Below are 72,089 nucleotides of genomic sequence, written 5' to 3' on the forward strand. Positions count from 1 at the left end.
GAAATTTCTTACGGAACACCCTATATTTCTTCATCATGTTTCCGGATAGAACATGCAATTTAAAAATTTTTTTATTCCTGGCATTTTTTTCATAAACCCACTTGTTTAGGAGTTGCAGCCTATGAAAAAATGACTTCCGGTATACATGTTGCATCATGTAGCTTCTAAACTAGTAGGTTTATAGTGAAAATGCAAATGTAAATAAGTCTGAAAATTGCATCTACATTCCAAAAAGACAATGAAATACGTAAAAATATTGATTATATTATTTACAAAATGGCGGCCATTTTCCAAAATGGCAGCAAACTTGAAAAGTGAACAACTGTGTAGTTTAAGGCATTTTATGGTCTTTTGGAACAACACATGTTTCGTGTGACACCCCTCATCAAAAGTCGAAACCAACAAAAGTAAACAGAAATATAAATCAGTAAAGAATAATCTTGAATACCCCAAACAATAATGTAAATTCATAAAACACAATGTAATCAACTTGTATTTTATTATATTTTTACAAGTTTACCTAAAATATTGTTTAGTAGTCATAACCTGGATTTTTATCAAAGTATTTTCTGTATAGATATGTCAAATTCTCTGAAAATAAAAACAATAGGATTGTGTGAGGGGCGCATCTAGCGTACAACGGCATGAACGGCATGGGCCCTTCCATAGGGCTGGCACTCCCTCTTTGTGTACGGTCTTGCTCAACGCATCCAAAACACCAGAATACAAGGGAGTAGTTGTCTTAGACTCCATAAACTGTATCCTAAAACAAATTAACACCTATATCGAGAAAATCTCCTCTAATAAAAAGTGAAAATATAACACAAAGATATTTCCTTTATGTGCCAACTAACATTCAAAATTCAAAAGATATGTATACCACATAATTGTTTTAATAAATGAAAAAACTAAATTAAATGTTCTACCAACCTTGTTTTTAGTACATCGATCGGACAAGTTGCAAATGCGAACATGAATCCAGAGACAATGCTGCTAACTATGTGACATTTCGTGTTATTTTCCATGTGTCCTAAATCAAACACAATATGTGGTTCATCATATTAAATGTACAAAAATAGATCTCAGAATTATTTATTGTCTCAGAAGGGCAGTGGATCTTGTGTAAGGGAAACAATGAGATCATGGTGGCTTAGCCTTATAATAGTTATACTTAAATCTTCATTCTCCAGTAGTACAGGGGAGTAGAACATAAATTGACAGTTTCAGTACGATAAAGCACACATACGAGTACGTAAAAAAATCTATATCAGGCATAGATAATATGATAAGAATGAAGGTATGGATTCTATATTCATCGTACTCATCGTTAAGTCCATGTCATTGTAGTTCTATGTTGTCTGAAAAGAAGACGGAAATAGCATTGAAAGGATTTTCACTCAGAAGTGACCAACTCGAAATCACACATCAAAATTAATTTTTTTACACTTAACTAATCTTGAAGTAAATAGCTTTATTTCAATAAAATAGTAGCTTTGAATATCCAATGGTCAATGATAGTAGTAAAAGTGATGGCCCAAATTAGTGCACTATTATCCTAGATCATCCAACAATATTGTTTATGAATCCAAATAGATTAAATGGGCGTATGAATTGCTGTTTTGGCAAGGTACCTTTATTTATCAGGAACTCTTTTGCCTGAGTGTAGCTAACTAGCTGCGCAACATTAGCTATCATCGCTCTTAGTACCGTTGGTCTCAAACCCGTGTAAAGACCTTTAGCTCCCTCCTCGTTGGAAATGCGTCGAAGAGCGTCAAAGACGTGTTTATAACCCCTTCTCTCCGAAGGTGGCAATCTCCCGTCCCCAGTCATTCTTACAAGAGCTACCTGTAAAATAACAAAGGTCAAGAAATGCAACAGTTATTTACTTATGGCTTAGTTACAAATTCATTTATTTATATTCACTTTAGAACTAGAGAATCTTACATGTGTGACCTCCTTACTTCGGCTGGAGTCGCCAGAAAGCCTGCAAAAAGTCCTCCGGCCATCGCAGCTGGTACTTGGTAAGGAAGACTATCATGTCCGGACCTGTTGGGATTTTAATTATTTAAATAAGCAAATAATTCAACCTAAATGAGAAAGTTTAGCTATTTAGTATTGCATTTGTATATTGCATGTGCATAGTCTTTAGTCCTATAGCTGATTTGTATGTAACAAATTCGTGTTTCGTCAGTTTTGATTTTCTAAATAGCCTTAAAAAGGTCAAATATACAGTCAATGACAAAAGACCGGTCTTAGACTATCATCTGTGGTACTATATTAACTGTCGAGACCAGTTTGAAATGCCTATAGCTATTAAATTCAAATTCAAATTCTTTATTGAGCATGTAGACATAGTTGTTGAAAATAACCATTGCTGAATATTTTAAATGATGCTAAAAAAAATGTGGTGGAGTGTGGTGGGATATTCATAATGCATCTGGGCTTACTTACTTCTTGTTCCATAAGTGTGAGATGGAAGAAATTGATGAAAAAGATTGTAATTTTTATGCAAAAATGATGAAGTTTCAAAAATATAAATTGATGGGAAGGTTAAAAGTTTGTTGGACGGGAAAAGGTTGGTACATGAGGTTCTGGATGAAACCTGAAAAATTAATCTTATAGCTTTCTTCTGAAGCCCAAACACTGACTTGGATCTGGTGCTCTCAGAGCCCCAAATTGAAACCCCATAGGATATAAATGGATAGATAATACCATAATAAGCAGTCATGAGTATATCAGTCGATGCAACGCGAACCAGTTTACGGAGCACAGAAATACCCTGACTTAGTTTATTACATACGTGATCTAAATGATCATGAAACGTCAAATTGCGATCAATGATTAGACCAAGGAACTTAACGGAGCGTTCTGAAAACACAGGTACATCACCCAAATAAATACTGAGCAAACTGTTATTTGAATTACAGTTGATAGAAAATTCAATGAGGGTAGTTTTCAATATATTTACTTGTAGTCTATTTTGCTCAAGCCAATTAACAAGTGCATTCCCCTCTAGGAACGTATTGAGTTCTATGCGGTTTCTTGATGGGCTAGAAAACGTTGACGTGTCATCGGCATAGAGGCATAAGTTTGGAACAGACAAGCACTGCCAAAGATCGTTGATAAATAACAAAAAAAGGACAGGGCCCAAAATTTAGCCTTGTGACACGCCCTTATTGACAGTTCCTTTTAAGAACTCCTTATAAGAATTTACATTGACGAATTGCACCCTTTCGACTAGGTATGACTGAAACGACTGAAGTGTGAAAATAACCTCTAATCCCCAAATTGAACATTTTATTTAGCAGAAGACTATGGTCTACCAAATCAAATGCTTTAGTTAGATCAAAGAACAAGCCACTGGAGCGGTTGCCAGAGTCGACAATATCAACAATGTTTCGTACGACACAAAACATAGCATCAACAGTACTCTTCCCTCGGGTAGAGGAATGCTCTCTGCATATGACCTATTTTCCACTTCAATTTTACCCTACGATTTAGGAAACTAGGTACACTTTTAACAGTGTCACTAAAATCTATAAACACTGTCTTAACGTCCAAACCAAATAACTTGGCCTCTTGAGGCTTCATGACTTTAAAGTCGGTCTGTAAAAAAAATCAAGTGAAAAAACTTGACCTCCATGCTAAAGAAGACTAAGAAAACTAAATGAACATGATGTTACTCAAGCGACACTTACTTTCTAAGCTTATCTAGTATTGCCTGGAAGGACCCCATGCGAATTGTAGTATAGATAGCTTGGTGAAGGATGTTGGCAGAAATTCCGGCATACAGCCGAGAAGTTCCTTCGTTTTTTATCACGGATGTAAACGCGTGAAGCCATGTTCTGTGGTCTTTCGCGAGCCCTCCTTCTCCGCTCAGCTGCATTCGAAATCTTACAAGGTCTAGAGGATGCACGAACAGTGTAGCTCCCATCCTTACAAAGAAAGTATAATTCAAGCATCTATCAAATTTTGAGGTTTAATGCAATTAGTCATATTATTAACAAATTCAATTACACATTTGTACAATTAATTTTAAATATGTTTTGTTATCTTAGTGTTCATCTGTTGTTTATATACTTTTGCATCATTCAAGTATTTTTTAACTGCACAGATATAACTAGTTTCACACTAGTATGGTATATTGCTTGAATAATCTTTGGTTAGTCATTTGTTTGAACGAATTACCAGTGAATAATGCAATGATGCAAATTATGAGCCAGACATCACTGAACACTTTTATACAGTTTAACTATAATTTAATGTGGGGTATCCCTTTCCTTAAATATCATATTCATATCCACAGTGTCATTATTGGTTTTATATTGAAGGGAATTAGTAATTTACTCAAAGCTAACTCACCCACTAATACCTGCTATGGGAAATCTCACATATCCCGGCACCACCTTCTTTTCTCTTACTTGGCATATTTAATTACTCTCAATACATTCCATTTTAGGGTCATTACAAAACTTAAAAAATAAAAGTATTCAATTTAAACTTATAAAGAAAACCGAACAAATAAAATTATTATTAGTTGTTTGTTTTTGTAAAAATCAAAATTAAAATCAAAACAAACACGACGAACAGTTGTTAAATTATGTACACTACTGTAGATAAAAGAACAAGAAAATCCAACCTTTATGGATTTAAATTAATTGACTATAGATAATCTGAAGACATTCGTAAGGTATGCTTCTCTCTGGTTTATTCAGGTGTTTTGTTGTAGACTTTTACTTACCGGTACTTATTTTTGGGAATGTTGCTGGAAGTCAACAGTGCCGGAAGGTCAAATAATTTATAACTGTGCCGCTAGGTCAAAAACTACAACGTTTGCAGTGTCTGTGGATCAAAAGTCCCAGTAAGTAAAAAAAAACCAACTTTAAAACCATTAAAACTAAAAACAACAATGTTAAATTTCTGTAGAAAATTCGCGATCCGTAGTTTTTGAACTCATACCGACTTAACAGTAATGCACAAACGGATCTCTTTAGTTTATGTGTTTTAGTGTCTTCATTAAAATTGTGCAACATGTAATCATTGACATTTTGTTGGATTAAAAGCATACAAACCGAATTAAAAGCTCTCTTAGATTACTGGTATTTTAAATACTGCAATATATTCTGTTTTCCCAATTACCAAAATAAATACAAAATATGCCGTCCTTGTTGGTTTCTATTTGTCTATTTGTCTATTTTTAATTCATTTGCTTGCACTCATAAACAATTTGGACATAATGTGCACATTACATAAGTTTTTGTAAGCAGGAGTATTAGGAGTACAGTACACTGATACAGATAGCTTTAATTATTGTCAACAATGTGGTGAGAGTATAAAGAGGTAAGCTGTTCGGAGAATATCAAGAGCAGGACAGTGTGGGGTGCGCAGCGTGTGTAGAGAGGACCGAACCCCTTCCACAGGGCGGTCACACCCTCTTTCTGGACTGTTTTGGCCAATGCGTCTCCTATGTTGTTATACATCACATCTCCCGTCGTTGTCTGCATATACTGCATCCTGAGAACATGGAAAAGCACTAAAAGCAGACAGAAATTTATCATTATGTTATAAACAAACCTTATTTTGCTACAGATTTACATCATTCAAAGGACATGATTGTAGTTTTATGGTAGTTGGATGACCACAGTGTTTGTCAGAACCTACGTGACGGTCAAAGCCTATCCACGAACTCAACTTAACTTGTAGAATGTTGGGTGAAATATTGCGGGGCCGAAGGTGCTATAGATACTTCCAGATTAAAGTCATGCGATGGAACATGGAAATACTTGTAGTTGTAATATTTAGTCCATTGTGTTGGCCTCCCCCGTTAAAATGAAGCAAAGTGAGTTTTAAAAATACTTGTTTCGTTCTACTTATTGTCTGCAAATATAATTTTAATGGAATATAAAATACACAGGTCCCCCCAGAACCCTTGTTGACGAACAAGAGATGCTTTGCTGCATTGACAGCTTTCTGTACCTAGTACAGTAATTATTATGGTGATTTGGTATCAAAGACAGATGCTTAGTTGCTGCATGCTCACCTGGTCTTTGCGACGTCCAAAGGGCATGTTGTGGTCGCATATACAAGGCCCGAAAAAAGGCTGCTCACAAAATGGCACTTGATATTGTCTCCGAAGTATCCTGAGAACGAATTCAGTCAGTATGCTACATAAGTGTTCAAATGTTTTAATTAATAAACAAATTTAAAAAGTAAGAATCTTTACTTGTCTATCTTAGGAAATTGTTTTTGGACTAATGTATGAGAAATACTACTGTATTTGTATTGGGGTTTTGTTACTAGGCCTATGTGGTTTTATCAATAAACACAATCTCCCAATTCAACACCCCACAAAACCATGAAACGAAATAGAGTTATATCACAATTCTTATATCGTTCTATCTAGGCATAACTGCTTCACTGTTTTTGGAGCCTTTCCAAAAAGATGACTGAAAATTAACACAGTGTCCACGAATCTTTAAATATTTTGCCAATTAAATATGAGCGAAACGTAAGGCTACAGCATACTTTTCTAAGTATAGAATAGTCTGTGTTCTAACAAGTAAACACACTTAACATACCACACCACTTCATAAACCACGAGAGTCAAGTCTTACCATTACTTAGGAGAATCTGTTTTGCCTGGCTGTAACTAACTAGTTGTGCCGTGTTTGCCACCATTGCCCGAAGAATTGTAGGTTGAAGTCCAGCAAACACACCCTTCCTACCCTCCTCTAGGGCAATTCGTCTCAAAGCATCGAATATATTCTTGTAATTCCGCCGCTCATATGCGGGTAGGCGCCCATCGGCTGTCATTCGCACTAGAGCCACCTTAAACACAACCTCTGAGTTACTGTTTAATCTATGAAATCCAAGCGTTTTAAAGCTATGCCTTCTCTTTTAGCTTAAAATCGAATCTTGTGCTTCGAGAGATGGATTGCTGCAACGCATCCGAAAAATTCACTACTGTCTTCGCCAGTTTGAAGTTTCAATTATAGCTGAGTATACATATAAAGTAGATGCTTGAATCTAGGCCTATAAAAATTTTACAAAAAGACTAGTAGTGTATATTGATGAAAACAAATCTTACTTGCTGAAAAGGCTTACATCTGATGGTGTGGCTACAAAGGCAGCTGCAAAGCCACCGACGAGCCCAGCTACTATCTGAGTAGGCAGATTTTCTTGGTAACCATACCTAAAGCATACATTTCAAGGTGATTTATTTGCAGAGTGGTTAAATTAATTTATAACTTTTTGGAAGTAATAAATGATAATGAAGGTGAGTATTTCTTTTATTTGTTCCTATCTGCATGCAACCAATTATTAACACGATTTGTCAATCATGGTATCCATCATTATAATTGGGCTCAAAGACATTAACGTTAAATCCTTCCTTAAACCCAATCACTTTCCGGCGCCACAAGACAACTACTACCAAACCAAACTCATGCTAGGAACCGACCATGAAGACCATAGAAACCCCATAGAGACGCTCCTAAATAAACTTCAGTCAGAACCCGTAAAAAATATAATATTAAAATGTATCCATCGAATGCAAAAAATACCGTTCGTTAACGGTTTAAGCAAATTAAATTAATACAAATTAATTTTATTCAATAATAATAAATCAAATCTAAAACTTTGTGAGAATATTAAGCCGTTGGTTTTACGCTACTTTACAGCAAAATATGCTCTTCCAATCTTTCTTACTTTTTCAAGCTATCCAATGTGACTTGATATATCCCCATTCGGCAGGTTGTGTAGGTCGCCTGCCTGAACAGATTGGCCGTCAAACCAGAGTACAGTCCGAGCACACCTTCTTGTCTAACGATGGTTCTCAGAGCGTGCAAAGAAGACTTGTGGTCTCGTTGATTTCCTCCCTCGCCACTCAACTGCATACGAGTTTTCAACAAGTCTAACGGTTGCACAAACAAAGTTGCTCCCATCCTAACAAATATACATTCAAAAGTAGTTGGGATTATTGTTGGAATGAAATATAGTTACTCTTTTAAAACTGAAGGTGATACTTTTTTATAAATTTGCCATTTGTATTCTAAAAACATGGCCTATACAGAATAACGGTTCTAGGTTAATACTACAGTATAGAAATACTATCTCATGTAACTCACCCACTTAAACCTGCAATTCCAAATCGAACGTAGCTTGGCACATTCCTTTTTTCACTCATTTGATCGAATAGTTTTCTCAAAATTTCACCAAAATTACAAAATTTTAAATTTTAAACTTGTATTTAATCGTATAGAGTAAACAAACATTTTAAATACATTGTCCTAGTTTATAACTCAATCACCTGGTCAATGAGACAAACTAAAATAGGAGCTGCCGAAACATCCCCGTGATCATTAATTTACTTTTGGATACTGTTGTAGACATACCACTAGGCCAATGTAAACAATAATTAAGCCCTAATCCAGTTAATATTTTCATGTTTTTATAGTTGATGAGCAGTTCTATAGGCCAAAAGTATATTTCCCCCCTTAATTTTTGCCACACTGAGATAATTGATCTGTCTACAAGATGCCATACAGTGGTTTACAATAAGTTGTCCGTTGTCCTTAGTAATTTATATGAGCGCTTGTATCAATGGCCCCTGATAACAACGTCCATTTGAAAATTTGTTTGTTTATTTTTATCCATTTCCAAAGGATGTAGCCTCTAGGTATATTCTTTTCATGAGCTCATGTGATTTTAGCGAATTTCCCTATAGGGAAGTAGCTATTACCATAGGTCTCATGGTAAGACTTAGGCCCGGGACCGATTTACTTTTTCATTTTGGTGACCCCAGAGGCCAGGGAACAGGGTTTTATGGGGTAAAATTTGTTTTTTCTCACTGTTGACCGTCAAAACACAAAATTTCCCAATTGTTCTCTAAACCTTCTTAAAGAGCTTTTAAAAAAACAATTCAGTACACCAAAGTGTTTTTGTACGGTTATTGGTTACGGAGAAAACTAAAAAAATTGTAAATTTAAAATTACCATGTTATTCTTATGGAGAATATTGTGAAATGTTGTAGTTTGCTTGTTTATGGATATCTTTTGATCAAACTTGGCAAATATATTCAATTTATACTAAGCAATAATTATTTTACTTAAAACACACACTTTATTAGTTTCCTTGTAGCAGCAAACCTAGGTACTCGTTAAACCTAATGTTATTTAAATAGATCAATTGAAAATCAATTCAGCCAAATGGAAATTCGCTTGGTTCTACATAGTTTATTCTTTATTCATACAAGGTATAGTAAGTTATCTTGATTGCCCTTATTATTGGTATTAAATAATGCTCATTGGAAAATACTCAAAAGGGTGGCTTAAAACCCCTGAAAGGTCATTAATTAAAATTTTGCACACAACATTTAAATTTAGATTTTTAAGAAACCTCCATTAATCCATATTTTGGTAAGCTTCAGAAAAACTTAACTCCACAGGGTATCCTACTATAACGGGTATAAGTAAGGTAACTGTCAACTTGAAGAATCGGTTAGATAGTTTCAATGTCACAAAGAAAACCAACGACAAATTAAAAAACATATAATTTGAATATGACAAGGTAAGCTGTTCTGAGAGTAAAAATAGGAGTAGTGTGTGCGGAGCGCAGCGTGTGTAGAGAGGAACGAATCCCTTCCACAGGGCGGTCACACCCTCCTTCTGGACTGTTTTTGCCAAGGCGTCTCCTATGTGGTTATACATCAGATTTTCTGTTTCAGTACTCTTGTACTGCATCCTAAAAATAATAAATCATAGTTTCACCACTCGAAATCAATCAATAAGAAAAATTTATAAGAATATTGAACTATTTGCCAACTGCCTTTAATCATAACAACAATTGGAATGTTATCATGAGAGTTCGGAAGCTTTGTGTTAAAAGACCAGGGACACAGCGACTTCTTCGTTTCCGAGCTGTAACATTTCTCCTGATCCAAAACGTATGTTAAGAAAGAAAGGAGAGAAGAAACGGAACTGAGCCCAGATTGATAAGAATAACAATAATGTATTTTCAGACTGGCTGTATACACTGTAATTGCACTGGACTATTAGTCTGTGATTAAGATTAACTGCTATAATACTATCAAAGGTAAAGTTTTCCTTGCCAAACTTAACTGCAATTTCGTGGTTTTGAGACCAAATCCAATCAGGTTACATGGTGAATTAGGCTAATGTTACAGATTTGGTTTAGTAGTAGCATTTCTACTGTCGTTGGCTCCAAGAGCGGAAGCAAATGCCAGCAGTAGTTAGAGCTCAGCTGCTACCCTGAAATGGCCATCTGCAACGCCAACATTTACCCATAATATGAATTGATTTTACCCAGAACATAACGATATTATAACTTTATTTATTAAATTTGTTCCAAACTAGTCATGAATGAGTTGAAAAATAAAATCTTTACTGTCTACACTATGGCAGACAAAAACTCACCTGGTCCTTGCAACATCCAGAGGACAAACTGCGATAGTATACACAAAACCAGAGAAAAGACTGCTCACTAGTTGACACTTTATGTCGTCCTTCATGTATCCTGTGAAAATTAAACAAATTTTACACTCCACAAAATTGTCACCCAATTATGTTATAAAAATACCAAAAATAATTTGTCAAGGTTGAATTTAAATTGTTATGGATGACGCACTATTCATTTTTTACCGTTACTCTGAAGAAATTTCTTGGCCTGACTGTAGCTGACCAATTGAGCAGTATTTGCTATCATTGTTCGGAGTGTAGCTGGTATGAATCCAGAAAATACTCCATGACCACCCTCTTCTGCAGCAATCCGTCTCAAAGCATCAAATATGTTCTTGTAGTTTCGTCGCTTGGATGGGGGTAGACGTCCGTCTGCTGCCATTCGCACTAGGGCGACCTGCAAGCACTCATTTAGCTAAGACTCTATTATTTTGGCGTTTACGGGAGCAAGTACAGTAAAGTATATTGAGATTGATAGAAGTAAAAATCCCATTTAAATATTAAAGCTGCTTCGAGTTGTAAATTGGACTTATAGTTGAATTGAGCTACCGGCGTCTGAAGTCAAAACTGATTTCTGTTGAGTAAGCAAACCCTTTAACGGAGCCCAGGGCCGTCCGAAGGGGGGGGCAACCGGGGCAAGCTGCCCCGGGCGCCGCGGCTGGGGGGGCGCCTTGACTAAGGGGGCGCCGCGCAGCGGCTACTGGTATCAACGCACGGGTCCCGAAATTTCGGAAAATTTTCGGGAAAAAAATATTTTCGATTTTTGGGACGGGATTTAATTTGATTCTGGATTTTTTCGGGACGGGATTTGATCCGATCATCGGCAATTTTAACGCTTCGCGAGTGAAAATGACGCTGCTATCGCGAGATATGTTCACGGTAATTCCACGAACGCAGGAGCCGAAGTCATTTCGACGATCACACCATCACCGCAAGTCATTTGGACGATCGCACCGTGACCGCGAGTAATACCGACGATTTCACCGTGACCGCGAGTCATATATACCGACGATTCCGCCATGACCGCGAGTCATACCGACGATTCCGCTGTGACCGCGAGTCATACCGATGATAACGCCGTGACCGCGAGTCAAACCGATGATCACGCTGTGGCCGCGAGTCATACCGACGATTCCGCCGTGACCGCGAGTAATACCGACGATTTCACCGTGACCGCGAGTCATATATACCGACGATTCCGCCATGACCGCGAGTCATACCGACGATTCCGCTGTGACCGCGAGTCATACCGACGATTCCGCTGTGACCGCGAGTCATACCGATGATAACGCCGTGACCGCGAGTCAAACCGACGATTCCGCCATGACCGCGAGTCATACCGACGATTCCGCCATGACCGCGAGTCATACCGACGATTCCGCCATGACCGCGAGTCATACCGACGATTCCGCTGTGACCGCGAGTCATACCGATGATAACGCCGTGACCGCGAGTCAAACCGACGATTCCGCCATGACCGCGAGTCATACCGACGATTCCGCCATGACCGCGAGTCATACCGACGATCACGCTGTGATCGCGAGACATTTCGACCGCGAGTTTCTATGCCTGTAAATTTTTGCCATAAATGGTAAAATTGATTTTGTTTGTCTTTTTTGGTAACTGCAATACTCAAGACTTTCTTTTTATGCACAGGAAAAATCCCGTCCCGTCATGAATTAAAAATTCAATCCCGTCTATCCCTCATTGACATAGTATTAAAATATGTGAATGCGACTATTACTGGGGGGGGGGGGGCGCTACGACCACATTTGCCCCGGGCGCCGCTAACCCTAGGGACGGCCCTGACGGAGCCAATAAACTGAAGGAAAGACTTGTAAGCTAGATAATCTTTTATGGCATCAACTTTACAAAATCTAAGGGAGAAAAATACAGAATGTTAGACTGAAGCAAACTACATTCAATTTTCTTTTTACATTGATAAATATTGGCGATCTATATAAGGGTGATGCTTGCTTTACTTCGGCTTGTAAAAGTCAATATAGTGATAGACTATGGACAAAGATAGTAGCACGGTGATTCAAGAATTAATGTAGGTACTACTTTAATACCTAAGCACTACTCATTTACTAGATTCAAGAAATCTTTGCACAAACGTTTTCTTTAAAAAATATTTTTTTATGTATAGTGCTGAAGTGTGCCTGCCTTTCGGGGTGGTAACCCCGCACCGAAGATTGTTTTGTTCACGCATTGACTCGTGTGAAGCTGACTACAAAATAATATGATTGCACTTTGTATTACTTAAGTTAGAATATAGTAGTACTGTAATCATGTACATAAGCCAAAAGCCTTACATGCGTGAGAGTCTTACATCTGACGGTGTCCCTATAAAGGCTGCCAAGAAGCCACCGATGATCCCCGCTTTTATCTCACTAAGTAAGTTCTGTTGGTAGCTGGACCTAGATGGTAAATACTAAATTTAATAAATTTGAAAATGCATACATGGATGGGGCTAATCAAGTTTTTATTTGCAAAATACTAACACTGCTTTTCTATACTGTGTATACTAATCAATTTAATTTTTTAAATGCAAGCACTGAGGTATTCAATAGTTTCGATACACACTTTTATCTGCATGTAACTTTGATTGGTTTAGACATTCTATCTCTATGTTAAAACTGTAACCAGTTTTAGATTAAAATTAACTTAGGCTAGTCTATTTAAGCTATCGACAGAGTGAACTATGTAAATTCAAACAGACAATAACCAAAATATCATCGTTATCGTGTCGTATTCATGTTGAATACGGCAACATATTAACCCAGCCAAACTGAAAGGCCTTTTTTTGTGAGATTTAACATATTTTATGTCACCTCAATTATCACAGTAACCAGTACTAACGGGGATTAGAGAATATATATTTTTAGACTGTATCACACTCTTAGAGCGGCTCATTAAACTATGAGTAAAAAATGTAGCTGGTCCATACGGATGGGAAGTCTACTTAACTAGTTGGTTGCCCACGATCTAAATTAATTCCTACTATAAAGTTATTGTAAGGTGCGTGTATAGCGTGTAGACTTCGAACTTACTGTTTCATATGATCTACCATTACTTGATATATCCCTATGCGGCAAGATGTGCAAGTCGCCTGTCGGAACAGATTGGCCGTCAACCCAGAGTACAGTCCGAGCACACCTTCTTGTCTAACGATAGTTCTCAGAGCGTGTAAAGATGTTTTGTACACTCGTTCATTCCCTCCCTCACCACTCAACTGCATTCGAGTTTTTAACAAATCTAACGGCTGCACAATACAGGTGGCTCCCATCCTGATAGAAAAATTGTTATTGTTAAAACATTACGATAATATTGCTACGATAGGCACGTTTAAGTTGAGAGTTAGTGATTTATAATTTACACAACACTACGTACAAATAAATTATAGCCAAATGATCATTTATGGGATACTTACCCGCTTAAACCAGCTATGCCGAATCGAACATAACCTGGCACTTCAGCATTTGCTGTGTCGTTCATTTGATTGTCATTTTTCCTTAGAGAATTGCCAATCGACTTTAAGTCGTCCCAAATTTAGATTTGTGTAAATAAATAATAATCACAAACAATAACTATCCAAACAAACAATGTGTTTACCTTAGGCTTTATCATCTGATTAAATATGATTTGTCCTTAGTCTACGCGTGGTAACTTAAGTTAAACACAGTTTGGTAACATTTAATTAATATCTAAAACAGTATGCTTATCCGTATCCTATCATATTTTTTAGATATAGATTAAACAGTACGATGACAATAAAAAAATATTTAATATTTGGAATCATATATTAATATATATTAATTAATTAATATATATCATATATATTTAATATTAATGTTTAATCATGGACTAAACATACCCTTTGGTGTTGGTCAATGGCTTAATAATCGTTAGTTTGCATTTACACGTTGTTATTTTTGTAACCATCATGACAACAAGGAGGCTAAAAGTTAAAATAAAAAAAAAACTATGAGTGAGTTACTTTTAAATTAAGGCATTATCAAAAATTGAAATTTTTGCGTCTCAAACATTTGTCGAAACAACCGTACGTTTGGCTAAGATTTGTTCTGCCGTTATTGAGCGATAGCATAGACTAATCAACGGAGAATGTTTTATCCATGGTGATAGTGTTAGAAAGTTTGCATTGAAGCCGATCCCAAAGAGCTTCCCTTCGCTCCGCTCAATTAAAGTAATTTGTAATTTGGGTTTTCTTTGTTTATTTTCTTTTTACAATTTGCATTTGAGAAGCATACTATAGTACTTTTCTAGAGACCTTGTATTTAATCACAACGGGCTCTGCTAGTTGTTTTATAAACAACAAAACCTGATTAATGCAGTAAAGTTATTAACTGGGATGGATATCATTTCATTGGCACATATTAACTTCGACATCTCATAAGATTTTAAACTCGAATATTTTGACGAGATTTACATTCCAAAACTACAAAAGTGTTCAGCCAACGTTTCATAGCGTCATAGATAAAACAATGATAGCGTCAACGAGAATTCGATTGGGAAACTGTATTAGGAAACGTAATTTTATGGTGCCATTTGGAACAGACGTGCGTGGTAGCGGCGCATGTCTGACGTGCGAATCAGTGTTGCCGTTTTGCGCGTAATTACCCTTTTTGCGTGGATTTTGGAGGGCTGCACAGATTTTTGTGCGGATTAGGCATGTGAGCGGATTTTACCCAATTGTAGTATTTTAAAATATATGGGAATTTCAACGGCAAATCGGGACACTTTGTACTTTTTGACTCAAGAGGAGCACTTTATGAGTATATTAACTAAGGATAATATTATTATAGTGCATTCAAGAATGATCGATGATGTTTTTTGTGTACATTTATCGTTCTCTTCATTCCCTTTACTTCTACGTCCACGTCTCTAGGTTGTTACTTCTAGAGAATCGTTTTCTAGGGATATTTTACTACCCGCTCTAGTGATTTTCCTCTAGACGTTGGTTTGTGGCAACACTGCTAACCTAACCAAACAGGCAAACAAAACATAGTACCAACCAACAGAAACAAAACAAACTAACCAACAGTAATGTATTAGGTTAGTTTTGAAAAGAATAATTATTGACATACAATAATGCACTTTCATTCTCAAAGGTAACGCCGCCCATAAGGCTAAGGCTGGTTTGAAAAAAAGTAATATTTTTTATTTGTGGTTTTGTGTACATTGTTTTCCAATTTCGTTTGTTTGTATAGTTCACAAATAAGAGAAAACCAACAACTCCTGTTTTAATTTATTGACACCTCTAACCCCAAATTTTAGGAAATATAATATTGCATTTTATTGATTTCTAAAACTTTTAACTGCTATTATAGGTTAAGTTTTTTTCAGAACAATAAGTTTAGTTTAATTGAATATGTAATTTTTTTATTTTCTTATTAATGCAATAGCATTGTACTTTTTTCACTGAATATTTTTTTTTTGTATCTGTTCAATCAATATTGAAATCACACATACGGTAAGTGTAAACATCCTCTAACATATTTTGAGTGTTACATTTCTTTATAGGTGAACAAAATAATTTTTTTTTTTAATCAGAATTTATTTTACAATCTGTCCAAACTTCAAATATGAGAACAATAAGTAAAACATATATCAAACAATGTCAGGAAGCAAGCACCTGTTCATCAACAAGTCTTGCCAAAAATTTGATCAGTCATTTAAACATTCACAGAAATCTGTAGCTTAGGTCCAGCACATGCACAACACTTTTTAACCTGGTAATGCACTGACTATTGTCCAGCAGATTAACAGCAAGACTGTTCGGATGATATTCTAATTTTTCTTGATAATTTTTGCTAAGGTCTGTAATTTCTTCTTTCACTGATTTAATTTTGAAGTCATTCCTAATTGTAGTGTTAGATACGAACCAGGGTGCGCCAATAATTCTTCTCAGTGCCTTAGCCTGAAATCGTTCAAGAATTTCGATGTTGGATTTGCTCGAGGTCCCCCAAAGTTGAATTCCGTATGTCCAAATTGGTTTGATCATAACTTTATACAGTAAAATTTTGTTAGCCAATGATAATTTTGAATTCGTACCTAGTAGCCAATTGAGTTTACAAAGTTTTAATTCCATTTGCTGCCTCTTGCACCAGATATGAGATTTCCAACTTAATTTTTTGTCAAGAGTTGGACCTAAATGTTTTACACTGTCTGCCTCCGTTAAGGCTACATTATTAATGGTTACAGGAGGATTGTACCCTGTTCTCAGAGTAAAAACAATATGTTTGGACTTGTTTTCGTTGACTTTTATCCTCCACTTTTTAAGCCAATAATGGAGTTCAGTCAAGGCAGCTTGTAGATTTATGTAAGCGACTTGAGGGTCCACATGACTCGACAACAGTGCGGTGTCATCAGCAAACGTAGCAACTGTGACGTTGGGGACCATAGGGATGTCTGCTGTATATATCAAATATAGCAAGGGACCAAGAACACTCCCCTGAGGTACTCCAGACTTTATCGGCTTCAGATCAGATAACGAATTTTCGAATTTTATTTGAAAAGATCGATTGGTCAGATATGATTTTAGAAGGTTGTACAAAGAGTGAGGGAGAGACGTTTTGAGTTTAAACAGAAGTCCGACATGCCACACCTTGTCAAACGCCTGTTGGACATCCAAAAATGCAGCAGAACAGTACTGTTTTTTCTCAAATGTGTTTTTTATAATATCCACTAATCGGTGGGTTTGTTGAATGGTAGAATTTTGTTTGCGGAAGCCGAACTGATGATCTGGTATTAAGTTTAATTCATCAACAGTGGGGGTTAACCTTTTAAGTATTACCTTTTCAAACAACTTTGATACTATAGGAAGCAAGCTTATGGGTCTGTAAGAAGATGCGTCATTAGGTGGTTTGCCTGGTTTTGGGATAACAACTATTTGTGCAATTTTCAGTTGAACAGAAAAATATTCCAATCGTAACATAGCATTAAATATAAATGTCAACAACATAATGGCTTTACGAGGTAGTTCTCTTAAAATTTTTCCAGTGATGAGATCGTACCCAGGACTTTTCACGGGGTTAATTTCCTTAAAAATTATTCTTGAAACCTCGGAAGGAGTGCAAGATTTTATAGGCAGTGACAACTGATTTGGTGCATCCAAAAATTCGTAAATTTCACTTTCGTCATTGGGGGGATTCGGAGTAATAGGCTTAAATACATCAGAAAAGTAATCTTCAAAAACCTTCGCTTTTTCTTCAGGGGTTTTAGCCCAGGACCCGTCAGAATTCCGAATTGGAGGTACATGTTGAACTGGACGTTTAATATATTTAGTAGACTTCCAAAGAGAATACTCGGTTGCTTCAGTTGGGGTTAGACAAAATAATGGAAAACTTGTTTTCTAGCACTATATTATTGGACTCATGTTAATTTACAGACAGAGTCCGCGGATTGTGCACGTATTTTTAACGTATTGTGCGCGGATTAGAGAGGAAAATGCGGGATTTTTTGATTTTTATGCGGGGACAGCTCACTTACTCTACAGATCATAGACTATACGAGCTTTTTAAATAATATTGAAGGTTCACTTGCACTACAGGCTCGTATACTATACGAGCCTATCGAAAATGAAAAGTAAATGAAGAGGGTTCACTTACTCTACAAATCATTGTGCCTATGAGCCTCGTGTATTATATTTAAAAATACAGTAGGAAGGTTCGCTTACTCTACAGATCATAGTGACTATGAGCCAAGCTTACGAATTATTTGATAATTCAGGAATCGGCTCGTATAGTATACGAGCCAAAATAATGAATAATATAAATTATAGGAATAGGCTCGTATACTATACGAGCCTGCAGAAAAATATTAGATGGCTCACTTACACTACAGATCATTGACACAATGATCCGTAGAGTAAGTGAACCCTCTTCAAAATATTAGATGGCTCACTTACTCTACGGCTCATTTAGCTACTCGTTGCGCGGTTTGCGTTCGTAAAACTCTAGGCGCTATGCCCGGCTTCGACTGCTGCGACTGCCTACATAAGTGTATTGCATCACCTCAATTATTTATTAAAACGAAATAAATATGTATGCACAAGTAAATTTGTTACATTTTTGGACTGAATACTTTAAAAATGGAGGGAGCATGACTTTTATGTTTAATTAAATTAAAAGTTATAGAATAAAACATATTTTGACTATGTGATTTGATCAATGATCATGTTATATAATACACACTTGTATGATCCAGATACAGAGCTACAGACAAAACCTGTGGTCCGATTTAGATTAAATTTTGTATCTGGATTCATCCACGAGTCACTAATTTTTTAAGCACGGGTTGAGAAATAATGGCAAAAATTTATAAAAACAGTTCACCAGTTTAGAATATTTCTCAGTTACTGTGAGTTGCAAAAAAAGTGTATACAGAAGCATTTGTGTTCACAGAAAATATAGAGGACTAGATGTATACAGAAGCATTTGTGTACACAGAAAATATAGAGGACTAGATGTATACAGAAGATATATTAAAATACAATACGCACACAACTATCAACGTTTACATATGTAAAATTAATGAATTTGTTGTATTGAGTATTTTTAACATTATGACGAAGCCTTAAAGCTGGGTTTTCCTAGACGCGGAGTCGGCCAGCGGAGAGCGGACAACGGAGAGCGGAATTGAAATTAACATGGCATTCCGCTCCGCTGCTAGGAAAACAGTAACATTAAATTACCTAAGACAAGCTGAGTCCGCTCTCCGTTGTCCGCTCTCCGCTGGCCGACTCCGCGTCTAGGAAAACCCAGCTTTACAAAACATATTTTTTTTTAAGGAGTTCTAGGGTGTTAAACTATATTGTATTTATCTTTTGTGGAAGATTCTGTCCACGATTTATGATTGCTAACAATTTAATACAAAGATTTAAGTCTCTGTACGTGAAGACTAAAAACACGAAACAAACTTTAAAGTGATAGAAAAGATTTAATTGCTCAGGAGCTGGCGTTTGATACCTTTTGGGAATAAATAGCCTCTACTTCAAAGGTAAGGTATACGGTGAGGTAGCCTCTGGATCACTAAATTTAAGCTAAATGGTTTAAGTTACCTGGCTTCGTCAAGTGATCCTTCTTCAGTATTACACTACTATAGTTTCGGACTTGAAAATAAGTCCATCTTCAGGTTAACAAAAACGTCAATAGGTCATCTAACCAATTTGACGTTTTCTGAAGATGGACTGATTTTCAAGTCCGAAACTATAGTAGTGTAGGCCTAATACTGAAGAAGGATCACTTGACTAAGCAAGGTAACTTAAACCATTTAGCTTAAAGGTATACAAGTTGGTTTCACACCAACATTTCATGCACATATAAAATTTATATAATTAATACGCGAACACGAAGTTTGTCGGTTGAATCCTCCACCATTTCTTAACCGATTTTATCCACTGACGTCTCATTGGAAAGAGCGTGTTGCGTAGATTTGCAAACTGGCCTACAATTTTTGAAAAAGTCCCTTGGCCTCTGCCACAGTGGCTTTTTAAGTTCACATGTTATCCTTACGAAGAACATAATATTGTTTACATCAGCTGTTTAATTTAATTGTGTTCTTTGTTTTTCAATTCAACGAAACACATTGGTTACATTAACTGATTTTGTGGAAATTAAATATCTATCTATCTATATATTAATTACGAAAGCCGATTCTTTGCGTCAAAATTGTGGGCGACTGGGTAGTCGTAGAACGACGGGAGAGGGTTCAAATTAAAGGTCTCGATCCCGTGACGGCGGGAAAAATAGTGAAATTTCCCAAATTTTAACACAAAATTAGATATAACCTTTGACTTAGTCAATAATATAATAGTACAGGTAAAATAGGGTTTTATAAACAACAAAATTTGTACATTCATGAAATTTCACCTGTGAGTTACTAATAATATGAGAAATGAAGATCCGATGAGTCCCCAAAATTTTGGGCGTCCTAAGGCCCTTTTTGGGCCCTTTTTGTTCCGAAGGGCCCTTGTTCCTGAATAATTTTGTTTTTACGTTTAAGGTCGAGTGAGGTGTGGTTTTCGATGGTTTTAGTCATTTTAAATCGATTGGGACTAGTTTTAAGTGTATTAAACCACTCCATACAGAGTTTTTTTCGAAATATTATTACTTTTTACTATATTTAAACATTTATTCATAAAGTAATCAAATTAGTTACCTCCATGCTCTATATAAAAGAGGATTATTGAAAATAAATGTAATTCTTTACTACGTAAGGGGAAAGGATCACAAGGAGTATGAGAAAATATTAAATACCCCCGTCACAGCAAACCTGCAGACCTAGCAAATTTCCGTTTTACTTACTTGATTTTCAATTAAATCTAAAATAGCATTGCGTTTAACGATTACCTAGGTTTGCTGCTACAAGGAGACTAATAAAGTGTGTTTATAGTAAAATATTAATAGCCTAGTATAAAACAAATAATTTTGACAAGTTTGATCAAAGTATATCTATTACAAACAAACAAAATCAGAAAAATTGGGAAACTTTGTGTTTTGAGGGTAAAGTAAATAAGAAAACCCAATTTTTACTCCATAAACCTCGTTCCCATTGTTCAGGACAAAAATGCTTGTACCGACAATGCTGCTCTAATGTCTTAGTGCTGTCCTGGTCGTCATAACCACGAAAGATAACCGTACTTGTATTGATTGAAAATAAGTTTGAGGAACTTATGATACAAGTTGCAAACGTCAGTATGTATGAAAGGTGTTTTTGCACCAAATTGTTCGTGCTTTAAGCGTTATTGGTGTTGCCTGTTCTGCAATATGCAAGGTTTTAGGTTTGTAAAGGGGAATCCTGCTTGAACACCAACTTGGACAAAATCAGTAAATATGGACAAGTTGCTAAGAATAATAAAATTGTTAATGAGTCGTTTGAGAATAATTATTGAGATGATAAAATTGTAAAGAGAGATACTTCGGAAATTGTAGAAAAATAGGTTTAGTTTAAGTACTTCATTTTAATACAGTATGTAATGTAAGGTTTTATACAAATACAATTGTTTTAATTTTTAATAAATGTAAAAAAATAACTTAAATAGCTACCTAAGAAAAATACATATCAATTTGAAATTGGTCTTAATAGATTTGCATAAAAAAACGTTGAAAGATTATTCACACCACCTTAAAAGTTGATTTGTTTGCTTGGTAACCTATGTTATCATGTTATAGTGTGAAACTTCATCCATCCCCTTTTAGCGAACATCCCAAATAGGAGATAAGCTATTACTGATGGTAAAACATAGACCCGAAACCGATTTACGTTTTCATTTCGATGCCCCCAGAAGCCTAACCCCCACCATCCACTCAAAATATTATATATTCACATATATAATATAATGTATCCATGTTATATACGTGTCCGTAAACATGATAACTCGAGTAATTTTGGTTTAATTTTAACGAAACCGGCATAATCGGTCTATGGAACAGGGTTTTATGTGGTAAAAATTTGTAATCGTTGACCCTCAAAAGACAAAGTTTCCCAATTTTTCTCTAGAGCATTTTAAAGAGCTTAAAGAAAACAAATAATTTAGTATATTAACGTGTTTTGTAAGTGTATTAGTTACGAATAAAGTTCAAAAATTGTAAATTTAAAATTCCATGTTATTCTTAAGGAGAATAGTGTAAAATGATTTTGTTTGTTTGTTTATAGATATGTCTTAATAAAACTTGTCAAATTTATTTGTTTTATACTAGGCTGTTAATATTTTACTATACTGTAAACACACTTTATTAGCCTCCTTGTAGCAGCAAACCTAAGTATTCATTAAACTCGATGCTATTTTAGATTTAATTGAAAATCGGGCAAATGAAAATTCGCTTAGTCTGTAAGTTTGCTGTGACGGGGGTATTTAATATTTTCTCTTACTCCTTGAGATCCTTCCCTCTTTTATAGTAAAGAATTACAGTTATTTTCAATAATCCCCTTTTATATAGAGCATGGAGGTAACTAATTTTATCACTTTTTGAATAAATGTTTAAATATCGTAAAAAGTAATAATATTTCGAAACACCCTGTATGGAGTGGTTTAACACACTTAAAACTAGTCCCAATCGATTTAAAATAACTAAAACCATCGAAAACCACACCTCACTCGACCTTAAACGTAAAAACAAAATTATTCAGGAACAAGGGCCCTTCGGAACAAAAAGGGCCCCAAAAAGGGCCTTAGGACGCCCAAAATTTTGGGGACTCATCGGATCTTCATTTCTCATATTATTAGTAACTCACAGGTGAAATTTCATGAATGTACCAATTTTGTTGTTTATATGGAGTGTTTTTGTATTATTTTACCTGTACTATAACGTAAAATGTTCTCCCTAAGAATAGCATTAGAAGCCATTTGTCTGTTGATTTTTGTTTACCTCAATACAGCTGATCGTGATTTATCATTAAGCCAGTAAGCAATATTACATTTGGATTTAACTCATTTGCCAGTAAATTCTGCAATGTACAGTACTGTATACTATATAAAACCAGGGATGACGTTTCCTACGATTGAGACTTTTTTCGTTATGTCTTAGAATGTTGAAATTAATTTTACTGTGCAATTTGCTAATTTGTGTATTTGTATGTAAATTAGCCAAGTGCATGAAATTTAGTAGAATCGTGGGAGATGGTTAAAATCAAAGTAGTAAATGGAAGTAGAATGGCTGAAACATTTAAGCTTTGATTTTTTTTAACATATGTTCACGAAGTTTACAAATATATTTTACTTTGATTACATTTCTTCACATTTGTAGGTTATTGTTGTGCTGAAGGAATGTTTAACATGAAATAGCCCCATTGACTAAATAATCAACGATGCAAGATTAGTTAGAAAACTTCTGTTTTGTTTTTGTTTCAAAACATATGTTGAAAATTTATTCAAAACTTTTGTTTTAAATTTCATAACATTTAATTTGACACGTAATTGTAGTGTTTAATCTATACTTTGTATCGAGTGGAATAACCAGTTACTCTAGAGAATAACCTGGGAATAAAATTTGAAATAGGTTTGTACAGGCAATACATATATTCCTTTCATCAATTACTATAACAAATTCCAATGGTCGGAAAAATAAAATTGTTTGGAGTAGATTTTAACCAGGTATCTACTGTCTGTTGCTCCAAGGAAAAAAGTTTAAAATAATATAGCCCAACATGCATTGTATATATATACAATCTATATAGATAGTAAAGAGAGAATCTATAACAGTAAACCCTAGAGGTAGTTTCAGATTCTTTATGTTTCACTAATCAAAAATATGTACCTATAACAATGCTGATGAATTTGTTTTCTTGATTGGTTTCATTAACATGATAATGGAACCCTAACCAGTGGCAAAAGAGTTAGTAATCAGTCGATGATTAGTTTTTTTAACTGTAGGCTAAATAAATAATATAAACGGTAAAATGTTTCCAAACAAAATTTACATCCATTGAATGAAAAATAATCTACTATTAACATGACTATAGCTGACATGGCTTAGCTGTCGGCTGTCTGTACATTGCGTCATAACAGCAGACAGCGCTATGTTATTAACTTAAAAATTATAACGGATTAGCAAATAAATAATTTACTATGGTCTTAACAAACTATGAACCCACTGAACGTTTAAATTGGCCTATTTTAAAGAGTGTATAAAATCAATCACAGCTTAATGAGGAATACCACCACATAAGCTGACACAGAGAGTGTAGTTTATATTTTATGTTGATCAGAAACGAAACTAGGGCAGCCTTTACACTAATTCAGTTGTGCCTTTACAAAAGGAGTAGAGCTATAATATTAGAAATAATAACTGGGCCAGGGTACTAATATGAGTACATGTAGTATTGTAGCACTGTATCGATTCTGACACATGGATAATTTTATTCTGAGTTTGTTTAAATATTACAATAGTTTGTTTTACATTTGAGCTTTTTAGGGACTTATGTCCCTACAAGCCACTAGTTGATCAATATAAAGCCCAAGGTACACATGAAATTTTGTGAAAACTACAAGTCACACCCCCATAAACCATATACTTAAAATGTTCGTCATGACGAGAAAACTAGCGCAAAACTATCCATTATTTCATAAACTGCCCTTAAAGGTCGTAATTGCTTTCCAAGGAAACATAGGAAAGTCATAGAACGCCACCAAGTAGCAGAAATCGAGATTTTTTAAAAATATTATCGTTATCATCCTATATAAAAGAAGAACACCAACACACTCAATATGAAGATTCCCACAAACAATGAACAAGGATGTTATCGGAAGTGCTACTATTTTGTAGGAAACACGGACTTAACTTTATGATGATTTGCAAAGGAAACCCCTCTAAGGCCGAATTAAACTGGTACGGCAAGGACATTATATATGTTTTCATAAAAGTCAAGTGATTTTAAAATAATATGACTACATCCAAGAAACCTTAATAAAACTTGCATTGAAGGATTCGCATTATTCACATTCAAGGGAAACAAAAACCCATCTGAACAACATTAGGCCTTACAATTCTGCATATTTTCAGGTAAATATAACTTACGTTATAACAGTAACTTGCCAAATTAATGCCAATTGAGGCAAATAAAATTGTGACAGAGAGGTTATGCAGAAAATCAGGCAGTTCTTAAGTACCTATTGTAAACAAAATTGTAGCTCTATAAAAAAATTACTGAAATTTGTAAACGTACTGGTGACAATGGGTAGTACCAAGCTGACTACGTTATCATTGACGAAGATCAACATGGACTACCTAATGTGGCTATAAGTGGGAAATATTTGTAGAATACACTAAAAACCAGATCAGCTTTTGAAAAATGGTAAAATATTTACAAGAAATGTTTAGGCTATTATATGGAAATGTTAGGTACGTTCCATTTATGAGTTTAGTCTTTTAAAGTCATCGGAAATTATTACTTTTATTCGTTTTTAAATAAGTTAATAATTGTTTTTAAATAACTACTTTACTTCTTTGCAATTGCTCGATTTAGAGCAACATGTACAGTAGTCGTTAATTATACTAGCACATTTTTGACGTGAGATAATAGCACGTTTGAAACACAATGCTAATGACATCAATACACACAGTAGGAATTTATTCGATAAGAAAACTCCTTAAACGATATATTTTTAGCCTTTAAATACTACCCTGTGTACGCCACTATCTGCCCTGTATTTTGCTCATTTTCTTTACGCTGCCTCTACCCTAATCACTAATTCAACTGAACAAAGTAAAAATATGTGTGTTATAACATTTTGGATCTATGGTATTGCGTTTTAAACCATAATAAAAGCTAAAATACAATTTAAGAGTGTTACTGAGAGAAAGTCACGCGACCCTGTAAGTTTTCTACCTTTTTTCTATCCCACCAACACATCTTGTTCTAGCACACATCGCTAGTTCTAGCCCGTAACAGTTGAACACAATATTTCAGGCATCGTACTAAGAAATAATGTACAGACAAAACTCTAATTTTATTTATATAGAAGATGTCTCGTGTTCACATAATCTCTCAGTGAACTGATAATTTGTCACTTAGTAATGCTATCATACTTCATTTAAATATATACTGATTTGTTACAGTAGGAAACATTTAATTCAGTTATAATCATTGAACTAATTATTGTTGCTAATCTATTGCGTTAAGTTGGTAGGTTGGTAGCACTTGTTGTACAGATCAATCTCGACATAGTTTGTTTTTTTTAAGTGGAGAGCGGAAATAGAGGAGGGCGTTAGAAAATGTAAGTAGATCTATTAATTGTAAAAAGTTGTAATTATAATTATCCGAGCACATCCATTGTAAAATATCATTTATATCAACCAGAAGTATTAAATGTTAAACAGAACACAACAAAGATTTAGTTTATCTGCAAGACAATCATAGTATTTTCAATAACTTGCCAATCATAACCTCTTGCCTCGTGTTAAACAATTGTATTTACCTTATTCAGTATTTTAGTTAATTTAGTATAACGATATGTAACTCAGACAATTTATTTTGTATTTCAGAACGAAGATCCTCCTTTTCTTCCCTGAATATAGAGCGCTTTCCATATGATTGTGTATATGCATGTACAGGTATCTCTAGCCTAAGAATTTATTGTTGTATAATGGATAATCGTTATTATAGGCTGGTTAACGAGATTGAAAAATAAATAATTACTTGGTGATTTAATCAGACTCTATTATTTCCACAGATCTTGGCTCTAGTCACTAAAACAAAAACTTGGGCCTAACCTAAAATTAAAAATTAGGTAATAGGTCAGTACATAATTTGCGCAACTCTGCTTTGTGATAATTAAGAGAGCCGATCATAGAGTCAGTATCAATAGTGGATTATCACTTTAAAAATCAACCCAAGTATGGCTAAGTACAACTTGAACTACTTAAGTAAGGATGAGTTAAGATATGAACTCCTGATAAGAGGAGTAACTATTATGTTTGATAACGTCCAGGCTTTGCGGAAACAATATCGTGAATGTATTAACATCAAACCAGATTTAGCTAATTTGAAAGACAAAATTAATCTTCAAGATGAAATAGATCTTATAGAGATTAAAATAAGTGCTTTGGAACTGTTAATTGAACAGTGTGAGAGTGAGGTTAGCAATCTGTCAGTAGCTAAATTAGATGCGAAATTGAGTCATCTTAAATTAAGAGTGGAAAATGTACATAAATTTCAATTGAACACTGCTCATGAGGCTATTGTTTTGGAGTTCAATAAAAAATTATCTGTGTACATTACCAAATTTCAGTTGATTAAAAATAAGGTATCAGAGGGAGACTTGGAACAATTTGAAGAGAGTTTAAATAGATCCATCATTGAAGACGAAGAGGACACTGCGAAGAATGAAGAGTTAGCGCACAAACAGGGACCAGAGACATATACATCAAGTTGTAGAATGAGTTTACATCAAGTACATCAAGTTGCCGAGAAACAGGGACCAGGCACATCTACTCCGGTACATCAAGTTCTCGAAAAACAGGGACCAGGCACATCTACTCCGGTACATCAAGTTCCCGAAAAACAGGGACCAGGCACATCTACTCCGGTACACCAAGTTCCTGAAAAACAGGGACCTGGCACATCTACTCCGGTACACCAAGTTCCCCTCCAACCCATGGTTACCAGCCCGGGGAAACCGCCCCTATGCCCCATGAATCTGCAAGTAAACTCGTCAGTTCCCGCACTACCTACAAGTCACGATAGTTTTCCTCTTTTTAATAAAATTCCAAACCCGGTAGAGAAATATCTTAGCAAATTTACAGTTTGTGATGGCCTAGAGACCCGGGAGTTATTAAACTACTTGAGGAATTTAAATGAATTGAGAACTCAGACAGCTTTAACTGAACATCACATCTATGAGATTCTGCCTAGTTATTCTTCACCGCCACTACTAAACCATATTTTGGAAGCAAAATCACAACAAAGTAGTTTGGATGACTTACATACCAGAATTTTGAATTGCTTTCTACCGATTTCTTTAAGAGAAAAACTTAAACAAGAGTTGATATTTCGACCACAAAAACTTAACGAACCACTTGCCTTGTATGTTAATGAAATTAAATCAAATCATCTAATCTTAAAGGCTCATTTAACAGAATCTGAATTAGTAGAGTTTATAAAAAATGGAATTAACCCCGAAATAAGAAATCAACTAATCTTTCAGAAGAACCCCCAAACCTTTAAGGACTTGGACGACATGTGCATTAACTTAAATAATGTAAGTTATAATGATTATGTAAGAAGACACGAACATACTTACCCTAGACACCAGCCCTGCAACATCCGCCCACAATATAATAGAGCACCGAATCAGAGCAGACCTGGTAATGATGTAAACCCAAGACCACATCGTTACAACGAGGAAAGAAAATGCTACAATTGTAACCGACTAGGCCATATCGCTAAAAACTGTTACAGAGGTACGAATTCAAAAAACTAATTAAGTCGGGAGTTATAGTAAAATCCGAAACACTATTATCCAACGACTATACTCCCGAGAAAATTAATAAAACTATCCCTTGTAATCAACCTAAAGCGGAGGTGCCATCAAAACAGTTTAAAAGGGAATTTCGTAAACTCGTTAAGGACTGGAACAAAGTAAAATTACCCCACCTTACTAAAGTTGACGCAGTGATCAACGAGAGTTTACCCGGTTTACAAATAAAATTTGGTCAGAAAATGCATGCATTAGCGTTGATTGATACTGGAGCTAATAAAAACTTTTTAAGTAAAAGCTTGTATGACAGATTAATAGAGATTAATAACAAAAGGAGGTTGATAAAACAGCATAGACCGACTATTGATGAATTTAAAATAGTAGCAGCCAACGACACGGAAATTCAAGTTTTAGGCGAATGTAAGGTGAGAATAAAAATTGATAAATATTCATGGTATGAAAACTTTTTGATCATTGAGCAAGATAACTTTGATTTAATTCTGGGGACACCGTTTATAGTGTCAAAGGGCCTAAGCATGAATTTACAACAACAAATATGTTACTTTAACTTCGATCGCAAGAATAATATCAGATTAACGATGCTAAAAAACCTTGATATTGGGTTAAATAATATTGTAGTAGGTACAACTGATATGTTACGAGAGGTTGAACAGCTGATATCGCAATATCCAGATGTGTTTACAGATAAGATAGGGAAAGCTTTGGATTTGGAAATTGATTTACAGTTAACTGATGACAAGCCTGTAAATATTCGACCATATTATTTATCTCCACCAGCAGTCCAGAAAATGAAGGCAATTATTGAACAATGGTTAAAGGACGATATTATCGAACCGTGTACATCAAATTATTCGAGCCCTGCATTCGTAACGAAATCCGATAGATTAGTAATAAATTATTCAGAGCTTAATAAAAAACTGATTCATATGAATTATCCGCTAGGTGACTTACAGAACCTTTATCAACATTTAAGAGGAGGAAAATACTTCACAGTAATTGATTTGAATAAAGCTTTCCTTCAATGTCCGATAAGCGAAAGATCAAGAGATGTAACGGCCTTTTCGACTATATTTGGTAAATACAGAATGAAACGAGTATCGTTCGGATTGCAAGTGGGTAGCTCAGTATTAGCCAGTTATTTAGATAAAATATTTCACGATATAAAGTTTGATTACCTTATCAATTTCTGTGATGACATTGTAATTTACAGTCCGGACAAACAATCCCATCTCAGACATATGAAAGAAGTGATAAAACGTTTATCGGCACATCACCTCACTGTAAATGTTAGCAAAGCCAAATTCTTCTGCAACGAGATAAGTTTCCTGGGACAAATCATTAAGAACAACACGGTGTCTATTGATCCCGAGAGAACCAAGAGTATACGAGAATTTCCTTCCCCTAAGAACGTCAGAGAGGTCAAACGTTTTACAGGCATGGTATCCTTCTGGCAAAAGTATATACCCAATTTTGCCCAACTCTGTATCCCGCTCAACGCGCTTAAGAAGAAAAAAGCTAAATTTAAATGGACCGACGAGTGTCAGCGGAACTTCGAGGCGTTAAAAGACCACATAGCAAACCCGCCTGTTCTACAAATAGCCAATTTTGAATTACCTTTCACAGTACAAACTGATGCTTCTCAAAAAGCCGGAGGCGGAGTGCTACTTCAAGAAAATTCCGACGGAAAATTGATGCCCCTAGCCTATTATTCGAAGAAATTCACAGATGCCGAGCAAAAATACAGCATTTACGAAAAAGAAGCGTATAGTGCAATACTATGTATTGAGAAGTGGCATGAATTTTTAGAAATTCAACCCTTTAAATTAGTTACAGATAACCAAGCTCTGAGTTATGTTTTAAACAGTAAGAGAAAATTAGGGCGATTATCTAGGTGGGTTGAAAGACTGTTGAACCTGCGCTTTACAATTGAGTTTTGTCCAGGCAAGGATAATGTTATAGCCGATTGTCTATCGAGGTTGTATGGCGATGATGAGGATGAAGTCAATGGAAGCGAGAAGAATGAAGACGACGGACCTACGAAGAAGGTGAAAGAAAAACAAATTGGACATATACTTGATGAAGCTAAGACAAACGTTGTATATAACAGCCCTAAGCCCCTCAATAGCGCCCGAGTACATAATAAAGGATTTTTAAACTCAGCCCAACAGTTACCACTCGCATTTTCCGACATAATTGAGCACCAACAGGATGACCCAGAGTGTCAAAAAATCATTGCAAGCATTAAAGATAATAAAAACCAAGAATGTTTTTTGCTACATAAAGGAGTATTGTTGTATAACAATGGGAAAAGTAAAGGAAGAATATACTTGCCAATTAAGTTATTCAACATGGTTTTTACGTTTTACCATAACACGTTATTTGGAGGACACATGGGAATCAGTCGAACAAGAGCTAGAGTGAACGAATCATTTTATCATCCTGGCCTCAACGAGTTTATAAAAGATAAGGTGGTGAAATGCAAAGTATGTCAAATGTCAAGAACCAGTCAACGCCAACGCAAATTTGAAGGTAAATTGATATCAATTCCGATTGAAACAACTATGAACACAGTATTTTGCGATTTATTGGGACCTTTACCACGCAGTAAAAAAGGACATCAATATATTTTAATTATGGTGGACGGATTTTCACGCTATGTATGGCTCCATGCGCTGAGAAATTGCACTTCACGGGAGATAATAATGAAATTCAATAATACATTTTCAAACTTTTCGTATCCCCGTATTTTGGTGTCAGACAACGCTAAATATTTTGTATCACAAGAAATGAACAGTTATTTCTTTAGAAATTACATACAGCATCGGCGCATCGCGGCTTATAGGCCATCTGGGAACAAATCTGAACGATACATCAGGGATTTATCGACATTACTGCGTTGTTTTTACCACGATGAACATTGTAATTGGGATGAAGATCTAGGAAATATACAATTATGTCTGAACACAGCCCTGAACTCGAGTACACAAACTACAGCTTTTAAAATGATGTTCTTTCATGAGTGTAACAATGCCTTATCTAATTTATGGTCTATTCAAGATTTTATATCAACCGAAATAACCCCGGAGAGTAAGAAGATTAATCTGAAGAAAGCATTAATCAATGTGAAGAAGAATATTTCGGCAAACAGAAGAAGGACAAAATATCAAGAGGAAAATACCCGACATCCGTTTAAACTGCACGATCTTGTATTATTACGAACTCATTTTTTAAGTAAGAAGATTAACAAGTTTTCCAAGAAGTTGGCAGTAAAATACAAGGGACCGTATCGCATAATATATTTCGTAACTGATGTGACCGTCTTGGTACAAGATCCCGCAAATACGTCCGACGTCAAGAAGATACACATTATTGACCTGAAGCCTTATAATAGTTAACATAAATTTATATTGAAACAAGATAAAAACTGAAAATGTAAAAAAAAAAATACAATTTTGATTTTTTTTAAGTTGCTTGGTTAGGATACATTTCAGAATTATGTAGCAAGACGAATGAAATATAATGGTTTATGGTTATTAATATTGTATCATATTGTGTTGTATTGTTAAATTATGCACGGTTTCGAAATGGTTACTTTACGTCATATCGTCTTTTACTTGAAGTAAAAAAAAGGTTTTGCTTAAAAATAAAATGTGCATGAGGAAACGTAAATATTTAAATAAATTTGTAAAGTTTGGGTTATTAGACGTTTAACAAGAGTAAATTAGGTCAAGGACCGTGAAAGTACGCGTGCTTGGTGAATGTAAGTTGTATGTATGGTGTATAAATGTGAGCGAAAGAAATTTGTATGAGAAAGAATGTTTTTCGAATGGAAGTGTTGTAAATAGGAACTTGGTGGTATCACACGCACTTGGTTATGGAACACTGGATTCACTGACACACACACTGACACTACGCGCACAAACTAACTACACTGAATTAAACGGACACTGAACTACACTGGACACTGAACTATACTGCACGTTAGGACACTCACTGACATAACTGCTCGCATGAGTCATTCCACTACTTGATTATCACTAAAACCTGTTTGGGAAGTCCTTGACCTCATTACAGAAAGATAAGGGAAATTAATGTAACAAGGGAGTTTTCTAGTGGGTTAACAATACATGGTCAAATTTCCTTGTGCACTAAAGAAAAAAAAAATAAAGAAAATAAAAAAAAAATACATGCATGACAGTTAAATCTATATTGCTAGCTCTTTACAAAATGTTATATATTTAAAAAAAAAACTAATATGTAAAAATAAAATCACTTGTTATATGTTATTTATATTTATTGTAAGCTGTTCGAAAATTATTATTTATTTGTTAGCTAGTATCGAAAGTGTTGAGGAGGTATAGAAAAATCAAATGTTTCCTTTGGAGGTAGGATATTTATACTGATTTGTTACAGTAGGAAACATTTAATTCAGTTATAATCATTGAACTAATTATTGTTGCTAATCTATTGCGTTAAGTTGGTAGGTTGGTAGCACTTGTTGTACAGATCAATCTCGACATAGTTTGTTTTTTTTTAAGTGGAGAGCGGAAATAGAGGAGGGCGTTAGAAAATGTAAGTAGATCTATTGTAAAAAGTTGTAATTATAATTATCCGAGCACATCCATTGTAAAATATCATTTATATCAACCAGAAGTATTAAATGTTAAACAGAACACAACAAAGATTTAGTTTATCTGCAAGACAATCATAGTATTTTCAATAACTTGCCAATCATAACCTCTTGCCTCGTGTTAAACAATTGTATTTACCTTATTCAGTATTTTAGTTAATTTAGTATAACGATATGTAACTCAGACAATTTATTTTGTATTTCAGAACGAAGATCCTCCTTTTCTTCCCTGAATATAGAGCGCTTTCCATATGATTGTGTATATGCATGTACAGGTATCTCTAGCCTAAGAATTTATTGTTGTATAATGGATAATCGTTATTATAGGCTGGTTAACGAGATTGAAAAATAAATAATTACTTGGTGATTTAATCAGACTCTATTATTTCCACAGATCTTGGCTCTAGTCACTAAAACAAAAACTTGGGCCTAACCTAAAATTAAAAATTAGGTAATAGGTCAGTACAAATATTGATATCAGTAAACCAAACTGTGAACATCGGTTTTTATATGTAATTGTTTTGGCAGAGCTTTGCTACTGCTAAAAAAAGAAGTTTCCCTACCGGTACTTCTATTTATTTCAAACTAATTAGTAAAACAAATAATAAATAAACATGCCTTTATTTATCAAGCCGTTCTCTCAAATTAGTTGAGACAAAGTTTGACATTAAACATTTCGAATCCTCCATGTTAAACTTGGTGTGTAATAATATCAAATGTTAATAAAAATATCTTATGGTACTCCTTATATAATACGTGAAGGTGATTTCTACGAAACACTACTCCTCCGTTAATAATGGATGGATTTTTAAAAACGATGTGTCAAAATGAATCGACATCATTCAGTTAGTCTATATAACTAGGTGAAACCCGTCGAAATCGACGGTTACTTTCAAGGGTTACGTTAATTCATATAACTGCGATAAATTGGGTAAAATATACATATTTTGAGCATTTAGCATTGTTTAAAGAGTAATAAGTATAAAAACAATAACAATATTAATTGCGTTAGTCGCCAAATCTGGTTGATTATTCAATGAATAAAATGTTCCACATACCGTACGTCATCGGAGTTATTATTAGTATGATATCTGGTATCTCTTCCTTTGGAAGAACCTTTAAATAGTATTAAAATCGTATTGGTAGATGTTTTGTAGTTAAACACTTCCGTGATTTCATCAGTGTAATATGATTTTATTTGAAAAGAAAATATTTTTTTGAAGACATATTCTAATTTCAAAGGGAGGTATATCCGTTACAGTGTAAGTTTGATTTTTCCTTCGTCACGTCGCGTCAGTTCATATCGTACTTCTGTGCCAATGAATGAACCCTCTAGCATAGTTTTGAGAAATTGACTGTGGGGTTACTGTTAAACTGGAATTCCTTGACATGGGGGATGTCAGTTAGTTGTCTCAGCCTTATCAATAACGTAAGTTGTCAATATAATCTCTCTACGGAATGTTAGGTGTAGTGAAATACTTGAAGTGAAGTTGGATTTTATTCTTGAACTGTTAGTGGCCTCCTAGTTCATACGGCCTTGCGGCTTCCATTGGTAACAAATAATGCAAATGACATAGCAAAGGGACATTTCCAAAAAGCAAAAATACTGTAAATTGGCTGTTATGTATATATTGACGTTTACATATTGTTAATCAACGTATCTTCTATAAACGATTAGGTGATCTAGTTTAAAAGGAATATGACCTTTCTGTCATGACAGTAGCTGCTTAAATAGTATTTTCTCTTTGTACCATATTTTACAGCCAAAATGTCGTGTTATTTTCAATAATGTTACCAACCCAGTGCGCCAAAGTCCGTAATATAGGCAGGTGCAAATAATTTGTCAAGATGGGTACCATTTTAGGCAAGGTTTCAATGTTTGGATTTTATTAGACACGATAAGAGCAGATATTTCTACATAAACATTTGATATGTGTAGAATAATATGATAAAATGTAGGCAAAAGTGGTGAATAAGAAAGACACCAATCCGTACAATAGATATAAGATAGTTCAATAAGAAATAATTTAAGAATTGCTGTGATAAAAGGATTTTCCACTGATTTCGTAATGGAACGTTATATTGCAAAACATGACATGATAAACACGAAAATCAATTTTAAAATCAGAAAATAACATTGCAAATACTTATTTGGCAGAATTCAGTACTGTAGCTCCCAATAAATTTGTGTTGTTTGAAATACAATTTAAAAATGAACAGCTGTTTTATTAAAAAGTATTATTCACATGGCCAAAATGTAAACAACTCTGTGGATGGATCTTTAAAGGCTTCTGGGGCAGAGTCCTAAGGGATTTTGCATAGTTTTTCTTTTGATAACTCATCTACAGACCAAGACCTTTCTTTGGACACCACTACCAAGTTTCTACGCCAAGCCGTTCTCTCAAATTAGTGGGTTCAAAGTTTCCAATTAAATATTTAGATTCCCCCATGTTAATCTTATGGGAGAAACTCCAACTTTGATGGCCTGTGGGGCAAAGCCCGAGGGTTTTTATTAAAGGAATTGGTGAAAGGGGGCGTCTACACAAAAAATACTTTATTTTGACACGTCGTTTGTAAAAATCCGTCCATTATTAACGGAGGAGTAGTGTTTTGTAGAAATCGCCCTCACGTATTATATACAGGGGGTTCATTTGAAAACTTTCCATATCTGTTGTGTGCAAAGGTAAGGCTTTTAACACTTGTTTGTTCTCATTTCCCCCTAATTTGGACATGCCAAATCCAATAAAATTATTTTCAATTTCGAAAATTGCCCCAAAAGGGCCCAATTCGGGGGGTAGGGGTGCTTTTTGAGAAATTTTCAAATGTAAACATGGGTTGTGTGATACATCAATTTAAAGGTCTAATCACCCCGACTATTTTGGTGCAATAAAAATGTAATTATCTTTAACCGTATTTACAGGGTGGGTCAAAACGTTTTTAAAAAGGACTTTGAAGTTAAGTGCCGTATTACCCAAACTACTGAACGGAACAGCGCCAAATTTCTTTCCAAGCTTATTCTTGATCTACTCTTTAAGATAACTTGTAATAAGGGCATTTTCCATGTTATCTTCTAATTTTTAAAAAATCTCAAATTTTAAGAATAAAAGAAAGGTGAAAACTCAAAATTCTTAAATAGTCCTTGTTAATAGTCCTTTTTAAAAACGTTTTGACCCACCCTGTAAATACGGTTAAAGATAATTACATTTTTATTGCACCAAAATAGTCGGGGTGATTAGACCTTTAAATTGATGTATCACACAACCCATGTTTACATTTGAAAATTTCTCAAAAAGCACCCCTACCCCCCGAATTGGGCCCTTTTGGGGCAATTTTCGAAATTGAAAATAATTTTATTGGATTTGGCATGTCCAAATTAGGGGGAAATGAGAACAAACAAGTGTTAAAAGCCTTACCTTTGCACACAACAGATATGGAAAGTTTTCAAATGAACACCCTGTATAAGGATTTTAAGTACTCGGACTCCTTTTACCATCGGCACAGAAAACATACTACTATCTGATTGGACCGTTAATACCCTCTAACATTGAACCAAAGTATGCCCAACTTTATGTATACGACGTAAACACAGCTGTTACTTACAGAATGGGCCACGATCCGTGAAATGCGAACAACTGCAGATGCTTGATCTAAGTGAATCTCTTATATTAATACGTGAGGGCTGTTTTTTTGTGAACAAAACTCCTCCGTTATTTCTGGATCGATTTTAACATTTGAGGGGTCAAATAATTCGTCTCAATTCGTAGTTTTGCATAAAGGTTTTAAAATTTAAAAACTCTTACCCTTAAGGGCACGAGACGCTCTCAAAGGTCGCATTTTCCCCATAAGAATTACATTGAAATGAAATTTCAAAACAAAAACAGCTGTATATAAAAAGAAACTCACCAGCTTTTTGGGAGTAAATATTGATGTTTGTTACATTTAGGAGGTTATAGACAAATCTAAACAGTCAATCAGTTTTTTTGGAAGAACAGACAATTTCTTGAGTTTAAAGGAGAATTATTGAAAACAGGAGGATGAGACAATTAATAGGAAATCTTATACGTATGAGAAGAGTAGAGGAGAGGCCTTGTGGGCCTGGTGTCACAGTAAGGAATCCAGGTACACAATCACTTGGGGAGATGAATCATTTTTGCCAGTTATGCACAGTGGTAAAGTAAACCTACCTAAAGTCAGATCAAATAAATACATGCAAGAAATTTTTACTGGTAATAGTTTTAAGTTGGGAAACATTAATTTGTAGAAAACACAAAAAAATAGGACATGTCCAAAAAATTCTAAAATATTTTTACAAGAAGCGCTTATTATTTCAAAGCGCTATTAAATGGAGTGAGTATTTCAATTAGTTACATAAGTATTTAGTCGGGTCTTTTAAACTCATCAAAAATTATAACCGTTATTACTGTAGTTTTAAAATAACTTCTGTATATTACCGGTACTTGAAAATTGCTCGATTTCGAGCAACAGGTACACTAGTATATATTAATAGGCAAGCAGAAATCTATATATAAAGCCAAAAGTACCCATGAACTTTTGAGAAAACTACAAGTCACACCCCCATCCAGGTGACATTTAATTGCGAAGCATTTGTTTTAGCTTGAAACTGTCAGATACTGTACTTGCGAAGGTTTATAGATAATAGTTTTGCCAGCATATCTGAAAATATGCAAACCAACTGTTGTTCTTAATATAAGAAGGTTTCAACTGACTACTATAAGATCCCCGTGCGTAGAACGGGCACACAGCTAGTTTTAATATATTCACTGGATTGGCGAGAGTGTCTTTAGCCATTAAAATATGGCCTCACAACTTAGTAAATAAAATTACGGATGTTCAAAAATGCAGTTTTGTGCGATTTTTGTCCAATTTTTATCACATAATCATCTATGAAATAACGAACAGCTGTTCGGATCAAGATTATTTTTTCTAGCTGTCACTGATATGTTTACAAATGTTGTTTACAAATACCGAAACCATTTCCGATCACATTTTGAAGGCTAATCCCAACCAAGTGAGATTAAAAACGTATTTCTTACATAACGGATTTAATTAATCGCAAGTGGAATAATATAGTGTAAACGTAAATGAAATTAAATAACTAGGCATCATCCAGGTCAAGAACCAGAGATTCTTTGTGTATAAAATTGTTCTTGAGTTTTGATAACCAGAAAGAAGACCTTGAATCAGTGTTGTATAGGACTGGGAATTAAATTTATTAATGATCGTCGCCAATAGCTTACAAACATGGTTTCCACTCATTGACGGCGCTTTAATGGCGTTTGTGTAAAGTGTAAAGTAAAAAATCACAACTGCTGTGGGTGATTAAATCATAGGTTTACGGTTTATGGATGATGCTAAACTCGCTTTTCCAATGTGTCACTTTCTGTTCCTACTCACCGTGTGATGCAATCGCTGGACCATACAGCCAATAGGCCCATAGCCCATCTCTTGGGTACTTACGCCTACCCAATTATTCATAACAACCTTTTCGACGACGATCCTTGATACCGGTACTTTTCCCTAGAATACACTAGGACTAAAGAATACACCCTACTAAAGAAATAAAATTACAAACGTCCAAAAACCCAGCATTGTGTGATTTTTGTCACATTTCCTTCTAATGTTAATAGATATACCAATCATTGTTTAGAGAATACGTAATCTATTAAATAACAAAAAGTAGTTTGTATAAGGTTATTTTTTTTTTATCTGACACCAATAAGTTTACATTAAAAGTTGTTTAAGAATAAAGCAATTAATGGGAAATAACTTTGATTGCCGATAACCTTTTACAAGAAAATCCAAAACCAAGAAATCAATAACCTTGGGACTTGATTAACGCATTTAATTGGTCGACTGTACTATAGTTGTTAACTGTAAAAGTTAGTTTTTGGTACTGGTTTTTTTCCTTAGAACCGTTGGTAGCAGCAAGAATCATTTTTACGTACCAACACATCACTGTAATAGTAATGTAATTTACAAATTAGTTATCGTTGGTGTTGCACCTTATTTATACAGTCGTATTCAGTTTATTTGATATCTTAACTGTATAAGTTTTGCTTTTTCTGTCTGGATTCCAAAATGTTAGTTTATGCTAAGGAAATGATAACTCATTTAAGTAAAACATTTGTTCAGCAAACCATCGTGAATTGTTTACGTTTTACGTTGTTTATGTATCAATAGTTTGTGGCCTATTTTGGTAATTTTTATTATAAATTACCAATCTAAATCGTCTATAGTACTTCATTTCATATAGTAAGCCGTCGTTTCGGCAGCGTTTAGGGTCATCTTCGGTCCAAGCAAATATAAATTGTTATGATAAAATTTGATGACATTGACAAAGATTTCAAATATGAATTTTATATGTACTTTGTTATGCTAAAAACGTAACAAATTCCCTAATTAAGTGCTGTATTTTTGTGTGTATGTCTGTTGGTAACGCATTAATGTCCTTATTGCTTAGTGTTACGAAAAGGACAAGAGCACCTTTGATGATGAAAATGTCAACCCGAATAAAGTGTTAAATGGTGAGGTTGAGGTAGTACTTTAAATACTTTTAACCATTGTGGAAAGTAACTTTCAACTGTAGGCCTACCTTAGGGCTATGACTCATAGATCTATGTCTCATAGTAGGCCTATAAAGCTTTTTTAGTTTAATCGTTGGATTTAAAATATGGAATAACACGATCCAGGTGACATTTAATTGCGAAGCATTTGTTTTAGCTTGAAACTGTCAGATACTGTACTTGCGAAGGTTTATAGATAATAGTTTTGCCAGCATATCTGAAAATATGCAAACCAACTGTTGTTCTTAATATAAGAAGGTTTCAACTGACTACTATAAGATCCCCGTGCGTAGAACGGGCACACAGCTAGTTTTAATATATTCACTGGATTGGCGAGAGTGTCTTTAGCCATTAAAATATGGCCTCACAACTTAGTAAATAAAATTACGGATGTTCAAAAATGCAGTTTTGTGCGATTTTTGTCCAATTTTTATCACATAATGATCTATGAAATAACGAACAGCTGTTCGGATCAAGATTATTTTTTCTAGCTGTCACTGATATGTTTACAAATGTTGTTTACAAATACCGCAACCATTTCCGATCACGTTTTGTAGGCAAATCCCATCCAAGTGTGATTAAAAACGTTGTCTTACATAACGGATTTAATTAATCGCAAGTGGAATAATATAGTGTAACCGTAAATGAAATTAAATAACTAGGCATCATCCAGGTCAGGAACCAGAGATTCTTTGTGTATAAAATTGTTCTTGAGTTTTGATAACCAGAAAGAAGACCTTGATCGTCGCCAATAGCATACAAACAAGAATTCCACTCATTGACGACACTTCAATGGTGGTTGTGTAAAGTTTGAAGTGTAAAGTAAAAAAAATTCACAACTGCAGTGGGTGATTGTAACAGAGGTTTACGGTTTATGGATGATGCTGAACTCGCTTTTCCAATGTATCACTTTCTGTTCCTACTCACCGTATGATGCAATCACTGGACCATACAGCCAATAGGCCCATAATATATAGCCCATCTCTTGGGTACTTACACCTACCCAATTATTCACAACAACTTATCCGACGACGATCCTTGATACCGGTACTTTTCCCTAGAATACACACGGCCTCCCTGCTTAAGAAATAAAATTACTTACATCCAAAAACCCAGCATCGTGTGATTTTTGTCACATTTCATTCTAATGTTAAAAGATATACCAATCATTGTTTAGAGAATACGTAATCTATTGAATAACAAAAAGTTGTTTATATAAGGTTTTTTTTTCAAACTGACACCCATAAGTTTACATTAAAAGTTGTTTACGAATAAAGCAATTAATGGGAAATAACTTTGATTGCCGAAAACTTTTTACGAGAAAATCCAAAACCAAGAAATCAATAACCTTTGGGACTTGATTAATGCATTTAACTTGTTGGACGCAATTCTTAACTGTAAACGTTGGTTTTTGGTACTGGTTCTTTTCCTTATAACCGTTGGTAGCTCCAAGAACTATTTTTACGTATCAAACACGTAATTTACAAATTAGTTATCGTTGGAGTTGCACCTTATTTATACAGTCGTATTACAGCCGTATTCAATTTAATTGATGTCTTAACTGTATAAGTTTTGCTTTTTCTGTCTGGATTCCAAAATGTTAGTTTATGCTAAGAAAATGATAACTCATTTAATCTAAATTGTCTATAGTACTTCATTTCATATAGTAAGCCGTCATTACGACAGGATTTCGGGTCATCTTCGGTCCAAGCAAATATAAATTGTTATGATAAAATTTGATGACATTGACAAAGATTTCAAATTCTAATTTTATATGTACTTTGTTATGCTTAAAACGTAGCAAATTCCCTAATTAAGTTCTGTATTTTTGTGTATGTCTGTTGGTAACGCATTAATGTCCTTATTTCTCAGTGTCACGAAAAGGACAAGAGCACCTTGAAAATAAAAATGTCAACCCGAATAAAGTGTTAAATGGCGAGGTTGAGGTAGTAATTTAAATACTTTTAACCATTGTGGGAAGTAACTTTCAACTATAGGCCTACCTTAGGGCTATGCCTCATAGATCTAGGCCTATAAAGCTTTTTTTAGTTTAATCATTGGATTTAACATATGGACCAACACAATCCGGGTGACACTTAATTACGAAGCATTTGTTTTGGCTTGAAACTGTCAGATACTGTATTTGCGAAGGGTTATATATAATAGTTTTGTCAGCATAATAGTGTGTTTACAGGCTGTTCCTCAATACTTCAATCATATTTCCTCACCAGTTTCATTATAAGATCTTATCTTTATTATTTAATAATAAAAGTGTTTCCTATGTGAGAGTGGTTCTATAAAACCTTTATTTTACTTATCTAAAGGAGTAAATAAGCTGTGAATACTGGGTGTCTCAAGTAAACAAGGGTGTCTTATAAGTAAACAGCCAAACTCTGGGTAATATTTCTATGGGTAAAAATGAAGATAAAATCAAGCATAAAGTATTTTCCAAAATAACTTTGTTAATCAAATACCCGCCAATTTGCATTTTTACATTTTTTAAACATTTTTATTATCCTTGATTGCCCAACCTATCTTTTTCAAACTTTGTATATGTTAATATCGAATGTTATAAAACAAATTGGTACACAAGTTTAAATTTGTGGCTAGCATTTTAATATTTTATTTGACAAACACAATAAGGTGTTGGGCTATTCTGAAATTAAGTGGAACTTTTCTAAGAATATGTAGTCATATTCTTTTAAAATCAGTTGAATTTTATGAAAATATATATTTAATGTCATTGCCGCACCAGTTTAATTCAGCCTTAGAGGGGTTTCCTTTGCCAATCATCATATAGTTATGTCCATGTTTCTCACAGAATAGTAGCACTTTGGCTAACACCCTTGTTCATTGTTTGTGTAAGAGCTACATCCCCCTGGAATTTATCCTCTGAGCAAAACAGATGCGTCAAAACCTAGGGGGTAAAATTCTGAGTTGCACAACATCAGTTCAATAAATTAAAGCGGAATCTAATCAAAGGTAAGGGTTGTGAATACTTTTTTAAGGGTTTTGGGTAACATTGTATTATTGGGAAGGTGTACTAGGATATCTTCACATGTTTTGGGCAGAGCATATCAAATTATAAAACCTACGGGCCGGAGTTTCACCCCCCCTCATGAGATCAGCTCAAAATGTACGGCCGGAATGTTTACCCCCGGCCAGATATAGAAATTAGTGAGAGTAATTGATTTTCTTCTTTCAATTTCAATATTATAGCAAACATTTTATTATTAAGTAGCCTATCTTAATTTGTTTTTAACCTCAACTATTGAAACAGGTTTTGCGTGTTAATTTTGAGAATTGAGTTTCAATTTTTGGGGCAAGTGTTTGTTAATATTTATGTAAACAAAGTGAGTAGCCCATATAAATGATAATTGTTTTGATTTTTTTAACAATTTATTATACTGAAAATTAAAAGGCTACCTAACAATAAAATGTTTTTTCGATTGAATAGTCAAAACTGAAATAAGAAAATTATTTATTTTCACCAATTTTTATATCTGCACAGGGGGTAAAATTCTGCAGGTAAAAATCTGGGCCGTACATCTACATAGTTGCCTAAACTAGTAATATGGACAGGGGGTAAAATTCCACCTGTGAACAAAGTGAGCGCTCAGATTACTATCCATAGTGACCTCAGCTTTGCCCAGGGGATAAAATTCTGGTGACCCATAAAACCTAATATCTTACTAGTATTATAAATGTGAAAGTTTGTGTGTTTGTTTGAAGTTCAATCATGCATTAACTACTGGTTGGATAGGGCTGAAAATTGGTATGGTGATAGCTAACATTCCTGATTAACATATACAGTAAGATGTATTCTTATCTCAAAAATCCTTTTGGGCTCTGGAGTTTCCCATGTATTCATATTTAAAAGGAATTAAAGCATTATAAGGTTTACCAACAGGGTGCAGCACTATTAACTTTTTTGCATTTATGACAACAGCTAATTTGAACCAACTGGCAACAAAAAGCTGTGATATACAATGAGACATTTTTTTGTATTGTTTAGGTGCAGTGGTAAAACATTATGGCCATGGTAGATGTGGTATATTATAGCATACCCTAAATTAAAAGAACCAAATTTTCCTAAACCGTGTCCCCTCCCATTGTAAACACAAAGCCAAGTATAACTGCAATAAGCATTTTATACCTTTACGCCAACCCCACACGAAGGACGGGTGCTCTGCTAGTTAGGGATTAGGGAATAAAGCAGACATTTTACAGAAATCCTTTTACTGATAACCTTTATCAGGCAAATGAAAATTCGCTTAGACTGAAGGTTTTCTGAGACGGGACAATTATTTTATAATATAAAGGTAATATTTCACCATAACTTTACTTTCCACAAACACTTGCAGCTTAAATACTATAGGTGCAATAAAATACCCCCGCCGCAGCAAACCTGCAGACTAAGCGAATTTCCATCTACCTGGCTGGAATTCCATTAAATTATTCCCTTAAAATTGTCAGATTTATTTACTACTAGCTGTGTGCCCGTTCTACGCACGGGGATCTTATAGTAGTCAGTTGAAACCTTCTTATATTAACAACAGCAGTTCGTTTGCATATTTTCAGATATGCTGGCAAAACTATTAGGCCTATATATAAACCTTCGCAAATACAGTATCTATCAGTTTCACCCGGATCGTGTTGGTCCATATGTTAAATCCAATGATTAAACTAAAAAAAAAAAGTTTTATAGGCCTAGATCTATGAGGCATAGCCCTAAGGTAGGCCTACAGTTGAAAGTTACTTTCCACAATGGTTAAAAGTATTTAAAGTACTACCTCAACCCATCGATCTCTATTATTACTATAATAATAGAGATCGATGCCTCAACCTCACCATTTAACACTTTATTCGGGTTGACATTTTCATTATCAAAGGTAACTTACTCTTGTCCTTTTTGTGACACTGAGAAATAAGGACATTAATGCGTTACCAACAGACATACACACAAAAAAACAGAACTTAAATAGGGAATTTGCTACGTTTTAAGCATAACAAAGTACATATTAGTATTTTAAATCTTTGTCAATGTCATCAAATTGTATCATAACAATTTATATTTGCTTATACCGAAGATGACCCGAAATGCTGTCGAAATGACGGCTTACTATATGAAATGAAGTACTATAGACGATTTAGATTGGTAATTTATAGTAAAAATTACCAAAATAGGCCACGAACTATTGATACAAAAACAACGTAAATCGTAAACAATTCTTGATGGTTTGCTGAACAAATGTTTTGAAACTAACATTTTGGAATCCAGACAGAAAAAGCAAAACTTATACAGGTAAGACATCAATTAAATTGAATACGGCTGTAATGCGACTGTATAAATAAGGTGCAACACCAACGATAACTAATTTGTAATTACAGTGATGTGTTGGTACGTAAAAATGATTCTTGCTGCTACCAACGGTTCTAAAGAAAAGAACCAGTACCAAAATCCAACGTTTACAGTTAAGAATTACGTCCGACCAATTAAATGCGTTATTCAAGTCCCGATGTTATTGATCTCTTGGTTTTGGATTTTCTCGTAAAAAGTTATCGGCAATCAAAGTTATTTCCCATTAACTGCTTTATTCGTAAACAACTTTTAATGTAAACTTATTGGCGTCAGTTAGTCAGTTTAAAAAAAAAACCTTTTACAAACAACTTTTTGTTATTTAATAGATTCGTATTCTCTAAACAATGATTGGTATATCTTTAAACATTAGAAGGAAATGTGACAAAAATCACACAATGCTGGGTTTTTGGACGTTTGCAATTTTAAGTACCGGTAGGGGCCGAGTATTCTAGGGAAAAGTATCGATATTATGGATCTTCGTCAAAAAGGTTGTTATGAATAATTGGGTAGGCGTACGTACCCAAGAGATGGGCTATGGGCCTATTGGCTGTATGGTTCAGCGAGTTTAGCATCATTCATAAACCGTAAACCTCTGTTACAATCACCCACTGCAGTTGTGATTTTTTACTTTACACTTGACACAACTGCCATTGAAGTGCCGTCAATGAGTGGAAACCTTGTTTGTAAGCTATTGGCGACGATCATTAATAAAGTTTCCCAGCCGTATACAACACTGATTCAGGTCTTCTTTCTGGTTATCAAAACTCAAGAACAGTTTTATACACAAAGAATCTCTGGTTCCTGACCTGAATGATGCCTAGTTATTTAATTTCATTTACGGTTACACTATATTATTCCACTTGCGATTAATTAAATCCGTTATGTAAGAAAAACGTTTTTAATCTTACTTGGTTGGGATTTGCCTTCAAAAAGTGATCGGAAATGGTTGCGGTATTTGTAAACAACATTTGTAAACATATCAGTGACAGCTAGAAAAAATAATCTTGATTCGAACAGCTGTTCATTATTTCATAGATGATTATGTGATTAAAATTGGACGAAAACTTGACAAAAATCGTACAAAACTGCATTTTTGAACGTCCGTAATTTTATTTACAAAGTAATGAGGCCATATTTTAATGGCTAAAGACACGCTCGCCAATCCAGTGAATACATTAAAATGACTTGGATCTTGATAGGTACTCTCGTTTTCCTGGAGAAGATTGCGTAAAATGCCATCTTGAGTGTTACAGAAAGACAGACAGAAATTTAGATGAGACTTTTTCGGCTTCTTTAATGTATAAAACGTAAAAATAACCAACAAATTTATGATTCTGAGCAATGTACAGACAAAACTCTAATTTTATTTATATAGATTTAAATATCATTAATTTAATGAGTACTTATGTTTGCAGCTACAGGGAAGAAATAAGGGGTTTTTTATTGAAATATTGATAGCTTAGTATGAAGTAAACAAAATTTCATTAAAATATGTCCATAGACAAGCAAGCTACAACAGTTTATTTATTCTCCATAAGAATAACATGGTAATTTTAAATTTACACTTTTTGGTGATTTTTTCCGTAACCGTTAGGCATACAACAATGCTTCAATATACTAAATAAAACCCCTGTTCCCATAGTCCGATCATGCTGGTTTGCGAACTCGTTCGAATAAATGTAGGTTTACACGTTTATACAAAATTTTATCAAAATTGGATCATTTTTGCTCGAGTTATCGTGCTAACGGACACATATATATATATATATATATATATAGGTATATATATATGAATTTGAACGGATGGTGTTTTTGGCCTCTGGGGACCTCAAAACGAAAAAGTAAATCGGTCCCGGGTCCAGGTCTTACCATGAGACCTACGGTAATAGCTTATTCCCTATATGGGAAATTCGTTAAAACAAATAATCAGGAACCAACATTTTATTGAATGAAAACGGTAGTACAGTACTATATTTCAAAACAACTTTACCCTACCTACGGCTTAAAATCATTGAAGTTAAAGCCAAACTTTAGGGCTGGTCTTCAACTGGTAAGGTCTGCTTATGTTAAATCTAAACCCTTTTTGATAACAAATATACCATACTTTACTTTAGTAGCTAACTAACCCTCTTAGCAGCAAGGATGTGGGGGAGGAATTTTATAATGAAGAAAAACATATGAACGATTTATGCAATTTTAGAAAGCTATAATTAAATAGCCTAAATTAAGGAATATGTACAACATCCAACTTAATAGTTAGAAGGCTATTAAAGTATTTCATCACACGATACATAAAGACAAATCCTATAACTCTAATAACGAGCTATGTCCCTACAGCCCAAATCTGACTCCACCTGACTTTTCTTATTTCCATGAGTAAAAAGGGCATCTGAAAGATCGGCAGTTTGACTCCATCAAGGCGGTTCAAGCGGCGACGAGAGCGGTTTTCAACAGCATTCCGGAAACTGACTTTCGCTGGGCTTTTGGTGAGTGGCAGACGCCGAATTAAGTGTATCGAAGCAGAAGGAAGGTATTTTGAGTATTAAGCAAGTGTAATGGTACCTTCCAACCAGTCCCAAAACTCATTGAATTTGACCCTGTAGATTATTTTATTTTATTTGTTTTGAAAAGTGTTGTTATTATTAATTTGAACTCTATAATATTACAATAGAAAAACACAAAGTACAAATTAAAATTGATTGTTTTCAATTCATTGTTGTAGCCCCGGAACTGTAATATATAAAATATTTGGTTTTTCATTACCTTTATCAGTTCCAAAAGTAACTTTCGTCAACGTGTTACATGTTACTTTTGGAACTGATAAAGGTAATGTAAAACCAAATATTTTATATTTTTAATTGTTATCATTATCTATATAAATAAAATTAGAGTTTTGTATGTACATTGCTCAGAATCATAAATTTGTAGGTTATTATGTTTTTTACGTACGTTTGTTACGTATTTTACGTTTTATACATTAAAGAAGCCGAAACAAGTCTCATCTACATTTCTGTCCGTCTGTCTTTCTGTAACACTCAAGATGGCATTTTACGCAATCTTCTCCAGGAAAACGAGAGTACCTATCAAGATCCAAGTCATCTATATAAATAAAATTAGAGTTTTGTCTGTACATTGCTCAGAATCATAAATTTTTAGGTTATTTTTACGTTTTATACATTAAAGAAGCCGAAACAAGTCTCATCTAAATTTCTGTCTGTCTGTCTGTCTGTCTTCCTGTCTGTAACACTCAAGATGGCATTTTACACAATCTTCTCCAGGAAAACGAGAGTACCTATCAAGATCCAAGTCATTTTAATTTATTCACTGGATTGGCGAGAGTGTCTTTAGCCATTAAAATATTGCCTCACTACTTTGTTAATAAAATTACGGACGTTCAAAAATGTAGTTTTGTGCGATTTTTGTCAAGGTTTCGTCAAATTTTTATCACATAATCATCTATGAAATAACGAACAGCTGTTCGGATCAAGATTATTTTTTCTAGCTGTCACTGATATGTTTACAAATGTTGTTTACAAATACCGCAACCATTTCCGATCACATTTTGAAGGCTAATCCCAACCAAGTGAGATTAAAAACGTATTTCTTACATAACGGATTTAATTAATCGCAAGTGGAATAATATAGTGTAAACGTAAATGAAATTAAATAACTAGGCATCATCCAGGTCAAGAACCAGAGATTCTTTGTGTATAAAATTGTTCTTGAGTTTTGATAACCAGAAAGAAGACCTTGAATCAGTGTTGTATAGGACTGGGAATTAAATTTATTAATGATCGTCGCCAATAGCTTACAAACATGGTTTCCACTCATTGACGGCGCTTTAATGGCGTTTGTGTAAAGTGTAAAGTAAAAAATCACAACTGCTGTGGGTGATTAAATCATAGGTTTACGGTTTATGGATGATGCTAAACTCGCTTTTCCAATGTGTCACTTTCTGTTCCTACTCACCGTGTGATGCAATCGCTGGACCATACAGCCAATAGGCCCATAGCCCATCTCTTGGGTACTTACGCCTACCCAATTATTCATAACAACCTTTTCGACGACGATCCTTGATACCGGTACTTTTCCCTAGAATACACTACTAAAGAATACACCCTACTAAAGAAATAAAATTACAAACGTCCAAAAACCCAGCATTGTGTGATTTTTGTCACATTTCCTTCTAATGTTAATAGATATACCAATCATTGTTTAGAGAATACGTAATCTATTAAATAACAAAAAGTAGTTTGTATAAGGTTATTTTTTTTTTAACTGACACCAATAAGTTTACATTAAAAGTTGTTTAAGAATAAAGCAATTAATGGGAAATAACTTTGATTGCCGATAACCTTTTACAAGAAAATCCAAAACCAAGAAATCAATAACCTTGGGACTTGATTAACGCATTTAACTTGTTGGACGCAATTCTTAACTGTAAACGTTGGTTTTTGGTACTGGTTCTTTTCCTTATAACCGTTGGTAGCTCCAAGAACTATTTTTACGTATCAAACACGTAATTTACAAATTAGTTATCGTTGGAGTTGCTGAGTTGCACCTTATTTATACAGTCGTATTACAGCCGTATTCAATTTAATTGATGTCTTAACTGTATAAGTTTTGCTTTTTCTGTCTGGATTCCAAAATGTTAGTTTATGCTAAGAAAATGATAACTCATTTAATCTAAATTGTCTATAGTACTTCATTTCATATAGTAAGCCGTCATTACGACAGCATTTCGGGTCATCTTCGGTCCAAGCAAATATAAATTGTTATGATAAAATTTGATGACATTGACAAAGATTTCAAATTCTAATTTTATATGTACTTTGTTATGCTTAAAACGTAGCAAATTCCCTAATTAAGTTCTGTATTTTTGTGTATGTCTGTTGGTAACGCATTAATGTCCTTATTTCTCAGTGTCACGAAAAGGACAAGAGCACCTTGAAAATAAAAATGTCAACCCGAATAAAGTGTTAAATGGCGAGGTTGAGGTAGTAATTTAAATACTTTTAACCATTGTGGGAAGTAACTTTCAACTATAGGCCTACCTTAGGGCTATGCCTCATAGATCTAGGCCTATAAAGCTTTTTTTAGTTTAATCATTGGATTTAACATATGGACCAACACAATCCGGGTGACACTTAATTGCGAAGCATTTGTTTTGGCTTGAAACTGTCAGATACTGTATTTGCGAAGGGTTATATATAATAGTTTTGTCAGTATATCTGAAAATATGCAAACCAACTGCTGTTCTTAATATAAGAAGGTTTCAACTGACTACTTTAAGATCCCCGTGCTTAGAACGGGCACACAGCTAGTGTTTCATAAAATCATGGGTTAAAAGAAAGTGTAATGTATTCACTTTTGCAATTTAAAACTTCCATAATTCAACTTTCTCAATTACTGGCATTTTTAAATCTCACCATCTTCAGAACCCTATGTTATTTATCATTGCAAGTTGTTTGTACCAGTTCTACACAAAATACAATAAATAATTAAATAATACAATTACAACTTACATTTATTATAACACTAACATACTGTCACTACAACATTACCAAAAGTAAATGACTCTGAATGTGTCCTCATCTTGCTCTGGGAAAGGGCTGAAACTTGTTATAACCTTTGTGAAGGCTCGATTTACATCTATACTCTCATACAAAAGTACACCAGTTTTAAAAGAGGAGTATCGATTCAACCTCCAAACTTGGGTTGAAGAATTTTCAAGAAAATGATTTATAACTAGGGTTGAATTTATTTCTACAAGTCCCTTCTGAACAACACTAAAATCATTGACTTCAAAGCCTTTAGTTATCTTATTTTTCAAAATAGCTCTAGATGGATAGAAAACAGAGCACAAAACAGTTTTATCATCTTTTGGCATTTTAAACAAAAAATGTGAATCATTTATGATCTCAATCGTCCCTTTAGAGGGTAAATTATGTAATAAATTTCCAGATCTGTAGTTGTAAACTCTGACACCAGAAAACTCTTCTGGATTATTCACATCACAGTCTGAAAGAGCCAAAAAATTGTCAGTTATTGCACAGAAGTCGATGGGATCTAGTTCAATTAAAAACGCGGAAATAACTGAAAAAGTTTGCTCGAAGGGTAAGAAACATAGTTGATGTACATTATAAACTCGACATGTCACTGACACTATTCCAGGAAGATCAGAAAACGTTGTATTGGGAAGGAGTACTAGGATATCTTCACATTTTGATCCGGGTTTACATCCTACAATACCCAACCCTCCTTCTGGCAAGCTTGTAGAACAACATTCCTTTCTTAGTTCCACTCCATTTTCCAAATCCCATATGTAGAAAGAGTCATTTTCTTTACAAAACCAAAAATTTCCAATACACTTTCCTCCAGGAGTAATTATTAGATCAAATTGGTCCATAGAATTGAAATTATTCAATCCTTTTTTATTGCTGGACACAAGTTTAAATGAATAATCAAAGTTTAATTCTACCTGCCATTTATAATTGATAGTGCCTTGGGCTAGATCTACCCTAAAAATTTTAATAAAGTCGTCTCCTTCAGAATGAAAACCATTTAAAATAATGATTCCATTATTTAAGGCCCTGGATGTATAATAACATCTTTCACCTAGCAGTAGTAAATCCTTTCGAGTAGGAACGTGGGTGTTCAAGTCCAACAGTTCTATTGAGTCTCTATAAAACGCCATTATCAAGTCATTAGTGACAAACAGCTCTTCGGAGGTTTTATTTTTCCCCAGTTTGTGTTCCACAGTTTTACAGTTGCCAGTTCGCCAGTTCTTCCACAGATGTTGTTCCCGCAGGTAAGCTGTTCGCCACTGACTGAGCGGAGCTAAAGAGCAGTGTTGTTCAGGGAGAGAGAACTGCGGCTCTACGACACACGGTGTAGTCCTCAGATGCTCATCTAACTCGGAATCACACAGTCCTTTCCAAACCTACAAATAATTTTAGGTAAATATATGTGTAAACAAGGTATAAGCAATGCTAGTTAGCCCAAGTCAGGAACTTGAACTGGTTTCCAAGGAAAGAAAATGTCATTTGAATCCAGTAAAATTTATAACAATCCAATAGAGGTAACATAGTATAACAGATTTACTCCCTTAGTAGATTTCTCATCCTTATGGAAGCCAATTCTATTGCTAGTTATGTAAGGTGCATTGTAGAGGTAAAGTTTTAATTACAATTTGTTTCTTGTTAATTATTCAGTTATTTAAAACCTCGTTTAACCAAATAATAAGATCCAAGCATTAACAATAACTCGTACACTTGTTATATAACCAAACAGTAAAGCTCAAATCAAGAAATTACCAGTAACTCTAAATTAATAGAAACAAAATGTCGTTGACACTAGCGCCTAGTGTCACCTTATATGAACTAGACACGAAAAACAAGCTTCAAAATTTACAATGGGATGAGAAGTCTACTTGTGTTGGCTAGTCTATGGTTTTACTCTGACATAAAGAATATTTTGGGGTATCATTCCTACAAATCACTGAGAAAAGCCATTCCTCATAATTATGTGGATGCTATCAGTAGTCTTTCGTTATCTAGTGATTTAATTCAGAGAATGAAACCGTTACCGTTCTGCCACTTTATACTAATTTGTAATTATGCTATTTTTTTAGTCAGGTACCCCCTAGAGTTGTTAAATTTTCTGCCTACTTTAGAGAATTTTATTAATAATACAGTACATAGTTTAAATTTTTCTTTGACAACTGACAAGTTGTTTTGCATGCGATCACATTCATTCGTTATTTGCTGACATAGCCTAACAGTTTGATAGCATAATGAAAACAATTTATACAATTTTTTTTTTTTTTTTTTTGCTCTGTGGATGAATCTCTGATCTTCATGTTCTACATCTGTGCATTTGTTATTTAGTTTTACCTGAGCTTCATTTACGTTATGTGAGTTGAATTTCTTTTGCTTCAATATTAGTCCAGCTTTTATAATTATCTATTTGAAAACTTTTGGAAAATATTATTTAATTACTTATTACTTGCTCTACAGACGACCAACTACCTGAAAGGAATGAACTGGCGTCTGTCTTCTGCTTTAAGCCCTTTTTCTGCACAATGATCATCATCATTGCTAGTTCAATTTCCATGCCATGCAACCTGTAGCACTACATGTAACTGCATGTAAAGGCTATTAGATTTTTATGCATGCAGCTTTAAAGTGCCATTGTTTTCTAATCTGTTATACATGAAACCTCTAGTACATTGTTAATATTGTTTGATTTTCTACCTCTCTCACCAGGGCGAAGGATTTGAATAGTATACTTAAACCTCTTTATAATTTCACACTTTTCAAGTCAAGAATGGATTTCTCAGCGGATCAGTCAACCTGCTCAATTTGCTTCAAGAAAGTATTGGACTCGGAGAAGGGACTCCAATGTGAGCATCTCTGTGAGCGGTGGTTTCACGCTCACTGTGTTGGGGTATCCGGCCCCGAATATCAAAAACTTGCAAAGGATAACAATTGCAAATGGGTCTGTGAAAGGGTTGATTGCGTGACCACCAAACAGAATCCAGGCCAGATCTTAATCTCACAAATGTCTGAGGTTTTGAGTAAGTTGAATGATCTATCCAGGGTTCCTGTCGATATAGGTGATATCAAGGCTGATTTGATTGTCATCAATGAAAAGCTAACGAATCTCGAGCACCGACTATCCGAAGTTGAGAAACGAATAGAAACCCTAGAGAACAACTTTAGTACTCTCTCATCCGCTGATCCTTCTTCTACTTCCATTGAGGCGGTCGTCGAGGAAATCAGTGAATGAAATGCTCGTGCTGACAATGTAATAATTCGCGGCATTCGTGAATCCTCTAGCAAGAACACGTTAGAGAGGATCAAACATGACAGACAACTTGTCAAAGATATTATCAATGCTCTGGATCTCTCAAAGGATTCTTACTCATTTAAAACGTACCGCATAGGTAAACATGCAAGCGGCAAGTTTCGTCCCCTTAAAATCATATTTAAAATTATCGAAGACGCTCGTGAATTTAGTTCCAGATTTGACAAAAGCAAACTGGACGAGTCTTTCTCCGAACTCGACATTTCCCGAGACAGAACTCCAAAGGAAATAGAACATCTGAAGAACCTCATAAGTGAACTGGAACGTAGGAAGAACGCTGGGGAGTCTGACTTAACTATTAAATATCGCAATGGCGTACCCAAGATTGTTAATAATTCCAAACCAAAAAACTAATCAAGCTACGTAATGGCCTTCATATATACTACCAGAACGCAAATGGATTACGTACAAAAATTCAATCACTCAGAAAGGCCATTGCAGCATGCGTTTATGATGTTATAGTAATTACTGAAACTAACCACACCGTACTTCAAGCCGTTGATCAGCTCCTTCCCTTGGAGGATGCCCATCCTGCAATTTCTATCGATGTTTCGCTCACCTCTGCACCCACGGAAGGATCCCTCACTACAATACCAGACTTTAGCAGATGTAACTTAGACAACATTTATGAAAATCTTCGCCACACTTTGGATACAGTCTATTTTGATGTGCCTGATGTATACGTTGTTGTTTTTCAATGACATTATTGAAAAAATTCAAGGTGTGGTTCTTACAAACACTCCGATCAAGAAAGTAAAGGCTTCCAAATTTCCCATCTGGTTCTCACCTAGGCTGAAAAGGTTAGTCATCGAGAAAAAGCGGCTCCATAAAGTTTATAAATCAACTTTACTACCGGAGAGCGGAGAGTTATGATGAATTCCGTCGAGCTCGCACCTTGTGCAGTACCACGGCTTCACATTGCTATCAGACATACCTCAACCGTGTGAATGCTACTATACCTAACAACTTGAAATCCTTTTGGAGCTTTGTCAATGAGCGTAAACAAGCCTTGCATACTAACGAAACTTTTCAACTTGGTGACCAGAAGAAATCCCTGCCAGTATAGACGTGTGCAACCTTTTTGCTGACTTCTTTGCCTCGGTTTTTACGGATCAAAGCATCGACTTGGAACAGCTAGTCACCAATAATAGCAATGTAAGTCATGGCATATCAGCCTGTAAGTTGAGGTGTGAAGATGTGGAGCGCAAGATGACCACCTTGGATCCTTATAAGGGAGCAGGACCTGACGGAATCCCTCCAAATGTTCTAAAATATTGTCACTCTATTCTCGCTCCTCAGTTCACGGTTCTCTTTAACAAACTTTTAGAAAAAGGAGTTTTCCCCGATGTTCTTAAGACTAGCTATGTCATACCTGTTTATAAATCTGACAGCAAGTCCAATGTCCAGAACTACAGGCCAATTGTGATTCAACCAACTTTGAGTAAAGTGTTTGAGAGTCTTGTCCTTGATCAGCTCGCATTTCCCTTCAAAAGTGTATTCACAAAGGAACAGCATGGCTTTCTCGCCGGAAGATCCACGGTCACCAATCTTGTGGTATACGAAAACTTTATCATGAAGTTTTTTGCCCAAAAATATCAGGTTGACAGCATTTATATTGACTTCAAAAAAGCCTTCGACAGTGTTAATCACGAGCTCCTATTGCATAAACTCAACAATTGTGGTATACATGGCAATCTTCTCAACTGGTTTAATTCCTACATCTCCGGTCGTACTCTCATTGTGAAATTCAGAGGATCACTCTCTAGACCCTTTTTAGCAAGTTCAGGTGTACCGCAAGGATCCCATCTGGGACCTTTTTTATTCAATATCTTTATCAATGACCTTGTTGAAGTAATAGATGTTGAATGCCTACTATTTGCTGATGACATTAAGGTCTATTCTGTGATACGGTACGAGATGAACACGATTGTGAAAACCTTCAACACAGTTTACAGAATATTGAGATGTGGTGCAAACATAATGCAATGACTATGAATGAAAGAAAATGTGCTACTATTACTTTCTCAAGGGGAATAAAACCAATCCTCTGGAATTACATGCTACACGACACTATACTAGAGAGAAAAGTAACAATAAAGGATCTTGGAGTGATTTTGACATCCAACCTCAGTCCAGATCGGCACATAGACTCAGTTTGCACTAGATCATCAAAGCTTTTGGGTTTCATCATCCGTGCCGTGCGTCCAGAGATGGTATCAACACCGAAGCTCTTAGGATTTTGTACACCTCACTTGTACGACCTGTGTTGGAATAAGCTAGCGTAGCGTGGTCCCCATATCTAACTGGACACAAAGATAGACTCGAAAAAATCCAAAGAAGGTTCATTAGAGTAATTGGTGTTAAATTGGGATTCAACTATTCTACCGTCCCTATCGATGATGTAGCAAACTACCTGAAGCTGACACCTCTGGAAGAAAGAAGAAAGATGATCGATGCCCTCTTCCTCAAAAGACTTCTTACAAATATGATCGACTGTCCTGAGTTACTTGATCTTATCACGTTTCGAATCCCCAAGGCCACTCGGACCCAGGAGTTGTTCCACCGACATCAGTGTTCAACCAGCTACGGATTTCACAGTCCTGTTCCAAGACTTCATCGTCAGGGGAATACTCTAACTCAGCATCACGATTATGACTTCTTTAATGACAGTGATTCTGCACTGAAGAGGATCTTCTCCAATTGAAGATAGCTTCCTTTTCCCCTTGTTGTTTCTGCGCTGTGTTGTGTGTGAGGGGGGTGAAAGCAGAGTATTGGAGTTAGTGTCGTGCTCCTTAACAACTTGTTTTCCTCCATTACCACATGTTCTCCTAGTTTCATTATATAAGCCATAATTTTATTCTAGTCCAATCATTGTCAAACGATCACCTTTTTGCCTTCTTGTTATTGTTAAGTTTTCTTTCATAATTTATATTTGCAATGTTAAATTTTCAACTCATATTTTATAACTTTCATCTCGGTTCATGTTCCTCCCACTTAAGTCACAATCAATCATTGTCACACTCTCATTGTTCATACTTGTTATTGTTAAGTTTGTATATTTTATTGCACTGTCAAATATTCAAAGTTTTTATGTTTTCCTTTTCGATCCTGTATTTAGGGAAGCAGGCTGTTAATGTTAGTTCAATTTCAAGACCATTGCATGTTTTTTTTCTTGTTTGCCGATGTTGTATGTTCATAGTTTATATTTGTTTTTTATTTTTCATTACTCAGTTGCGAATCATTAGTGTTAGCATGTATGCTTAAAGCATGACCAAATAGCAAGATGTAAAACTTACAGCATGTAATAGTATTTATTGATCCACAAATTGTTATGCATGTAATTGATTGTACAAATGGCGATTTTGCCGTAAATAAATAAATAAATAAATAAATACAGGGTGAGTTTTAAATGAGTTCCCCTCCTACTTTTTTCTACATTTCTTAAGAAATCCACGTCATTATAGAGTAGTAAGTACTTCATTTTGAATGGGTATAAATTTTTGGCCACCATCTTGGATCCGTCATATTGAATACAAAGATGTAAGTACAAAAGATGTACAAAGATGTTTTCAAACCAGGATTGAACAGTCGGTCGTCAGTTTTCAAGCCGTGCACGCCCTCTAAATGTTTTCGTGTGTCTGTCCTGTGCTTATATGTGTATTATTTATTCAACCCCTGACGCAATGCAAATGAAGACAATTCGTGTTAAATGTGACAAGACTATAGTTTAGTCAGGGGTCAACTTAGTGTACCACTACGCACCAGACGATGGAGTCATCTTCGAAACGGCCGTAGTGGAATATCACGCCTGATTGCGTTGACCGTAAGAACCATAGATATTATTATTATAATTTTTAATTGTTAATGTTATTATTATCATACGCAAAACACAGTTCTGCTGTGATGGTCAGATGCGAGGCAAAACGGTGTGGTTGTCTGAGCGCCGATTGACAAAAACAGGCATTCTCATTGAAGCACATTAATCATGCACTGTAAGCTTAATTACCAAGCAGAAAATATTATGTTGAGATAAAAGATAACTTAAATATGACGTTTTTTGTGTAAAAATAAGGCAAAGTTACTCGGAGAACACTTAATTTTGCCATATTTTTACACAAAAAACGTTATATTTCAGTTATCTTTCGTCTGATCTTTTTGATCTTGGATCTTGGTATGGTTTGATAGGAAATTAAAAATGCAAAAAAAAAGTATCCTTGACATTTTTTCATAGAATTAGCCGTTTTTGAGTTATTTAAGTTAGAAAAATGCAAACGGCCGCCATTTTGAAATTTACAATCGGAACAACTTCTATTATAGGTATTGTGTATGTTAACATGTTTACCAAATTGCATAATCATCGAATAAAAACTTTACAGATAAAAATATTTTTGTATAAAAAACGAAATGGCGGATATCTGGGTTAATATGCATTTTCGGACATACCTTCCCATAAACTTTTTTCTTCCTTTTAGCGAACACGATAACTCGAGCAAAAATGATCCGATTTTGATGAAATTTGGTATAAACATGTAAACCTACATTTATTAAAACGAGTTCGCGAACCAGCATGATCGGACTATGGGAACGGGGGTTTATGGGGGGTTTTATGGGGTAAAAATAGGTTACCGGGTGTTTCTAAATGAATATCTGGGTTTTAACGCTTTATAACTTTTATACTATTAAACTTACCACCATAAAATACGCATCATACGAAAAAGCAACTCAAAGAGTTTATGCCTTCCAAGGACACATTATTTAACAAAATCGATCCAACGGAACTGTATATTTAATTGTACAAAGTTAAAAAGTAATCTCCAACTTTTTTTCACCACTAGAAATTCGGAGGTTGCTTGACGTTTTTGCAAATAACTTTTAAATGGTGAGGAAATCGACCAATGTGGAAGGTAATATTCCGAAAGAAAATAAAATTTCCTACAATCTACTACTATGCATTTCAGGAAAATACTCAATAAATGTAGCCTAAATTTGGCTTAAAATAAAAAAGTGTGAAATTTAATGTTTGCTATGTTTATTGTCTACATTGAAGACAGGGATTTTCAATTTTTTCATTTTGAGGCAATTTTTGGTACCTTTCTTGAGTATTTTCAAAAAATGCATAATAGTAGATTGTAGGAAATTTTATTCTCTTTCGGAATATTACCTTCCACATTGGTCGATTTCCTCACCATTTAAAAGTTATTTGCAAAAACGTCAAGCAACCTCCGAATTTCTAGTGGTGAAAAAAAGTTGGAGATTACTTTTTAACTTTGTACAATTAAATCTACAGTTCTGTTGGATCGATTTTGTTAAATAATGTTTCTTTGGAAGGCATAAACTCTTTGAGTTGGTTTTTCATTTGATGCGTATTTTGTGGTGGTAAGTTTAATAGTATAAAAGTTATAAAGCGTTAAAACCCAGCTATTCATTTAGAAACACCCGGTATTCCCATTTTTGACCCTAAAACCACAAAATTTCAGTTTCTTTCCAAACCATTTTGTAGAGCTTAAAAAAACAAAGAATTTAGTATATTGAAACGTTATTGTGCGCCTAATGGTTACGGAGAAAATTCAAAAAAATTGTAAATTTAAAATTCCTATGTTATTCTTATGGAGAATAAACCAACTGTTGTAGTTTGCTTATTAATGAACATATTTTGATAGAATTTGGAAAATACATTAATTTTTTACTAAACTAATAACATTATACAACAAAAAACACTTTTTTATTACTCTCCCTGTTGCAGCAAACCTAAGTACTCGTTAAACTTATTCTATTTAAATAGGAAATAAATGTGATATATTTAAGGAGGCATTTTAGTGTAAATCCAATCAGGCAAATGGAAATTCGCTTAGTCTGCAGGTTTGCTGCGGCGGGGGTATTAATTCATTTCCCAAAGTCCTGAAACGTTTTTTATGGACACCCTGTATATATATATGAATTTGTACGGATGGTGTTTTTGGCCTCTAGGGACCTCAAAATGAAAAATTAAATCGGTCCCGGGTCCAGGTCTTATCATGAGTACTACGGTAATAGCTTATTCTCTATATGGGAAATTCGCTAAAAGTAAATAGCAAATCACATCCGTGGTTTCAGAAGCTTTAAAATGAGAAGTTTTTCAACTTTTTACCTCAATAAACAATGCCGTAATATTCCTCAACCATTAACATTGTCGTTATGGGCAAAAAATCCAAGACAACCGGTGGTCCTGCCGACTTTTTCTAAAATTGTTAACAATTAACTAATTACTTAGTTGAACTAAGCCTCTTCTTAAAGGTCAAGATTAGTGTATTATTGTTTTTCCCCATGCCAATTTAAATTTTAAGTTACTGCATATAGATTTGTTCAACAGAGTACTTAAAGTCAGAGTAGGCTACCTATGTCTCTTCTTGGACATAAACTATGACATTTAAAAATACCAATAACTACCAATTTCTAGAATAATCATGTTAACTTCTTGTTAAATTCTTTTACTAAACTTTTGGTCAGTAAACCATCAGAATAACAGTTATTTATTGGAGTACAATTACCGGTAGTGTTTAACTTGTTTTTGGTTTATACATTTAGCTTAAAACCTCCTAATAAACTGAGGATAATTACCTGATTGGTACCGAATACTTCTCGCCAGTGAAGAGATACTGCACAACAGGAAGATATATCTCGAGGCGTGAGGTACTTGGCTACTTCTATAGCAATTTCTAGCAGAATATTCTCCATCTGTAAACATAGTAAGTAAGTTATTAAGTACCGTATATAACATTAAGTAAAGTATGACTTATAAAACAAGATACAGTAGGCCTAAACCAAAACTATGGGACAGGTAAAAAAATTGTTTTAAGAAGTACCAAACTAACAAGCACGACTTGAAGTTGTTAGTGTGGAAATTTTAGTTCTTGGGTGTATCATATTCTTTTTGGGAAAACAAGAAGCCACCACAATTTTGACGGGTTGACTCCTGCAACCACCCGGATGACACTTTCGGACATTGTTCGATAGGCAGATTGATGCTACCACATGCTGTATACCTCCTTATTGAGATCCTCTGCCTACACCTCCAGGAGTACAGACTGGATCGAAGACATCAACAACCTTCTGCGAGTGGACCTCAGACCCCCGACAACAGGCTAAGAGAAGAACCACTCTAGCGGCCTTGTCTGCCGTATGGAAGATCTGGTCCCGCCAGCTAAACGATTTGGACTTCCGACGTCCCCCATCTTCAATGGAATGGTGTCGATCCGCTTTTTTGGTCAGGCAGTTCCTCATACCAAACTCGTCATCTGGTTGACCAGCACTAAATTTTTCTTGTTTCCATGTGTTATGTGTATCGTTACCTATTTGTTATTAGTTTTTGACAAACTCCACTACAAGAATATCCGATGAAATCTACTGGACATTCTTCTGGCCGGATGATGTTCTCCATTTAAAGCATGAAACAGCGGTTGTCTTAACAAACCACAAAGGATCGTTTTGACAGCAAAAGGGTAATTTACACCACTAGGTATATAGTTAATTCAGGTGATCCAGAGGCCATTCCATCATGAAGTTTGCTCAGGCTTTTCAGACCTCGAAAGGACGTCGTAGGCAACATTCCAGACGTTCGGGCTGAGTATGAAATCTAAAACGGCAAACGGCACCAGAAGTGTCACTCATTGTGGCCTTCTGTGAGTGTCATGGATAAGGATGCGGAACTCGAGGTTTTTATGTGCGCATAAGGCATGCCGGAACATGGAGACAGATGGTCTCCAGACCGTCCAGCATAACACAATACTTTGTGGAGTTAAATGTTCACACATTGAGTGGCAGAAAACCCTTCAGCTTTCATCTCGGCTGGCTTCACCTCCTCAATAGCGTCGACAATTGACTCCTTCCTCTAGCCGTACTGACGAGGGGGCAGCGACCACGGCTGAATTCAGCCGGGAGCGGATCGACTTTTCAAGGACTTTCGCAGCCGTATCTTACATACACTAAGGTCTTTAAGAGAATGGCAGGTCTGGGTCTCCCTTCCGCTTCCCCATGAGCACAGGCCTAGCTGTTTTCCAGCACGAGGGGAACACTCCTCGGCCAGGCTAGCCATTGTACGTACATGCTCAATAAGGTCGAGGGATTAGTATAGGCCTAAAACATATGCATTTTTGACACCTATATAATTATTTGTTATTTATTGTGTTTCACCCACTATTTCAAATGTGCAAAAACAGTCTGGAGGATAAATTAATGAGTCAGTTAATTATAACATAACTTAAACTTTAACTTAGGCTACTTAATCTAACCTAGATCTTAAAAGGACTTACAGTCACAAACACATATGAAGTCCAACCTGTCTTCCTTACATGTCTTTTCTGTCATCTAATAGATTTTGAAAATTAAGAGCTGAGGTTGGGTTAGGGTAGGTTAGGTTAGTTTAAATTGAGTGTGATTATACGCGATCCATCCAGCGCCGCACGGAGTTCACCAGAGATTGTCTCTTCAAGTTCATTAGATTAGTTTAGCTGAGCTTAATCTGTTTGTTTATGTTTAAAGTTCAATCATGCATTACCGTACTGGACGGATTGGGCTGAAATTTGGCATGATAATAGCTCACATTCGCGATTAACCTATAGACATATTCTTATCTCAAAAATCCTTTTCGGCTCCGCCCCAGTGGCTCTGTAGTTCCCCTTGTTAACTTATGAGTAGGCCCTATCTAATCTATGGCCTATAACTTATAGGCCTATAGGCTAACTTATAAGTTATAATTAATTCGCTAGGCCTACTTGAAACTTTGTGAACAATAAGGCTTTTTTGTTTAAAGATTTAACCCCACAATATTATTTACCAAAATGTCAGTCTAGCTAGGTGAGTAGATTTGCAAACTAATATTACACTTTTGAAAAAGTCCCTTGGGCTCTGTTCAGTGGCTTTAAAAGTTACAAGCGTCTAGGCATCCAGTGCAATTCGAGAATCGTGGATCGGAATCCCCTCTCTGACCACCAAACCATGTCATTAAATTTTTAAAATTCTTTTTAAAATTCAATTTTAAAATGTTTTAATAAAGTTAGGCTATCAAATTTATTAAGTTCCGATCAAATTTTGAATACACTATAAATAGTGGTTTTTAACCTAGGTAAGTTATCAAATACTAAGGCTGCACTTTAGTTTACGTCCTACACTCATTCGAATGAATATAGGCTAGGCCTAACTTATCGATCAATATCGATTAGGTATCCTAATTATGTCAACCTCCAGTCAACGCTCTAACATTTTTTTTTAATCTGTTCGTTTTTTAGTGCTGATTCCAAAAATGATATTCATTTTTTGCGGAAATGTCCCGTTTTCCCAGAAAATGGGAAAAACGGGAAAAATCTTTTTTTGCCCAAAACCCATGTTGTGGGTACTCAAATTGTGCGGAAATTCCTCCTGAATAATAATATGTAAGTTTTATTACGATCGGGCCACTATTAAGTAAAATATCCCCGGAAAAGCGGCCGCTGGCTACTTATGTACTAACGCATGGCTCTTATGGGTGACTCTAAGCCATTGTAGAATGCGGGCTTTATTTTGGGTTAGGATTGGTTAGGTTAGGTTAGGTTAAGTAAGTTTAACTAAGTTTGGTGTTTGGTTAGGATAAGTTTGGTTAGGTTAGGTTAAGTTTGGTTAGGTGAGGTTAGGTTAGATTAGGTTAGTTTATCAATAACATGAGTATTGTAAGTAAACAAACCTTAAATTGTGGAATGCGGGCTTAGATTAGATTAGATTAGGTTAGTTTATCAATAACATGAATATTGTAAGTAGGTAAACGAACCTAACCTAACCAAACTCAACCAAAAACCTAACCTTACCAAACCTAACCTTAAATAAAACCCACATTCCACAATTTTAGGTTCATTTACTTACAAAACTCAAGTTTTTGATCAACTAACCTAACCTAACCTAACCAAACTTAACCTAACCTAAACTAACTTAACCTAACCTAACCCAAATTACAGTATTTGTTTTCACTCAACATACTTTATAACTAGATTTAAGAAGGTCTTGTTTGTATTGCACTAATTTGTACGAAATATCAAAATGGAGCTGTCCGTTGGAATGTAAAATAAAAATAAAATAAAATAACCAAACTTAACCTTACCTAACCTTACTTAACCTAACCTTACTTAACCTAACCTAACCTAACCAAACACCAAACTTACTTAAACTAACTTAACCTAACTTAACCTAACCGTAACTAACCTAACCTAACCTGACCTGACCTGACCTGACCTGACCTGACCTGACCTAACCTAACCTAACCAATCCCAACCCAAAATAAAGCCCGCATTCTACAATGGCTTAGAGTCACCCGCAATGCTAGCGCCATGCGGCAGTACATGGGTCATTCTCCATGAAAGGAGCACTTCTGTGTCATTGATGATTTACTCCTTAAATTTAAGAAAGAAACCAACAAAAATATGCATTATAATATTTAGTACTCTTTAAACTAACTTAAATAATAATAAAAAATTGCAATTTCAACTTATTAAAAAAAATATATTAGCCACAGACTGTGACAAGTCACGTCCGTGGAATGTCACTACCTGTTTTTCAGGTACTTCATAAGCTATTTTCCCCCACATAATAACATTTAATATGGGTTAAAAGTGTATTATATAGAAGAATCAACCCTGATTAAGAAGTAAGCCAATACAATTAGCAAAATTAACTGTTTTAAATGTAATTATTAAGCACATAAGTCGTGTCACTAACAAAATTGTCACGTCTGTGGAAGAAGTTTGTAGTTCAAATATAATTCAGCAGATGGCAGCTGTGGCACATACTAGTGTTGATTCTACTCCTTCAGCAGCCATTTTGAATTGACAGCATGGTTTGAACTTAGTTAAGTGATGATTAAATGTGTTTTTTGAGTGGTCCAGTAAGAAAAGTTAATCTTGTTCATGACTGTGTGTCACATCTGTAGCTAAGATTAAGAGGTAAGTAATACAATTTTTACTACACTATCATTAATTAATGTTTAGTGGCTATATTAGTAATCTTTAGTTTCAAGTTATTGGAATCCTAACCTCAAATACAACCTAGTATTGGTCTATTAACCTTTGATCTGTCACGTCTGTGGATGTCACGTCTGTTACTTTAAGTATTCCACGGATGTGACGAATATACCACAGACGTGACAGCATATTAAGTTATTCACAGAATGAAGTTTCTTTTTTATATTATACTTATTATTTTGAATAACTTATACCTAATACTTATTCTATTTATTATTAGGCCCTACTTTATTATTTATGAGAGATCTTTTGTTTTCAATACTGCTGGTTAGTTTTTAAAATTAAAACTAGTGACCTATAGCCAGATATTTTTTCCAGATTAAAACAATTATGGGGAAGGTCGATAAGACACGGGAGTCCAAAAAGTTGAGTATGAGAAGGGCGAGATCTAAAATGAAAGAAGAAAATCCTGAAAAATATGAGGAACAAAAACGCAAAGATAGGGAAAGGAAACGAGCATCGAGAAAAAAAATATCCGAACTATCTGAAAGAGAAAAAAGAAAGATCAGAAAGGGTTGGAAGGAAAGAACTAGAAAGAGTCGAGAAAATAAAAAGAAAATGGCAGAGCTTATTGAAAACATAGCCACTCCTCCTGAAAGTCCTATCATGCATCTCGATAATAGGCCAAATGAAGAAAATATTTTGGCAGATCCTGTAGGCCTACCTGTCGCTGGATCAAGTTCAAGGAAAGACAGCGGTAGAAAAAGACGAAGAAAGAACAGAGATGAATTGAAATCTAAAATAACAAAATTGGAAGAAGAAAATAAAAAGTTAAAAAAAAGAGGGGACCGTTATAAACAAAGGTACTACAGATTAAATTCTACCAAAGACGAGACTCCTCGGAAGTTGGTCAACAAAATGCTCAGAGGCAGCAGAAAGTGTTCTGAAGAAGTCAGAAGAAACTTACTTTTTGGAGAGGTTCTAAAGAAACAGATAAATCTGAACTTTGTCTCTGAAAGAAGTACTAACAAAAAAAGAGCTTTTGAAAGAGTTTTAACAGGGAAAATAGTTAAAAAATACAGAGTACAACAAAGAATATGTACCATTACTTCAAGAAAAATATGTTCCAACCGAAAAAAGGTTACCATTGAACTCTTAAAACAAAATTGTAAAATAAAAAATGAAGTTGAAAGTTTTTTTGAAAAAGATAGTGTTAGCAGATTGACTGCTGGCAAAAGGGAAACAAAAACAAAAAATAAGCAAAAAAAACAGAAAAGGCTGCTTAATGATACAATGAAAAACTTGTACAATGAATTTATCAAATCATCAATGAACCAAAAAATATCCTACAGCACATTCTGTAAACTAAGACCATTCTGGGTTGTTCAACCTGATTATTTAAAACGGGACACATGCCTTTGCATTGACCATGAAAATTTTGCATTGGCATTAGACAAACTTTACTCATTAAAAATGTTGTCTTTTAAATACCCTACAGACATTCTAAAAAGTTTAACTTGTGGGGAAGAGTTAAAAGAAGCATGTTTAGAAAGACTTTGTGAAAATTGCAAAGAGAAAGATTTAGAAGTTAAAGAATTCATGGATGGAGAAATTACCTACCACCAATGGTGCAAAAAAAGGGTTGAAGTAGTAATAAGAGGTGAAAATAAAGTTTGTACCAAAACATTGAAAGAAGAAGTGACCTCTTCCAAAAAGGATTTATTGTTACATTTCAGAAACAACTTGCTTGATGATTTAATGAAACATGTATGTAATATTAAACATCAGTTCAGAGTAATATCAAATCTAAAACAGAGCTTGGGTCCTAATGATATTCTAATACATTGTGATTTTTCAGAAAATTACAGTTGTAAGTATTCACAAGAAGTTCAATCCCTCCACTTTGGAGGTTCTAGGAACCAGGTATCCATCCATACTGTTGTAGTTTATTATTACGATGCGGAAAAGAAAGAAACTAAATCTAAATCCTACGCTACATTTTCAGACAATAGAAGATATGATTTTGTTGGGGTCTGCGCTCATTTGAAACCTGTCATAAGTAGCATAAAAGAAAAAGTACCGGCCATAAGGGGACCGCGTCTCGTTGTCCCTCCGTCTCGTTGTCCCTCCGTCTACTTGTACCTCGAGGCCTAGGGACAACTAGTCGTAGGTACAACTAGACGGAGGGACAAGTAGACGGTGGCTCACCCGACTAGTTGTACCTGCAGATTTTTAGGAGGTACAACTAGACGTAGGTACGAGTAGACGTAGGTACAACTAGACGTGTATCCCACCGACAAGTAGTATCACCTAGCTTGTACGGATGCGACCAGTTGTCCCTACGACTAGTAGTCCCTACGACTAGTAGTCTCTACGACTAGTGGTCCCTCCGTCTAGTAGTCCCTACGTCTAGTTGTACCTACGCGTATTTTGCGTCCTTATAGTCTAGTTGTATCTATCCTTCAATTCGTTACCCTGTTTAATTGATTACTGCACGAGTACTTTTTAATAATACCCTTAATTAAATCAGGAACTGCAGTGTTCCGAGTCTATTGAGTATGATTGGCAAATATTTTTCACCACAATACGTTGTTTTAGTAGTTTTACAGACGTTAATTGGAGGCTGAAAGCTACGCATTGCTGTCCAGGGTCGAAATGACAGCTATAGTTGTGATTAAAATTTCCCAGCCCTAGTACCGAAAATCGCTTATTTAATTAAAACATTTATATATATCATTAAATATACAAGCAGTATATACCTAATGAATTGCAATAGACCGCTGCCCAGCAATTATGTATTACTATTTTTGCTGATTCCTTTAAATATTTTTTCACATAACCTTAAAGTATTTGCATTGATTAGTGTGCATATCTTATAGTTTACAATGGATTTCCCAGTGATCAATGAACAATGAAGTGTACAATGAAGTTGAGGTCCAGCGGTTGAAAACTCGACAAAAACTATGCAATGTACTACACATACTTCTCCATTTAACATACACTGTAAATAATAAATGTGATTGGAATAGGTTCCATTTGTTTTGATTTTATTTTCATAATTAGTTGTTATTTCGTCACCAGCATAGCAACCCGTTAAACCCATGTTAGTTTTAAACATTTGTAATTCTTTTTTTATGTCTTTTTAGCCTATTTTAATTTATAAAGGCATTCTGTAGATCGACAGGAAAATACATTTGCACCGATATGCGGATATTTTCTGTGTGATGTTCACGAGCTGATAAAAAGGTTGTAAAGAAACATGCTTGCCTACATTATTGATATATTTTCTCAGTTTTGTATAGTTTGGTGAAAAACAGCAATCGTACCACGGACCGATTTCATCTTCGTCTCGAACTTAAAAATGATCCCGAGCTGAAAAAAAGTCATTTTCGGCCCCAGGTACGAAATATACTCTTAAACTATCGTAGGATCGGTGAATACTAAACTCTATCTTGGAATTGCATACACTCGCTCCTATCTTTAAGTTTACGTTGTTGCCATACAATAAATGTATAAATAAACACAAAAATTCACAAGTTTTGTTGTAAGTACCTATATCATGTATAAATAAAAACATACAATAGCATCATGTGTAAGTGTATTCTGTAAAACTTTAAACAAATATTAGTAAAATAGTTTTCAGGTAAACTATTGTTGAATGAATTAGTTTTAAGTTGTTAAATTAACCTCGACCCGTGCTATATTTTTAATGGAGTTTGTCCGGAAAAATACCATGGTAAAATTAAATCAAATAAATAAAATCAAAAGAAATTCATAGCAAAAGAATAATAGATACAGAATGAACGTAATTTCTGAAAATCGACAGAGCCTACATATGCGAAGCCTGTGCGTGGGGACCAAGTTGACTCAATAATTGGCAATTTGTCATAGTCTTGTAACATAATTAACTACCACTACTATAATTATCAATACATTTTCAAAGGAGAAACAAACGTCCGATTATTTCTAGGCAGCCACAACAGTTAACTTTAGCAGAAAACTACGTTATAAGAATTAGAACAACTCAAAAATTAAATTGTTAACATGATTTGTTTAGCCTAACGAAGAAAATCATGAAAACCAAATTTAACTCCCATAAGAAAAACATGGGGAGCAATTTCGTTTATGTATAAGCCGAGTGAGATAATAGAAAAATATACGCCGATGCTTGATGGCGAATCTGTGCGTGCATACCTTTAATTTGAGACCTCAATAATAAAAATGGTCGGGTAGCAGAGCCAAACGAATAACCCATTTTCTTAAATTTATAAGATTATTTAATTATTTATTTATTTTAATTATTTATTAATTTTACTTGACTGTTAATACCAAAGCAAAAGCTTCAACTTCGTATGCGCCCGGATTACGAATAAACCTAAAACAATCTTACACCAATTTACCAATAAGTTTAATAAACCAAAATTGCACATACTCCGGACAGATTTCTTATAAAGAGATGCTATGACAATATGATCAAATCTCTATTTAATATAGTTTAGGTTGTGTATTGATTAGTCAGGACATTGATTGAATAAATAAATATTTAAACAGTATATATATATACTAAAACATAAATACAGCACAAAACAAACATATAAAACATAAATGTAAAACATAAAACATAAATGTACAGTACATAAATAGCCTAATTATTACAATAAATTAACAATGATCATTTGTTAAATTAATCAGTTCAATGTTATTTATATAATTCGACCATAAAGATAGGCGAATGTCTCTCGTGTTTATTAGGACAACACAATATACCTTATTGTTGATTCAGGAACACGCCATGAACAGCTATTTCTGAGAAAGGTGAACGAAATACCTGTTGTAAAATGCAGCTAAAGACATCTGCTACAACGTATTTGACTTATTGTTTAATATAAGCAAAACCATATAGATACAGTACTTGGAAAGGCAAAGGAAATATTTTGTAAACAGCGTACAGAATGTCCCGTTAATCCCCACACGTTACTCAGAATGGACTTCATTTGCAAATTCTTAGAGTTTCCTTTCACAACAATCCATTCCAGTTATTGGGGTGTTGGGTCAGCCCTCTATCGCGTAGTTGCGAGAAAGTGATTGGCCTCCAATCGACCTAAATATTGTTTTGATTTTACGTAGTACTGTGGTAGTTGCTAAAAAAAACTCTTTCACTCACAGTATTAAACATTTTCAAAAAAATGTTGATTATATCACTGTTATGAACAGTTATGAACAGTGTGATTTTTTTATTAATAACATAAGTTTTTAGTTGAGTATTTTAAACTCCTTGAATGACAAAAGTTTTAATGTAAAACAGATCTATAATCTGATGTACGCTGCCCAACAAAGACGTTATTTATTTATTAGTTTTGAAATAATTCCTGGTAATACACATAGCTTAAAAATTAGTCGATTTCGAGCAGGTACACTACATTATAGTGCAAACAAAACGTAAATAACACTTAGATTTTCAATCCATTACTGATTTTATACTGATTTTAAGTCTAAATCTACACAGGCAACGTAACTTATGAAATGCTCTTAGTTTATGAAGGCTTGGTATAAAAAGTCTTGTAAAGTGCCATTCTTGTGTGTTCTCTGGTTAGGAAACTAGCCTTAATATTTAGTTGTTTATGATATAAGCGGTCTGATTCATACCTACAGTGTATTCAGGTTTTGGACTGGCTAGGCCTATATACAAATATGCATGAGTGTTCGATGTCATCATGAGCGTTGGAATGTTTACCTAAAAAAAATGTCGTAGTAGAGGGTGATAGTGTAAATCATAGCTGTTCCCTGGTCCATCGGCCGGTGCCTCGAGGGATAATGACCGACGGACTAGGGATAGAGCTGATGACTCATCCGGTCATGTGAACATCGATATATTAACTAATACTATTTAATAGTAACTAGGTGAAACTTGTCGAAATCGACGTTTACTTTCAAGGATTACGTTAATTCACCTAACTGCGTTAAATTGGATAAAATATGGGCTACATATTTTGAGCATTTAGCATTGTTTAAAGAATAATAAGTGTAAAAACAATATTGATATTAATTGCGTTAGTCACCAAATTCGGTTGATCATTCAATGAATAAAATATTCCCCTTACCGTACGTCATCGGAGTTATTATTAGTATGTCATCTGGTATATCTTCCTTTTGAAGAACCTTTAAATGTATTAAAATCGTATTGGTGGATCTTTTGTAGTTAAACACTTCCGTGATTTCATCAGTGTAATATGATTTTATTTGAAAAGAAAACTGTTTTTGGGAAGACATATTCAAAGGGAGGTATATCCGTTACAGTGTTAGTTTGATTTTTCCTTCGTCACGTCGCGTCAGTTCATATCTTACTTCTGTGCCAACGAATGCACCCTCTAGCTTACTTTTGAGAAATTTATTTTGAGTTTACTGTTGAAGCTGGAATTTCTTGACATGGGGGATGTCAGTTAGTTGTCTCAGCCTTATCAATAACATAAAGTTGTCAATATAATCTCTCTATGGAATGTTAGGTGTAGTGTAATACTTGAAGTGAAGTTGGATTTTATTCTTGAACTGTTAGGGGCCTCCTATTTCATACGGCCTTTTGACTTTATTGGCAGCAAATAATGCAAATGACATAGCAATGGGACATTTCCAAAAACAAAAAATACTGTAAATTGGCTGTTACGTATACATTGACGTTTAAATATTGTTAATCAACGTATTTTATAAAGGATTATGTGATCTAGTTTAAATGGAATATGACCTTTCTGTCATGACAGTAGCTGCATAAATAGTATTTTCTCTCTGTACCATATCTTACAGCCAACATGTCGTGTTATTTTCAATAATGTTACCAACCCAGTGCGCCAAAGTTCGTAATATAGGCAGGTGCAAATAATTTGTCAAGATAGGTACCATTTTAGGCAATGTTTCTATGTTTGGATTTTATTGGACATGATAAGAGCAGATATTTGTACATAAATATTTGATATGTGTAGAATAATATGATAAAATGTAGGCAAAAGTGGTGAAAAAGGCAGACACCATCCAGTACAATAGATATAAGATAGTTCAATAAGAAATAATTTATGAATTGCTGTGATAAAAGGATTTTGCACTGATTTCGTAATGGAATGTTACATTGCAAAACATGGCTGAAAAATAAGAAAAACAATTTTAAAATAAGAAAATAACATTTACCTAACCCGCCATGTTAAACTTCCCTATCCCAAGCGTGATGTATATAACTACGTTACTTCTCGAGTGATGTA

At 34.8% G+C, this 72,089-nt stretch overlaps 4 protein-coding genes and 1 long non-coding RNA gene across 10 annotated transcripts in view; 1 reads left to right on the plus strand and 4 right to left on the minus strand.

Moving 5' to 3' along the window:
• Positions 1–526: 526 nt before the first annotated feature.
• Positions 527–4,847, minus strand: LOC128990946 (mitochondrial 2-oxoglutarate/malate carrier protein-like). Of its 3 annotated transcripts, none has more exons than XM_054413621.1 (6): positions 4,742–4,847; positions 3,699–3,935; positions 1,962–2,046; positions 1,632–1,845; positions 931–1,030; positions 527–763 (listed from the first exon to the last, which is right to left on the minus strand). In XM_054413621.1, exons 2-6 carry the CDS (start codon positions 3,932–3,934, stop codon positions 583–585), a joined length of 816 nt encoding a protein of 271 aa, XP_054269596.1. In that variant the 5' UTR covers position 3,935; positions 4,742–4,847; the 3' UTR covers positions 527–582. The 3 variants fall into 3 exon arrangements, with proteins under 3 accessions (XP_054269596.1, XP_054269594.1, XP_054269595.1); XM_054413619.1 differs by lacking the exon at positions 4,742–4,847 and adding an exon at positions 4,373–4,522; XM_054413620.1 differs by lacking the exon at positions 4,742–4,847 and adding an exon at positions 4,363–4,465.
• A 293-nt stretch (positions 4,848–5,140) lies between these two features.
• LOC128990373 (mitochondrial 2-oxoglutarate/malate carrier protein-like) lies at positions 5,141–8,283 on the minus strand. Its single transcript, XM_054412718.1, has 6 exons — positions 8,127–8,283; positions 7,708–7,944; positions 7,105–7,192; positions 6,615–6,828; positions 6,041–6,140; positions 5,141–5,514 (listed from the first exon to the last, which is right to left on the minus strand). Exons 1-6 carry the CDS (start codon positions 8,183–8,185, stop codon positions 5,304–5,306), a joined length of 909 nt encoding a protein of 302 aa, XP_054268693.1. The 5' UTR covers positions 8,186–8,283; the 3' UTR covers positions 5,141–5,303.
• A 1,066-nt stretch (positions 8,284–9,349) lies between these two features.
• On the minus strand, positions 9,350–14,041 carry LOC128990600 (mitochondrial 2-oxoglutarate/malate carrier protein-like). Of its 3 annotated transcripts, none has more exons than XM_054413059.1 (6): positions 13,909–14,041; positions 13,529–13,765; positions 12,808–12,895; positions 10,659–10,872; positions 10,434–10,533; positions 9,350–9,741 (listed from the first exon to the last, which is right to left on the minus strand). In XM_054413059.1, the coding sequence occupies exons 1-6, from the start codon at positions 13,971–13,973 to the stop codon at positions 9,402–9,404; spliced, it is 1,044 nt and encodes a 347-aa protein (XP_054269034.1). In that variant the 5' UTR covers positions 13,974–14,041; the 3' UTR covers positions 9,350–9,401. The 3 variants fall into 3 exon arrangements, with proteins under 3 accessions (XP_054269034.1, XP_054269035.1, XP_054269036.1); XM_054413060.1 differs by lacking the exon at positions 9,350–9,741 and adding an exon at positions 10,195–10,281; XM_054413061.1 differs by lacking the exon at positions 9,350–9,741 and having other exon boundaries at positions 10,464–10,533; positions 10,645–10,872.
• Positions 14,042–32,948: 18,907 nt separating this feature from the next.
• On the plus strand, positions 32,949–33,439 carry LOC128988477 (uncharacterized). The gene is made up of 2 exons (XR_008490385.1): positions 32,949–33,009; positions 33,274–33,439. It is a non-coding gene; the product is annotated as an uncharacterized LOC128988477 (long non-coding RNA).
• Positions 33,440–50,323: 16,884 nt separating this feature from the next.
• LOC128988400 (uncharacterized) overlaps positions 50,324–72,089 on the minus strand; it is a 30,949-nt gene continuing 9,183 nt past the window's right edge. The window contains exons 1-3 of one of the 2 annotated variants that reach the window (XM_054409653.1): positions 62,170–62,482; positions 60,479–60,595; positions 50,324–51,956 (exon numbers count right to left, since the gene is read on the minus strand). In XM_054409653.1, the coding sequence (XP_054265628.1) occupies positions 50,574–51,956; positions 60,479–60,595 (1,500 nt within the window). In that variant the 5' untranslated portion in view covers positions 62,170–62,482 and the 3' untranslated portion in view covers positions 50,324–50,573. Of the gene's footprint in view, positions 51,957–60,478; positions 60,596–62,169; positions 62,483–72,089 lie in introns of those variants that run through there. The other variant, XM_054409652.1, reaches the window with a different exon arrangement.

Source organism: Macrosteles quadrilineatus, unplaced genomic scaffold (genome assembly GCF_028750875.1).
Source record: "Macrosteles quadrilineatus isolate MER2022 unplaced genomic scaffold, UCM_ALF_1.0 Scaffold_3__2_contigs__length_128488019, whole genome shotgun sequence".
NCBI classification, from domain to species: domain Eukaryota; kingdom Metazoa; phylum Arthropoda; class Insecta; order Hemiptera; family Cicadellidae; genus Macrosteles; species Macrosteles quadrilineatus.

What these genes read in the sequence shown, in the direction of transcription:
- LOC128990946 (XM_054413619.1), bottom strand. Translation starts at nt 4,428, where the DNA reads ATGCCAAGTAAGAGAAAAGAAGGTGGTGCCGGGATATGTGAGATTTCC. An exon ending in TGTGAGATTTCCCATAGCAG is followed by an intron (nt 3,936 to 4,372) that starts GTATTAGTGGGT and finishes TTTCTTTGTAAG; the next exon opens with GATGGGAGCTACACTGTTCG. An exon ending in TTCTGGCGACTCCAGCCGAA is followed by an intron (nt 1,846 to 1,961) that starts GTAAGGAGGTCA and finishes GTTATTTTACAG; the next exon opens with GTAGCTCTTGTAAGAATGAC.
- LOC128990373 (XM_054412718.1), bottom strand. Translation starts at nt 8,185, where the DNA reads ATGAGTGAAAAAAGGAATGTGCCAAGCTACGTTCGATTTGGAATTGCA. An exon ending in GGAATTGCAGGTTTAAGTGG is followed by an intron (nt 7,945 to 8,126) that starts GTGAGTTACATG and finishes TATATTTGTTAG; the next exon opens with GATGGGAGCAACTTTGTTTG. An exon ending in ACAGATTCTCCTAAGTAATG is followed by an intron (nt 6,141 to 6,614) that starts GTAAGACTTGAC and finishes ATTCGTTCTCAG; the next exon opens with GATACTTCGGAGACAATATC.
- LOC128990600 (XM_054413059.1), bottom strand. Translation starts at nt 13,973, where the DNA reads ATGAACGACACAGCAAATGCTGAAGTGCCAGGTTATGTTCGATTCGGC. An exon ending in ATGGTAGATCATATGAAACA is followed by an intron (nt 12,896 to 13,528) that starts GTAAGTTCGAAG and finishes TTTACCATCTAG; the next exon opens with GTCCAGCTACCAACAGAACT. An exon ending in TTATAGGGACACCGTCAGAT is followed by an intron (nt 10,873 to 12,807) that starts GTAAGACTCTCA and finishes GAGTGCTTGCAG; the next exon opens with GTCGCCCTAGTGCGAATGGC.